This window comes from Cavia porcellus, unplaced genomic scaffold, assembly GCF_034190915.1.
Source record: "Cavia porcellus strain 051 isolate PalLab524CR breed Dunkin Hartley unplaced genomic scaffold, mCavPor4.1 scaffold_8, whole genome shotgun sequence".
NCBI lineage: Eukaryota > Metazoa > Chordata > Mammalia > Rodentia > Caviidae > Cavia > Cavia porcellus.
In genome coordinates this window covers 37004007-37076095 of record NW_026947491.1, presented here as the reverse complement: position 1 = coordinate 37076095, position 72089 = coordinate 37004007, and the positions used below count along the sequence as shown (strand labels likewise).

General features: G+C 38.2%; 1 long non-coding RNA gene and 1 other non-coding gene across 2 annotated transcripts; one reads left to right on the top strand and one right to left on the bottom strand.

Annotated features, from left to right (window-relative positions):
• Positions 1-32591: 32591 nt before the first annotated feature.
• LOC111753326 (small nucleolar RNA SNORA2/SNORA34 family) lies at positions 32592-32727 on the bottom strand. The gene has a single exon (XR_002788144.1). It is a non-coding gene; the product is annotated as a small nucleolar RNA SNORA2/SNORA34 family (small nucleolar RNA).
• Positions 32728-36379: 3652 nt separating this feature from the next.
• Positions 36380-45771, top strand: LOC106028931 (uncharacterized). Its single transcript, XR_001202579.2, has 7 exons — positions 36380-36823; positions 37392-37423; positions 38708-38803; positions 40407-40550; positions 42417-42539; positions 42784-43312; positions 45646-45771. It is a non-coding gene; the product is annotated as an uncharacterized LOC106028931 (long non-coding RNA).
• The last annotated feature ends 26318 nt before the right edge of the window (positions 45772-72089 follow it).

Here is a 72089-nt window from a genome sequence, read left to right as displayed (position 1 = left end):
GAACATCCTTGTCTTGTTCCTGATTTTAGAGGAAAAACTTTCAGTTCTCTCCTATTTGGTATGCTGTTGGCCATTGGTTTGTCATAAATAGTTTTTATCAGATTGAGATAAGATCATTCTGTAACAATTTTCAGATTTTTTATTTTTCGTAAATGGATGTTGGATTTTGTCACTTTTTCTGCACCTGTTGAGATGATCATGTTGTTTTTGTTTTTGCTTCTGTTTATGTACTATATTATATTTATTGATGTGATAGGTTGAACCATCCTTGCATCCTTGGGATTATGTTTTTGCTTATGTTTGTCAGTATTTTTTTTTAGGATTTTTGCATCAATGTTCATTAAGGAGAAGTGATTTGAGAAGTGATTATAGAAGAACTCCTTCCCTTTCAGTTTCAGTAAAGAGTTTGCAGAGTTTTGGTATTAAATCTTCTCTGAAATTCTTGTAGAAGTCAGTGGTGAACCCATTGGGTCCTGAGCTTTACATAGTTGGTAGTTTCTTTTATGTTCGCTTTTTTTAAGACAGGATCTCATGATGTTGTTCAGGTTGGCCTACACTCACTATGGAGCCCGGGCTGGCTCTATTTCATTTCTTGTTATTGGATTCTTCAGGGTTTTTGTATCTTCTTGATTCAGTGAGATTAATTGATAGGTATCCAGGAATCTATGCATTTTTTCTGAATTCAATTCTCCAGTTTATTGAAGTACAGGTTCTCAAAGTTGTTACTAATAATTTTTGGGTTTTGGCTGAGTCTTGCAATCTTGCCTTTTTCATTTCTAATTTTCTTTTTCTTTTTTTTTTTTTTTTTTGTCTTTTTCCTTTTTATCGGTACCGGAGATCGAACTCACGACTGCCTGCTTGCAAGGCAGGCGCTTATGCCGCTGAGCTAAACCCCCAGCCCCTTTATTTTTAATTTTTATTTGGGTCTTTCCAGTTTTGTTTGTTTGTTTTGTTTTTTATAATATTGGCTAAGGGTTTGTCTATTTTGATTATTTTTTCAAAAAAACTAACTCTTTGGTTGATTGATGCTTTGTACTGATTTTTAGTCTCAATTGCATTAATCTCTGTTTTGATCTTTATAATTTTCTTTCTTTTATTAGGTTTGGATTTGGGATTTTTCTTGTTTTTCTATAACTATGAGGTGCATCTTTAGGTTACTTATATGGGCTTGCTCTGCCTTTTCCCCCCAACATTCACATCTATAAACTTCCCACTTAGGACTACTTTCCTTGTGTTCCATAAATTCTGTTATATTGTATTGGCATTATTGTTTGACTCTAGAAACTAATATTTTCCTTGATTTCTTCTGTGATCCCTTGATTATTCAAAAGCGTATTATTTAATTTTCACACATTTGCACAATTTCTGTGGTTTCTTTTTACCACTGATTTCTAGTTTCATCGTGCTCTAATTTGATAATATGCATGGAATAATTTTGATTCTTTTGCACTTACTTAAGCATGCTCTGTGGGCTAATATATGATCTGTTTTGGAGAATGTCTCATGTGTTGCTGAGCAGAATGTGTACTCTAAGAGATATCAATAAGTCCATTTATTCAAAGGTGATATTTGGTGTTTTGTCTAGTTATTCCATTTGTGACAGTGGAGTATTGAGGTACCTCATTATAATTGTATTGATGTTTATCTGATCTTATATATCCAATAGTGTTGTTTTAAGAAGTTGGGTGCACTAATGTTCAGTGCATACCTTTATAATTGTTATATCTTCCTCCTGACCTGTTCCCTTAACCATTATATAGTAACCTTCTTTGCTTCTTTTGATTAATTTTGGCTTGCAGTCTACTTTGTCTGAAAACAGGATAGCTATTCTCACTTGTTTCTGGTTTCATTTGCAAGGAATATTGATTTCTATCCTTTGTTTTTTAGTCTATGAATTTATTTTTGGATTAAATATGTTTGTTGCATATGTCCTACCATTGGGTTTTGTTTCTTGATGTATTCTGCTAATCTGCATCTTTTTATTGGGAATTGAGACCATTCACATTAAGAATTCTCACTGAAAGGCATTGACTTATTCCTGTCATTGCATTATTTCCCTCTTACTGATTTGTGTTAACCCCCTTCTGTTAAACTGCCCCTCAGCCTGATATATTTATTCATTGTATTAGACTTTTTGACATTTGTTAGCATCATTGTCTCTTTCTAGGATACCCTTGAGAATTTTTTGGAGTGCTGCTTTAGTGGTCCTGAATTTCTGAAGGTTCTGTCTTAGGAAGATCTTATTTTTCCTTCAGTTTTGAACAATAGTTTTGCCAGATATATCAAACAAGATTGGAAGCTGTTTCATTTACGACTTGAAACAATTTTCTCTAAGTTCTTCTGGTCTTTAGATTTGTGATGTGAATCTGCTGTAATCGCATGGGTTTATCTATGTGGAGGATTTGTGGATTTTCTCTAAAAGCTTTTAAGAGTCTGTCTTTGTATTTAATTTCTGGGAATTTGACTATGTGTACCATGGAGCTCTTTTGTGACTGTGGCTCTTTAGGGTTCTATATGTGTCATTTATCTGTATGTTAAATTCTTTCCCCATATTTGGAACATTTTCTATTATTTATGTAAACAGATTTTTTTAAAATGCCATTTGTCCTATGTTCTGCTTTTTTCTAATTCCAGTTAATCTTAGTCTTCTTTGTGTCATCTAGAAGGTGTTGGATCTGTTTTTCATGTTCTCTTGTTTTAAATATATCTCTGAGTAACTGGGCACTGATATCAACTTTCCTTTTAATATTCTGTCTTCATATTTGGTCACTTCTACTGCCAACACTTTCAAAAGAACTTTTAATCTCTTGGGTTTCTGTTTGGTAACTTTTCATGGACTCTAATTCTTTGCTAAAATGATCATTCGTATTTTGTGTTATTTTGTTTAGTTCAGCTAGTCTATTAGTGTCTTTTGTAAGTTTGTTGATCATTTATTAGGTCCATTATTGATTAGTTATATCCTATTCAGTAAATTAATCACTACATTGGTTTGTTTTTTACCTTCTCTTTTATCATTTTGAATAATTCAGTTTCACAGCTTTTGATTTCCTTCCCTTTGATGAGTTTTTGGAAGGATTTTGTTGCCCCCCCCATATTTCTATTTGTGTACATGTGTGCGTGTTTGTGTGCATGTGTGCAGAAGTTTGTGAGTTGGTTATAGTGAAAGGACTTTGTTGCTAGCATGGAAACCTTAGTGCCTGCCTTTCAGTGCTACACTCTGGGTGTGACTAACCACAGGTCTTTGCTTCTGTTCCAAGATCTAAACACCTCTGTTGATTTTGGAGAGTAGGACATAGTGTAATTGGCCTAGCACCCAGTTCTCCGGGAATGAGCTGCAGTATTATTAATGAACAAAAGTAATCCACATATTGGCACACAGAAAACACCAATTAATAGGTACCGTGATAACAACAACAAAATGAACAATATATTTTTTAAACAATAGAACACTAAATTGACATTGGCAAATCAAAAGAAGCAATAATATACTACCCCAATCACAGAAAAAGGATCTATAATTATAGTACAAACACAGACAAACTAAAATTTTTTAGACAAAGCAAATATTAATATATAGTAAAATCTACTAAATGTAACAACTATACCTCCATTAATAATAGAAATGAATTCAACAACAATAATAGCATAGACTTGATTATCTAAAGATTAATAAAGTTTAATATTTATATCTGTAAAAATATAGGAGGTGGGTAGTGGGAGAAATTTGAAAAATTAAGTTGTGGAAGATAAGGAGGAGGAGAGAAAAGTGAGATAAAGGATCCTATTAAGGAATAAAAGAAAGTAAATTAGATGAACAGAAAAGAACAAGGGAAACAAAAAAATAATGAAAAAGAAAGAAAAAGAAAAAAAACCTCAAACTCTATTTTAAAACAAATCCCAGGGGCTGGGGGTTTAGCTCAGCGGCTTAAGCAGCACCTGCCTTAAAAGCAGGCAGTCGTGAGTTCGATCCCCGGTACCGATAAAAAGGAAAAAGACCAAAAAATACATAAATAAATAAATAAAACAAATCCCAATAAGTAAAAAGAGAGAATGAAAGATTAGTTTAGAAATTCCTCCCTGCCTTCCACTTGGCGTGGTTAATCAGTGGTGTCTGCCTAACACTGTGGTCATTTCAGCAACTGTCATTTTCGTTTTCCTCCCTGTGGACCCCAAGGGATAGTTACTTCTGCCTAGGCTATAGCCTGAGGGTTTTTGAGGTGGCCCCCTCCTGCCCTTTTAGTGGCCCCTTTGTCTGTACACCCCAGCCTGGGGCAACTGTCCACACTGAAGTGTACCCTTGTTCACACTAGTAGATGGGAAAAGCAATCAGACCACACTGATCTCGGTGCCGGATGTAGGAAGCAGAGGAGGTGCTGAGGCCAGACCTAATGCCAGAACCTTCAGACTCAGACTTCTCTGAAAGCCATACATGCTGGGACTAGCTTCTTACCACTCAAGGCAGAACACCCACATTCTTCCCAGCCTGAGCTTAAACTTCTCAGGAGGTCTATTTCTACCCCATGCTCTCTCTAGGACTCTTGTCTCCCACTGAGGTAGGGGAACACTGGGAGCCCTGAAGTGAAGTTGTTCTGTAATTGTTCCATGGCTCAGTTTTTAACAATTAACTCCTTCTCCAAATCACTACTGATTAACCCTTCTCAAATATGATGGGGACCGCACTTGGTTTGTTCTTAGTTTTTGCATGCTATGTAAAAGGCGTCACTGTGAGGTAAAATCCCATGCTACTTTTGCAGTTTACAAAAGCTATGGGCTTCTCTGGAGACTCGTCCCGCCGGGTCTGTTGTTTTTCCCTGGAGCCACCAACCCTCAGGGCTTACCTGTGTCTGTGAACAGAGGTCTCCCTAGGGCGGGGTGGGATTCCAGACTGCTTCATGTTATCCTCTGTGTTGTACTTTGTTTCTCCAACTTCTCTGCAGTTTCTAGCTTTTCTGGCAGCTCCTTCTCAATTCCTGGATATTTACTTCTTTTTTCTCTTCCCCAAGTTGTTATTTTCCAGGTGTCTTGATTCTGGGTCAAAAGAGGCTGTATTTGGCTGCTGATCTCTATCTACTCTGCTATTTTTCCCCTTTTCTGGCTTTGTGTATATGTTTTAAAAATCATATTAAGGATGTATTTTCATATTTCTGAGATATGTTTAATTATAGGATCAGTTGAAAACACATAAATAGGTATAACTGGTTTTATTTAACCCTGTTTGATTTTTATCTGTTTCACGCATAAAATTACGTTAATGACAGAGCTGAACGTTTTCTTTTATCTCATCTTGCTTTCTCTGAGTCTACTTATGAATGTTCTATCTTTTTCCCTATCTTGATAAAGCTAAGGTTGCAGAGATAAGAAAATGGACACGTTAGATGACTTAGACAACTATTGCACACTATGGCTGGAGAATGATGGTTTAATATGTGTTATATATTATGTATTGCTACTTTTACTATTCTTTCCTAATGTAAACTATGTGCTTAATGTATATTTTAGGATACACTATATGTAGCTACTACTTAATGAGCACTTGTTATATGCTGGCCCTATGTTAGTTACTTAATATTGTTGATCTCGTTTAATTCTAATTCATATGAGATAGGTGCTGTTATTTTTCCCATTTTACGGATGCCAAAACTGAGTCTTAAATGTGCTTATTTGTCTCAAATAACACAGCAGGGCTTTGGACCTTGGTAGTTGACTGTATGTCCTATGCTATTACTATAGCCTATGCTACCAATAAAGTACATTTGCTTCTGAAATATACTGGAAAATAATTACCACAGTTGCAAGAAGAAATTGGTACATTGAAACCAATTTTAAAGTGAAATGAAAGTAAATTACATAACTTTATATTATAAAATATTGGTCTTCTAAAGCACTTTATGAAGTGAATGACACATTCAAATGAGAGGCTTTCAGGATAATTTATCCTTTACCTTAACATTTACAGTAGATGCTTGCCCTAAAAATCCCTGTTTTTTTTTTTTTTTTTTTTGTGGTACCGGGGATCGAACTCATGACCTCGCAGGCACTTATGCTGCTGAGCTAAATCCCCAGGCCCTCCTGTGTTGTTAAGAAGCTATTTATTGTCAGAGCTTCCTTAGTGATGAGTTTGTGTAATGTTTCAAGTCTTCACCTGACCTCCAGCTCCGAAAAGATTATCTAGAACTTCTAACACAATAGTATTTTCCTGAATTATGATACTAAATCCACATTTCTTTGTTATCAATTACACTTGCTACTGGCATATTATCAAAATACGGTCAGGTATTTACATTTTTAATAGAATGCTAAGATTTTTTTTTTTTTTACACTTAGAAAATGACAACTTACAAACAACTGGAAAATGTTGCATTGTCTTTATCCAGATTTAAATTCCTAAAGGGCAAAATGATCCCATAAAGAGAGCTACTTGAAAACAATGATAAAATTTCCAAAACACATTTCAGTCAACATAGTGAATGATGAAATCTGCTGAAATGCAATTAAGTTATAAAACAAAATATTTCACCCTCCAGAATTAAAAACTCATGTTGGAATTAATATCTGAAACATTGATTGGAAGGTTCTTTTCCCCCTGGTACTTAGTAAGCCTCATGGTCTCATCTGAAACTCTCGTGGTGAACATGCCAAGTTGAACTTAGATTGTCTAGGCCAGCCAAGGTCGAGGCATGGCGGTTGTAGACACATGGAACAATATTGCTGTTTATAGTCACAACAGTGTCAGGAGCTCTGTGAGGCTTCCAAGGTCATCCAAATAGAGGAAGCAGTTGTGTCCTTATTGCAAGGATGACTCACTCTGGTCAAATTAATTTTACAGAAATTAATCAATATGGTCACAAGAGAATAAAAAGATTTAGTACTCCATAGAAGAACTGTTTTTCACACACCAACAATGAATTTCTTTTTTAAAACCTAGCTCCCTTGGTGAATTTAAAGCATAATTTGAAATTTTAAAGAAACAAATCTATTGCATAAAATACTGTCTCTAAAATTGAAATCATTCAGTGAGTAGTGATTAAGTTTCTCTTATATGTGATTGTGACTTCAATGCTTTAGCATACGTTCCCTTAGTTAATCTTTACAAATATATGTGAGGTAGACATCAGAATTCCTAACTTACACACAAACATGCCGAGGACCACTAAAACTGTGTAGAAGGCAGAACTGCCACCCACTGGAGTGCTCAGAAAGGGGTTTGGTGTATGATGTGCGAAGCATAGAACACACGCAGGAAACATGGTGGAAATGGATTAAAATGTTTTCTACTCTGATTCCACTGCTCTTTCCATGCCACCCTCCTGCTTTTTATAGTACTTCCTCATGGTGCTAGTAAATGCGGAGGCTTTAGTAAGTAAAAAATAAGGGAAATGAAAGCTACAGATGACTATCTGAAGTAAGGTGGCCTGCAGCTGTTATGCTGAAATGGCACAACTTCCTAAAGCTTCATAATGTTGGGGGAGCATCAGCAAAGAGAAGGCCATAATTCAAAGATGAGCCTAATTATTGACTTTTGTGTACAGAAGTGGCCACAGAGACCCATAAATGAACCAAGTCCTAGAGACTACTGTCTGGTAATAGCAGGCCAGATAGGGGTTTTTTTGTTTTTGTTTTTTGTAATTTTTATTTTAAAGAGACTAAAGCCAAGAAAAGCAAAACAGAATAAAGGCAATCAAAACAAAATAGTGCAAGTGACACAGGACTTCAAAACAAGATAATATGGAATTAACAATGGTTACCACCTTCAGAAACAGATCCCCCATAGATGCCACACTGTGTACCGTTATCCTCTGAATAGATAATCAGACTACCTGCTTTAGACCTACAAAGTTAGTGAAACACCAAACACTACAAGCATTAAGTTGTGTTTTACCTCAATAGCTATCGTCACAGCCTGTGTTTCTCCAGATCAACTGATAGCTTATGAGGGTAAGGGGCTCTTTTTGTCTCCCAGCCCATGTGCTAGAAGGCTGGCATCTACTTCTTCCCGCAGTGGCCCGTGCATGGCACCAACTTGCAGGAAGTGATTGGCTTCTTGTTCTCCTCCCCCACAGTCCACAAATGGTGCCAACATACAGGAAAGGGCTGGCATCTAGTTCTCCCCCAGTGACCTGCACATGGCCAGGTCAGGTAATTTGAATCAACTTTCTGCTAAGGACAATTAAAAATTCTGAACAAACTTTTATTTATTTACATATTTATTGGTGTTTTTATTTTTAATTTCTACTAGTGGATAATTAAAAATTTTGAACATGTCACATAGCTAACAAGATAGTAAATACTTGTTTTCTAGGATATGGACAAAATGCAAGCATGCAGGTATGCAAGTTTATACCCAAAATATGAGGGTAGACTCAAAGTAGACTATTCAGTTTTGTTTTAAAATATCCCAGTCCTTTAAATTGCATTGAGATTGTCTCAAGTTGCTAGTGCCCCTAGCCATCTGGTGAAACTTCTTTGGTGAAAGAAATTTAATATCATCCTTGACCACAAATCACTTCTGTGAATAACTCGGGAAATCTGGTATTCAGCCAAGAATAAAAAATAACTAGGTACACAAAGTGATAAAATGGTATGAACAAAACCCTCAAAAAGACCCACGGGGCTCCAGATAGTGTAGTTATTAGTCATGGACTTTAAAATACGTATGTTTACTATGTTTAAGCATATAGGATAAGATCACAAATTTAAATGTAAAATTGAAAATGGTATGATGTACTATTACAAGAAATTAAAACATACTACAATAAACATGTAGCCTGTTAGACATGGGTAAAGAGATAATTACAAAATTGGAAGCTAAATCAGAAAAAAATGTCCAAAATGGCTATTAAGAAAAATACACACAGTTAAGGACACAGCAGATGCAGGGAAAGAGCTAATATGCATTTTATGAGATTTTTCAGAAGATTAAGAAGAACAGAAGGAGAATAAGCCAGAGACATTTGAAAAGAAAATGGCTGAAAACTTTTTAGACTATTGAAATAAATCAAGCAACAGATTCGAGAAGATCTGGGAACCACAGAAAATATAAATACAAAGTAACTCTAGTCTTTGCATAACAAAGACTTACCAAAGAAAATCAAATATATTTTGAAAAGCATAAATGCTTTCCACACAATTTTGTTAGATTTGTCAGTTGTTGCCAGTACCTATGAAGCTCTTTTGTAATTTTGTATTTGGTCTGTCTTGTCTTTGGGTAGTCTTTGGATTTTGTAGATAAAATTTACTTTTATTAATGGAAATGGTAATTTTTGTCTCCTAATGGGAATTGGCAGCAATAGATTCCAAATGTGCTATTTTAGGATTAAGGTAGTGATCTCACCATACCTAAGTATGTAGGGAATAGAATTTCTCTTAGGTGCTAGGAACCAAGATCCTGGCATAAGCAGTATCATTTCATTTTTTTTTTTGTAGTATAAAAAATACAATCTAAATGAAGTGTTTGAGATTTACTTACAGACTATTTCCAAAACACAAGAACAAAACATATGTGAAGAGGTCATTTAATAGTAAACATGTAACAAGAGAAAAGTAACTAACAGATTTCCGGACCAGAGCTGAAGCAACAAATACTAAATTTGGATCCAAGTATTCTGTCATTAAAAACAAAAAGGGATAAACATAAGGTTACCTCCCCTTAGTTTTTGAAATATGAACCATAGAGATTCACTTACAAAGGGAGCTTTTTTCTGAAATGGATGAAAAGGAGACATCAAAAGTAAATTAGGAGGCACTGGATTTGGAGGTTAAAACTGAGTTCAGCACTAACTTTATCAGTCACCTAGTGCTCAATTAATCTCTTTGCCTTTCAGTGACTTCTTAGGGAGGAAGATAAAACACCATAATTGACCCATCTACCTGTGGCTGTTGTGAAGATACATCCACATTGAGAATAAGAGACAATATTAAAGATTTGAGCTCCTACAGATGAGGGCATGGGAAAAGTGCCCTCCAAATGACAATTGGATTTTGCTCCAGCACACTGATTGCAGATAAGAATTCAACCCTAGCATCAGTGGTCCTGATGAGTGAGAAGAATTAGAATGAAAATAAACAAATACTGCCGCAATATTTATGAAGTATGTATGGCTGGGGACAGGGAAGAGCGTGAATTCTAGGAGCGACAGCCTAAATTATATTTATCTTTTGCAAGAATCTGTAGTGAAATTAGAAATAGATTATTTATTAGGTTAAGAAAAAATGTTGAAAATACCAGCAGTCAATATGGATTCACCAAGATTTTACAAGAGCTATTCTGGTTATATGCATCATGATTCTAGCAAAGGATCTGAAGAAATTTCTGATGCTCATTTAGGATAAGATTTTTTTAAAAAAGAAAAAGGACTAGAAGATAAAATAATTAGGTAGATTCATAATTGAGGGAGAGCTTGTATCTAAGGGCTTCCCAACAAAGAACTGGGTGGGAGAGATTTAACTGACATGTTGTATTGCTCTAGTCAGCTTCCAAAATTATCACTTTAGATTATGACTTGGGAAATCTGCTCTCTTCATTTTCTCATCCTAGGAAAGAAGTTAATGTGCTGAAGTGATAAGATTCCTTGCACAGTCCTGACACAAAAGTAGATACAAGGATAAGTGGAACAGAAGAATAGAGGATGAAGGTACAACCCCAGACTATTCAGCTATCAGATCTTTGATAAGCTATATGCTGGAGGAGATAGCCCTTTAACACATGATGCTGGGGAAACTATCCACATACAGAAGATTGAATCTAGAACCAATCTCCATGTACTAAATTAAAATAAAAATGGCTCAATGATCTGAATATTAAAAGAGAAACACCTAATACACTGGAAGATAAAATACATAAAATCTTTGTATAGGCACAGCAAAGACTTTCTGAATAGGACTCCAATTATAAGAAATAACATCAAGAATCACCAAGTGGGATTATATCAAATTAAACATTTCTGCACAGCAAAGGAAACCAGCAACAGAGTGAAAAAGACAAACTATAGAATTTGGAAAAAAATTTAACAGCTATTCTTTGAACAGAGGACTAATATCTAGAATTTTATGAAGAACTCAAAAAGACTAGAAGCCACAAAATTAAAACCCAATAAAAATGAGTAACTGAAATAAAGGAAAACATCTCAGCAGAAGTACAAAGGGCCAATAAACACCTGAAAAAAAATGTGCGACCTCTCAAGCCATTAGAGAAATGCAAATTAAAATGACATGGAGAATCTATCTCATTCAGAAAGAATGGCTGTCTCCAAGAAATCTTATAATAACAAACGCTGGAGAAACTGTGGAGCAAAGATGGTGAACCTTTTAGAGCTTTCAATGATATCAAACAGCTGGCTGCAGCACATGTAGGGGAAAAGGAAACCTCCTACATTGTTGGTGGGAGTGTAAACTAGTACAACCATTATGGAAATCAGTATGCAGATTCCGCCCAAAACTAAAACTAGAAATTCCATTCAACTCAATTATTCCTTTTCCAGTAATCCTCCCAAAAAAAGACATTGCATTACAGAAATACATTCATACTCACATTTATAGCAGTACAATTCATAATAGCTAAATCTTGAAGGACCCTATAAAACACCATCAAGAGAAGAACGGATAAATAAAATGTGGTGCTTATAAATGACAGAGTACAGAATACTACACTGCCACAATGAAGAATAAAGCTGAATCATTGTAGGAAAAAGGATGCACTTTGAGATCATAATGTTAAATGAGGGAAATCAGACACATGTGCCTAAATGCTACCTGGTTTCTCATATAGAGAAGCCCAAAATATACATAAAGAGCAAAATAAAGATGGATAATAGGAAATAGAGGGAGAGAGGTCATTTTTAAAAGGGAAAGGGACCAAGAGATGGTGGGAGTGGGAGTAAGAAGAGAAAGGGACCAAGAACGAATGAAGGTATGTTATATACATGTAACATCCCCATCAACGCAATCATTATGTACTGCAAGTGTGTACTAATATAAAAATAAGACAGAACACTCCTAGGAGGACTTTTCTTTAAATATCTTGATAGCGTGAAAGGAATGGTGGTTTGAAAACAAATTTAACATGGATGAAAAAATGCAAAGTGAGCATTACCCTTCCACTAAAGATCAGCTTCATAGTATGGTAGAGATTTGACGTAAATGTGATTTACATGAAGAATGATTCCTTGTTTTAGTCAACAGCAATGGAAATATGAACATGTGATTTGTCTCCACCCTGCCACCCCATCCCCCGAGAAACAGACCCAGAAGTCTCTGACTTCTTAAGCCAGACTAAGAGAGCTAGCTCGTCCAGACCAGGAGGATGGTGTTTGCACTTTACTTGGAACTGGTTGACTCACATCTGGAAGACAGTGACTACACAGTGGTGACACATTCTCACCACTAACAAAGTGGGGCTGACCTGAGGAGGTCGCCAGAATGTCCAGGGGCTTGGAGACAGTCATAGGAGACACAGCTGTAAGGCTCTAGTGCCTTTGTCTGGAAAGGGAGATGATGTGGGTGTGTTTATACAGGAAGATAACATAATGTCTGTAAAGAATTTAGCTTGGGGCACTAACACAGTAAACACCCAATAAATGCCAACTGTAATTTTGATTTTGCTGGTAGAAACCTTGAACACTTTATGTATGCTCAAAGGGAAATACTTTCAACAAAGTGTGAAAATTATGGGAAACATTTATTTCTATACAGAGAAGGAAGAATATTCTCTTAGAACTATACAAAGATATAATAGACTGTTTCATGGCTTAGACATCACTCAAGATACTGTAAAACCCCTGTGTTTTTATAATAGCCACAATAATTTAAAGAGGTGCAACAAATTGGTATTATCAGTCATCTTGTGGTTTAGAAACAGACCATATTGTACTGAGTGACCATTTCCAAATGACAAGCTTAGAAACTGAAATAAGACACTTCATTATGGTCATACTGATAAGTTCTTTGAGTGGGATACATGTTTGCTGACGATATGACATTTTTTTAAAGGAAGAAAAGGAAGAAAGGTTTCTCAAGAGAATGTTAGCCTCATTAACACACAATAACACTCAATACATACTTATTTAATAAATTATCAAGATAGAAAATGATTTTAGTTGTCACCACCTCGTAATTACTTGAAGCTCCCAGAGGAAAGTTAGCAAGAAAAGAGAAGTGCTGTGTGTGGGAGTGTGTGTATGTGATGTGAGTGAGTGTGTATATGAACCGCCTCATACTCTGAAACTGCCCCTGCCCAGAGGTGAGGAATCCTTGGCTTTGCTATGAAATGAGACCTGCCTGGGCAAACAGTGGACTCCTTTGCTATCCTTTATTCCCTCACAGATGACAATATTTTCAGAAGTAAAAGGAGAGTGAAAATCTCTTTTTCTGTCTTCCTTTCTTCTTTGATAATGCATTTTAAGAGGCAGTCGGCAGGCATACCTACTGTTCCGGTCGGTCTTTGACAGATCTGGGAGTGAGTCTACTGCTGGTGGTCTAGGCCCAGCCGACAGCTTGCTTTTCTCAGAGAGCACTGTAGTGATCTCCATCAGGAACTGAGCCAATACCATTCTGCTGAGTGTTACGCTTAGCTGCATGGCCCACACCTAATGAACTACCTTGCTTTCTAGAAACAAGACTAGTAAGGGTGGACAGCATTTAAGGTGAGACGTCAAGTAATTTTTGTGGCGAGGAAACACACATATCCCAGCTCTACTCGAACCTATTCTTGCTTAGTGATATCACAGACACATTCTGTTTCTCAGCTTAAAAGAACTTTACAGATGATGTAGCTTTATATCAATCCATTACAAGGATGTTGAAGAAATGGCTTAATATTCAACTGAAAGAATTTACCAGCAGCCCTCGCATATACGGTTTTGAAAGTTTTATAAGAAATAGAACGTGGAAATAATACCTATCTGTAAACTCATACGGCCATTTGGCAAGATATGGTTTGAGGTCTGCTCCTGAGTTTCAGGGGGAAGTCTGTGTTAGAGGAAACAGATGGAGCTTGATGAGATATCAGGTACTAGTGAGATATATTTTTACTACTCATGGGTGAAGTAACGATGGAGGTATTAAAAATACAGTCAGATTCTTTTTAAGTAAGTCGTTATGAGTAGCATCGAGGCCCAGACTTTGGAAGTTATGTACAGCTTAGAAATTATGATAATGTATGAAGTTGTTCATATTGTCTATGCTGGTGATAGTGACAATATTCTTCTTTTCCTCTTGAATGCATTTTTAAAGCTGTTGAATGTTTATCCAAGGAGGCAATAACTAAACAGGCTGAGAAAGAATCAAGTTACATGAACATAGAAAAACCTAATATATATTTTGTGCTTGGAACTCATATTGGATGTAAACACATATTCTAATATGCCTTTGAATGTAATTATCTGACACATGTATGTGTTTTAGGATTTCCTTTCCTTATTTATATGACTTTACCTTTCATAGTGCCATTTATCTTGTCTTTTAATTTGGGGGTTTTTGGGGTACTTACTTCCTTACATGATTATAGAAGTTTGGTTATTTTTAAAGTGACTTATGTGACCTTAACACTAAATTTTTATTATTCTTTAAAGTGACTTTTTAGGATATTAAGGAACTGTTATAGTGGCTTTTTTTTTTTTTTTTTTGTCTTTTTCCTTTTCATCGGTACCAGGGATTGAACTCACGACTGCCTGCTTGCAAGGCAGGCGCTTATGCCCCTGAGTTAAATCCCCAGCCCCATATAATGGCTTTTATGTATGCACGTATATACGTATGTATGTATTCAGCTCTTGAGACAAGGTCTCACTCTGTAACTCAGGCTGGTCTTAAACTCACTTCATAGTCCAGGCTAACCTCGAATTCATAACAATCCTCCTTCCTCAGCCTCCCTAGTGCTGGATTATAGGTGTGAGCTCCACATCGAGCAAAACTGGTTATATTTAGAATAAAGACTGTGTCAATATTATTTTTTTATAGTCTCTCTAGCAAGCACAGTGACTTTATTATGATTTGTATTAAATGTGGACCAGGAGCTTCTGATTTGATGTCAACAATTAATGTGAAAGCGTGGAAACCAGTTTAAAGACTTCCTTTTTGAGATTAAATTTTCTTAAATGCCAAAATAAGTTATGATCTCATTTCTTTGCACCTACTTTCAATTCTTAAACTTAACAAATTAATGATCAAGACAAATAATTTGAAAATAAAAACAGTTGCAGGGCAGCACAGCTGTGACACAGGAAGGTTTTTTGGCAGCATGAGGTCAGGGTATGGGCGTCTGGATACCTGATGTTTCTTGACCCTTATCTGGACTAATTGCTTGTGCACTGTAACTTAGAATATTTTCTTATGAAAAGACTATGTCCTATCCTGCACATATAAAAGTAACCACTCTCTGAGGAGTGAGAAATTCAGTGTCACATTTTACAATGTTAGTAATAAGAGCCTGGTGAAACCTGGCATTCCAGTTCAACGTGGGCTGTATATGTAATATACTGATACAAAGGCCAAACAGCCCTAATCTGAAATCCAAAATGCTCTGGAACTTGAAACTTTTGATCACTGGCATAATGCCACAAGTAGGAAATTCCACCCTTCATGTGATGGGTCACAATCAATACATGTATACTAAAAATACTGTATAAAATTACCTCCAGGCTATGTGTCTATGGTGCATGCAAAATATAAATGAACTTTGTGGTTAGACTTGGGTTCCATCAACAAGATATCTCATTTTGCATTTGCTAGTATTCCAGAGAATTGTGACCTCATACATTTTGCATGACGGATCCCCAACCAGCACAATCTACCTGTCTGTACCATTAAATACCAGCTTCTATTTATGTCCCTCCCAATGTTTTTATTGTCTTTCACTTCCCCCGGGCAGCTGGCTAGGGACTGCTGCAGGGCAACTAGGAGCAGGAGGGGCCAGAATGATAACATGGAAACTGCTGGAACCTACGTGACTTCTGTATTTTGTAAAAGTCTAAGGTTATTTAAGAAATTGTTCTGGCTGCATCGGATGAGGAGGAGAAAGAAGGGTTGCTTCTGAGGACAAAAAGGGAAGACAAGGAGTATTTATGAAGACAGGAAAGAAAGAACACAGGTCGCCAGGGTGGCTAATAAGGAACAAACACATGGTGGGTTGAACACTTGCTCCCCAGGCCCTACTAAAGCGTCAGCCAGGGAATTAAAATATTTGTAAACCCATAAGGAACAAGAGAACAGAAGAGGAGACTAGCAGATCCAGGGATACCAATACAATTTTAGAGGCTGTAAAAGGAAGTAGAAAAGTTATAACTAATTTAGCACAAGCAGGCAACTGAAACTCCTCTAGTTATTTGAAGAAAGTACGTAGATGCCATGTATCATCGGTTTTAAATATACTCATTCCCTTCAGCCCATACATTCTGAGAATATCGCCTAAGGATACACAAGAAATATTAATAAGTATGCATGATAAAAATATGTTTAACATTCATGTTCAACATTCATTATCTTTAATAATTTTAAACATTGAACAAACTAAATATTCAGCACTAACTTTTGAGCAAATCATTACCTTGTTGCAATGAAATATTATGCAATCATTAAATTTGTTTATCAAGATTTCATAAAATTGAAGTATTGATATAATCATGTTAAATTGCATAGACATTTGTGTATATAATATACTTTCAATTATGTAAAGAAAATTGCAAAAAACATTTGAAGGAAATGTGCTAAAATATAATAGTTGCTACATGTCTTTGGATTATACTATTTTTCTTCTTTTTAAAAAGTATCTTTATTGACTTTTTAAGTTTTCTAAATAGATTTTTGAGTTTCTTTGGAGAAGACTTGAAAAAAACGGTTATGATGTTCTTTTGTTTATTAACTTCAAACTCATCAGGGAAGACAGATATAATGAATTTTGTTGAAGCTCAGCATTTCAAATCTGCATGTGTGCTGAGAAATGCATGAAGGGAATTTGGTAAATACATGACGTCCGTCAAATACACGTTGATGTTCTATCCCCAGAACCCGTGGCTACGCTAGGTCTCAAAGCAAAGGGAAAGTAAGGCTGGATTAGAAGAACTAAGTCTTCTAATCCACTGATTTTGGGACAGGGAGATTATGAATTTTTCTGCTAGCCCCAGTGCAAGCACAAGTGTCCTTTGAAGCAGAAGATAATCAAAGGGAGACCAAGAGACGGCATTGTGAGACGACTTGGTCTGACACTTAACTTGGAGTATGGAGAAAGGGGCCATAGGCCAAACGATGTGAGCAACCTTTAGCAGCTGAAAAAAAAAAAAAAAACACCCAAAGAAATAGGCTCTGCCCTGGAGCCTCCGAAGGAAACCGTCTGTTGACACCATTGATAACCATTCTGGACTTTTGACTCTTAGAAATAAAAAAAAAATAAAATAAAATAAAAAAAAACAATAATAAACCTGTGTTGTCTTAAGCCACTAAATTTGCAGTAATTTGTTGCAGCAACAATAGGAAACTCAAGCGCAAACCATGATGTGACACCATGAGAGAAGGCAGGGTCGCTCCTAAAATGACAGCAAGTCAGTCTTGACATGATGAATTAAAGTGTACAAAATATTTTAACTATGCCTTACTATGCTGGCTAGCATAGGGTCTTAGTTGGAAATCAAATGTGGGCCAGTTTCAGAGTTGGAAGAAAGGTTTATTACAGCTTAAGAAACACAGCCGGCTGCTCTACAGACAGAGCAACCTAGTTAGGGACAGCAAACATGGCTACTCCACAGATCGAGTGACCCTGAACAAAGGACACTTTAAGTGCGGAGGGTCTCTGGGCAGGTCTGGTCTAGTTACTTGTATTGTTCTCAGTCAGTTTGCAGGTAGAATACCCATTTTGCTTTCAGGGCATTTGCACTGAGCTATAGCCCTGGCCCTTTTTCTATTCTTTGTTGTGAGACAGGGTCTTATGCTCAAGATAGACTCAGACCTTCCTGCCTCAGCTTCCCAGAGTGCTGGGATTACAAGTATGCACCATCACACCCCACCTATATCCTGCTTCCTTATCTCAGGGAGTGCACTGCCTTACCATTTTGATGAACCAATTGTTTTCCTTTTACCTCTTATCAACCAGAAGTGCAGTCACCTACTGGTTAGCTATCAGGCAGCTACTTCAATGTCCTGTTAGCTCTGCAGCTTGGTTATGTACCTGGACCCCGGAGGCAGACTGCAGGGTTCAAATCTGTCTCTGTAGCTTGTTTGTTGCTTGGCTTTCAGCAAGTGACTTAACCTAGTTTAAGTCCTCTTAGCTTCCTGTTTCACTAGCTTGTTTGATCCTCACAGCAATCTGTGAGAAATGCTTTCTCCCCATGTCCTAAATTTTACAAATAGGAAAATCAAGACTTAGAGCAGTAAAACCACTTGTCACCATTTACACAGGAGTGGAGTTGTGATTCAGGGCTGGGCCTCGGACTCCAGTTCCTACACTGTGGTCTGCTCTCACCACACACCCCAAGCAAGAGTAAGCAAAATGCAGAACACTTGGTAAAATGTGGGTGTCTGCCTTGGCCAAGTACAGTGGAGAAAAAGGATGAATAGTCCATGCGAAGAGCCAGTGTGTTAAAATTATGAGATTTACTTAACATAACACTTTTGAATAGAAAAAAAAAAGCCCCCTAAAGTGATAGGTTTCAATAATTTCAAAACAGTTCTCCAATTATTTTCCTTTTCTTTTCCAAAGAAGTGGATGTAGATTCTTTTAAGGACCAGTGGGGAAATTCTCCAATTCTTGAGGCGAATGACTAATCTTCTGGTTGGCTTGCCTATGCCTCTTAATGACATCACTTTGCCTTTCTATTCTGGTCACCTAATCAAATGATGACAAAAGAAATTTTTAAAAGGTGAAATTCAAGCCCAGTATGAATAACTTTATGTATCAACTTGACTGGGCCAGAGACTTGGTCAAGTATCATTCTGTCTGTGTCTGTGAGGGTGTCTAAGGGCGAAGTTAACTTCTGAAATGACAGGCTGACTAAAGCAGATTGCCTTCCCTAAAATGAGCAGACATCATCCAATAAATTGAAGGCCTGACTAGAAATAAAAAGGCTGAGCAAGAGAGAACCTTTCTGACTAATTAGGACACTGGTTTTTTCCCTCCCTTTGGATTGGGGATATAACATTGGCTTTCCAGTTTACTCACTGCAGATCATGGAACTTCTTGGCCTCTATAACTTCATGAGCCAGTTTCTTTTTTTTTTTTTTTTTTTTTTTTGTCTTTTTCGTTTTTACCGGTACCAGGGATCGAACTCACGACTGCCTGCTTGCAAGGCAGGCGCTTATGCCGCTGAGCTAAATCCCCAGCCCCGAGCCAGTTTCTTTTAATAAATCTCCTTATATCCTCCCCTAATTTCTAGAATATATCCTATTGGTTCAGTGTTTTTGGAGGACCCTGACTCATGTACTTTGGTGATAATTAAACATCAGTAAAAAGCCTTGGTGATAGGAGCCCCAAAATGGTGAAGCAGTGAGTGCTAGCAACTCAGCTTCTGCAGAACAAAGCACTTAGAGTCTGGAGAACAACAGCTCCGAGACGCACTGAAGTGAGTGAAGGTTACTCAGGAACCATAGTGGAACTGACAGAGGGGAAGCAAAGAAGATTAAGTCATGCAGAACTAGATCGTACCACAGAGGAAAGACCACATAACACCACGGAGAGCAGCTGGCCAGCCACCAGCTGAGCAGCAAAGTGAAACTGAGGTTTTGCTCACAGGGAACTGGAGAACTGCACCGGCACTAAGGAGTCAGCTGCAGTTGGGACTGGCAAGAAAATGTGAGAGCCTACTTCCAGGGTGGCCTGCTGCAATCAACAGCTGGTAAGCAACCTCGGTGTAAGGACGCACAGCGCAGGGACACCCTGTGGGGAAGGGTGAGTGTGTACACCTGGGTTCCTGCTTCACACTGCCGAGTTCCTGGAGTGGATGAGGGAGGGCCAGGCACGGAGACCGCCCCCAGCTGTGGAGCAGACCAGGAGGAGTCCTGCTGAGGGGCAGGGGCCGGTGCACACTGGCCAGGCTCCCGCGGTCAGAGCCGGGCTCAGCCTGCGTGCACAGGACCTGCAGCTCCACCAGCGCCCGGTTCCCACCGTGAGCGGATCTCCTCCCACTGCACCGCCTGCGGACTGCACCTTACACTTCCTGCGTGAACAGAGAGCGTCCCGGCTCGGTCTGCTCCTAACCCTGGGCTGAGGAAAGGAGCCACTGGTCCAAAACAGTACAAAACTTTATTATTCTTTGATTGTATTGTTTTTTCTTTTAACTTAAAGTTTTTAAAATTTGAAATATAAAAAATTCTTTTTTTCCTCCTTCTGTGCCTTTACTCACAAACTTTTATTCCATTGTTTTCCTTTTTTTTTTTTTGTTTCTTTTATGAGTGTCTGTACACGCGCGCGTGTGCGCTTCTCTTATTCAAACCTGGTTTCTCCCAGTGTGGTTTACAGAGCATGAGACAATTCTCTCCCGGTCCCCCTAGCCTACTATTATCTGCATCTTTCTCCTATGTCTGATTCATTCTCATTTTTTCTTTCTCTCCTCTCCCTCTTTCATTTGTCTCCTTTTTTGTCTAATATTTATATCATAGAGGTACTGAATATTTATGTCATCTTCCCCATCACCATTTCCCACTACTAATTTTGTACCTAGTTTTCCTTGCTATCTCCTAAATATATAACATATTTTTTTTTTATTTAAGAGGAAAAAGAGAAAAACACAAAACAAAACAAAGCAGTGTAAGGTTACATATAATACAGAACTACAAAAAAAAGCATAACAGTAAGAAATCACCTGTTAATAGATTACATATTATCATCTTGGAAATAGTTGCTCAAATCACAGTATCAAAGAATACAAAGTAGACATTCAAACAGAGAGACTACAAACAGCTGTGTTCAATGATCCAAAAACATTAATATAGTCAGCTATTCAACATCCCTATACACACTTGCTGTTATATCCGTTAGAGCTCTTTTTTCCCCTTCCTCTCTTTTTACAACAAAATTTACACATTTTAGATTTTATTACTCCTTAGTTCTTATTACTTTTTTTGGGGGGGGAGAATAAAGTCAAATATGGCAGAACAAAGCTGTCAGTGAAAACCAAGGATAGACTTAGCACATGATGTAGAACAGAGTATACGGTTATTAACAATAGTTATCAACGTTGTCTCTTGTTTCCTTAAAAAGATTTGTCTATCTCATTAGATATTATAAAGTTGGACAAAACAGTAGAGAACAAGACCAATAAAACTTAGACATTGTAAACATTACAGGACTTCCAAAGGAGACAATAGTCAAACCAGAATGGGCATCTTAGTGAATCTTACTGCCTTCAAAGTAGTTGCCTATACCCTCGGACCTGATACTATCAGGTCCGAGAATGGAACAGAGTCTAATCAGTCAAAACAAGATCGTGGGAGCATTACAGGACTTCAAAACAAGTTAATAGGAAATCGAAAAGAGTTACTATTATATATCCTAATTTTTTAAATTTTTCCCTTAATTAAAATAAACATAAGAAATAACTAAATAATTTTTTAAAAGAATAATAGTTACCATAGTGTCTGTCTTTTTCCTTGAGATATTTGGATAAAACTTCATATACTATAGCTTCAAATATTTCCATATCAAGAAGCCCGGAATAAAGCCTTTCTAATTAATAAGTGAAAATTTTATAAGGCTTCAAGGCCACATAATGGGGAATCATGATTGCCACATATTTTCATATATTTGAATCATTACTTACATTAGGGAAACTATTCGGTATTCATACATGTGAGATTGATTTATTTCACTTATGAGTATGGTCTCAAGTTGCGCCCATTTATTGATAAATATCTCAATGTGATCCTTCTTTATAGCTGAATAATATTCCATTGTATAGAAATACCACAACTTTTTTATCCATTCCTCAGTTGATGGACACTTGGGTTGTTTCCAAGATCTGGCGATTACAAATTGTGCTGCTATAAACATAGGTGCACATAAATCACTGTGGTATGATGCTTTCAGTTCTTCTGGGAATATGCCTAGAAGTGGAATAGCTGGAATAAATGGGATTTCCAATCCCAACTTTTTGAGAAACCTCCAGACAGACCTCCACAAAGGCTGTACCAGTCTACACTCCCACCAACAGTGCAGGAGAGTTCCTTTTTCCCCACATCCTCTCCAGCATTTGTTGTTGTTGGTTTTCTTGATCCTGGCCATTCTTTCAGGAGTGAGATGGAATCTCAGTGTGGTTTTAATTTGCATTTCTCTGATGACCAATGATGATGAGCATGTTTTCATATATTTATTTGCCATTTGCATTTCTTCATCTGAGAATTGCGTATTCATCTCAGATGCCCATTTTTGGATTGGATCTTTGAATTTTGGAGGTCTGAGTTTTTTTAATTCTTTATATGTTTTAGACAAGAGTCCCTTGTCTGAGAGAGAGTTCACTAAAATCTTTTCCCAGTTTGTGGGTTTTCTTTTCACTATGCTGGAGATTTCTTTTGACATGCAGAAACTTTTTAATAAGATGTGGTCCCAGTTATTGATTCTGGGAAGTGTTTCCCGTGCGGTTTGAGTCCTGTTCATGAATTCTCTACCTACTCCTATGTCTCCAAGGTTTCTACCCACTTTGTCTTCCAATAGATTTAGTGTTTCTGTTTTAATATTCAGATCTTTGACCCATTTAGATTTTAATTTAGTACATGGTGATAGACATGGGTCTAGCTTTAGTTTTCGGCAAATGGAGAGCCAGTTTTTCCAGCACCATTTATTAAAGAGACTATCGTTCTTCCAGTGAACCTGCTTGGCTCCTTTATCAAAGATAAGGTGGTTGAGTGTGTTTGTAGTTGTGGTTGTATCTTCTAATCTATTCCATTGATCTTCGCCTCTATTTTGATTCCAATACCATGTTGATTTTACTACTGTTGCTTTGTAGTATAATTTCAAGTCAGGGATTGTGATGCCTCCTGCTTTGCCTTTGCTGCTTAGAATTGCCTTTGCGATTCTAGGTCTCTTCTGGTTCCAGATGAAATCTAGGAGTGATTTCTCTAGATCTATAAGGTATGTTGATGGTATTTCTATTGGGATTGCATTGAATCTGTATAAGAGTTTTGGGAGAATGGCCATCTTCACAATGTTTGTTCTTCCTATCCATGAGCAAGGGATGTCTTTCCATTTTCTGAGATCATCTTCAATTTCCTTTTTCAGTGTATTATAGTTTTCACTGTATAAGTCTTTCACTTCTTTCGTAAGAGTAATTCCTAAATATTTCATTTTTTTGCTTGCTAATGTGAATAGTCCAGTTTCTCTTATTTCCCTCTCTGTAATTTTGTTGTTCGTGTATAGGAATGCTATTGATTTCTGAGTATTGATTTTGTATCCAGCCACATTACTGAATTTATTTATTGTATCTAAGAGTATTTCAATGGAGTTTAGGGGGTCTTCTATGTAGAGTATCATGTCATCTGCAAACAATGATAACTTAACTTCTTCTTTTCCTATCTTTACCCCTTTTATTTCTCTTTCTTGCCTAATTGCTCTGGCTAGTACTTCCAGTACTATATTAAATAGGAGTGGTGATAAAGGACATCCTTGTCTTGTGCCTGATTTTAAAGTAAAGGCTTTCAATTTTTGGCCATTTAGAATGATGCTGGCTGTTGGTTTGTCATAAATGGCCTTTATTATATTGAGGTAAAGACCATCTATTCCAATTTTCTGTAGAGTTTTTATCATGAATAAATGTTGGACCTTATCGAAGGCTTTTTCTGCATCTGTAGAAATGATCATGTGATTCTTATTTTTGGCTTTATTGATATGGTGGATTACATTTATTGATTTGCGTATGTTGAACCATCCTTGCATTCCTGGGATGAATCCCACTTGGTCATGGTGTATAATCTTCTTGATGATTTGCTGGATCCTATTTGCCAATATTTTATTGAGGATTTTTGCATCTGTGTTCATTAGGGAGATCGGTCTATAGTTCTCTTTTTTAGTTGGGTCTTTCTCAGGTTTTGGTACTAGAGTAATATTTGCTTCCAGGAACGACTTAGGAAGGATTGCTTCCCTTTCAATTTCATTGAACAGTTTGAAGAGTGTCGGCATTAGGTCTTCTTTGTATTTCTTGTAGAATTCTGCAGTGAATCCATCTGGGCCTGGGCTCTTCTTGGTGGGTAAGGACTTAATTACATTTTCAATTTCAGTAACAGAGATTGGGTTATTCAACAGTTTTACATCCTCTTGATCTAGCTTTGGCACTTCATATGCTTCTAAGAATCTGTCTATTTCTTCTGTGTTATCAAACTTTTGAGAGTAGAGGTTTTCGAAGTAGGTGTTGATGATCTTCTGTATTTCTATTGGGTCTGTAGTGATTTCTCCTTTTTCATTTCTTATTGCATGAATTTGAGCTTTTTCTTCCCTTTTTTAAATAAGGTTGGCTAGGGGCTTATCGATTTTATTTATTCTTTCAAAGAACCCACTCTTTGATTTGTTGATTCTTTGGATTGTTTTCTTAGTCTCTATTGCATTGATTTCTGCTCTGATTTTTATAATTTCCTCTCTTCTTTTGGCTTTGGGCTTGACTTGCTCTTCTTTTTCTAGCTGTTTGAGGTGTAGCATCAAGTTATTTATTTGTATTCGTTCTGTTTTCCTGATGTGGGAACTCAGTGCAATAAATTTTCCTCTCAGGACGGCTTTCATTGCATCCCACAGGTTCCGGTAAGTTGTATCTGTATTTTCATTTTCTTTTAGGTATTGTTTGATTTCTTCTTTAATTTCCTCTGTGACCCACTGATTACTCAAGAGTGTGTTATTCAGTTTCCATGTGTTTGTGGGATTTTTGCAGTATCTTTTATCATTAATTTCTAATTTCAGAGCGCTATGATCCGATAACATGCAAGGGATGATTTCAGCTCTTTTGCACTTGTTTAAATATGTTCTGTGAGCTAATATATGGTCTATTTTAGAAAATGATCCATGTACTGCTGAGAAGAATGTGTATTCTGATGTTGTTGGGTGGAACATCCTGTATATGTCTATCAATCCCATTTTTTCACAGGTATGATTCAGTTCTGTTATTTCTTTGCTCATTTTCTGTCTGGTTGATCTGTCCCTTGGTGTCAATGGCGTATTAAGGTCTCCTGTTACAATTGTGTTACTGATAATTTGAGTTTTCATTTCTGTTAATAATTGTTTTATATAACTTGGTGCTCTGGAGTTTGGTGCGTATATATTTAAGATAGTTATCTCTTCCTCTTGGAGTTTTCCCCTTACAAGTATGTAGTGACCTTCTTTGTCCTTTATGGTCATTGTTGGTTTAAAGTTCACGTTGTCTGCAAACAGAATGGCTACTCCTGCCTTTTTCTGGATTCCTGCTGCATGAAGAATTGTTTTCCATCCTTTGACTTTCACTCTGTGAGTATCCTTCTGGGTTAGATGGGTTTCCTGTAAACAGCATATGGTTGGATTTTGTTTCTTGATCCATTCTGCTAGTCTGTTTCTTTTGATTGGTGCATTGAGACCATTTACATTAATGGTTATTACTGTTAAATGCTGGTTAATTGTAGGAATGTTATCTCTCTGCTGTTGCATCTTTATCTTTCTGTTCTGTTTAATTATTTGCTTTGCTTAGTGGTTTTTTCCTTTGTGTATCTAAACTGTCTTTCAATATTTTTTGCAGGGTCGGTTTGGTGTTCATGAAGTTCTTCAGCTGTTCTTTGTCATGGAAGTATCGTATTGCACCATCTATTTTGAATGATAGTTTTGCAGGATATATCAGTCTTGGTTGGAAATCATTTTGCTTTAGGATCTGGAATATTTCACTCTATGCTCTTCTTGACTTTATCGTTTGTGCTGAGAAGTCTGCTGTGATTCTGATAGGTTTTCCTTTATAAGTGATCTGTCTTTTCTCTCTGACAGCTTTTAGTAATCTATTCTTGTGTTGGATTTCTGGGATGGTGATTATTATATGTCTGGGTGTAGTTTTATTTTGGTTATGAGTGTTTGGAGTTCTATATGCTTCACTGATCTTGATGTCAGTTTCTGATCTCATGCTTGGGAAATTTTCAGCTATTACTTCTCTAAATATCCGCTTGACATCCTTTATGTTGTCTCCCTCTCTTTCATTAATCCCTATCATTCTTATGTTATTCTTCTTTGCATCGTCTTGCAGTTGTTGAATTGTTGTTTCCTGATTCCTTGTTATTTTCAAAAGATCTTTCCTTTCCTGTTCACTAGCTGCAATCATGTCTTCAAGGTCTGAAATTCTATCTTCACTTTCATTAAGGCGGTTTTTACAACTTTCAGTGGAGTTTTTTATTTCCTGTATATCTCTGTGCATCTGCATTATGTATTCTGTTTGTTTCTTATATTGCTCGTCTAGGGATTCTATCTTTTTGTTTAGTTCCTCCAAATTTTTATCTGTGTTTTCTTTAGATATATTTAGAATCTCTTTCATTTCTTTTATCATTTCTTCTTTTATCTGGGAGATTATTTCGAGTTTGAATTTCTTTAAAGCTTCCTGGAGTTGTTTGTCAACTTCAGTAGCTATTATGTCCGATATATGAGGTGGATGGGATATATTTTCTTCTATATACATTGCTCCTAGGGTTTCCTGAGATGGGCTGGAGGTTTGAGGTTGTAATTTGGTCTTTCGTTTTGTCATTTTGTATATTTCTGTGTTTCAAGTGTTATTTGAAAGCTTCCTCAGGATCTGTTGAAAATCCCCTTCTATGCTTGGAGCTACTGAGCCTCTGACACCGCACTACCCCAAGCCATTGGGCCTGCAGAACCAGTGTCCCTCCTCTGCCTGCTCAGAACTCCGCAGTTCCAGACAAGCTGGGCCTCAGGGACACTGTGCGCCCACCTGCCCCTTGGAAGATCCACAGCTCTTCAATTGCAGCCGGGTTAGGGTGCTCTCCACAGGCCACAGTGCCTCAGGAGCCTGTGATCCCTCCCTGCTTGCAGAGATATCCACAGTCCTCTAGGCAAAGGAAGGGACTTCTGCAGGCACTCCAGATCCGCCCAGCTCCTCCTCTGCAGGCAGATGGCTAGGCGCGGCTGGGCTCGGGGGTTAGTGTAGGCCCGCCCATCCTTCAGGAGCTCAGCAGACTTCCAAGTGTAGCCGGGGGGGGGGGGGGGGGGTGGGGGGTGGGGGGTGGGGGGGGGGTGGGGAGGCAGCTGTAGTGGCCTCTAACCCACTGTTCCACTTCTCTGCACCCAGAAGCCTGGGGGGTCCGGAACAGTCTGAGATTTGGGCAGACTGTGCTGGGCACTCACCACAGGCTGAGGTGCCTCAGGAAGCTGCGATGCCTCTCTGCTTGCAGAAGTATTCAGTCCTTCAGACAAAGGAACGGGCTTCTGCAGGGACTCCGGATCCGCCCAGCTCCTCCTCTGCAGGAGATGGCTAGGTGCGGCTGGGCTCGGGGGTTAGTGTAGGCCCGCCCATCCGTCAGGAGCTCAGCAGACTTCCAAGTGTAGCCGGGGGGGATGGGGAGGCAGCTGTAGTGGCCTCTAACCCACTGCTCCACTTCACTGCACCCAGAAGCCTGGGGGGTCCGGAACAGTCTGAGATTTGGGCAGACTGTGCTGGGCACTCACCACAGGCTGAGGTGCCTCAGGAAGCTGCGATGCCTCTCTGCTTGCAGAAGTATTCAGTCCTTCAGACAAAGGAACGGGCTTCTGCAGGGACTCCGGATCCGCCCAGCTCCTCCTCTACTTCTTCTGCTTCTTCGCTGATACACTCAGTTGATAAGAATGTTGACAAGACTTCATGGGTCATGGGTTCCAAGAAGCCTGTTCTCTGGCAAGCATATAACATATTTTTGATATCACTGGGATCCTCTGCCCCCTTCCAATTTCTTCCTTCCCATATCATAGAGCAGAGAATTAAAAAAAAAAAAAAAAATCTTTTTCTCTTCTCTTCCACCCTCTTCAACCTCCTCAGCTTTCGGTAACAGTCTATAAAATTCCTACTGAATGCTGCTTTTCACTATTAGAGGAGACACAGCCATTGCATTTAGTGCACATTAATTATGGGTTGAGACTTGGTTTGTTAAGATGCTTACACTATCACTGTGGATTTCTTCCCTGGGCTCAAGGGAAGCTCAATAGAGGGTCTTGCGGCATGTTATTTGTCAACTAGCCCTGATAGATACCACTGACATGGGTTAGGCTGTTACTGCTGTAGATGATTTGATTTCACAGGAATAATCCTGACTTGGTGGACAAGTTTGTGCTAGTGAACCAGCCTGCCAAATCCACTGTCACACCCAGGGAAAGGGACAGCAAGAGTTCCTAACTCAAGAACTCGGATGGATCAGACTCTGCAAAAATCCCTGCACCCTGGCAGGAAGAAGTCCTGAGCCTGAGTTAGCTTCAGTATTGTGGTGGAGAGATCAGAAGAGTTATTTGGTTGCAAGCACTCAAACTCTCTGGCAAAGAAGCTACTTGGGGATCACACATGCAATGTCTCATTGAAATATTTAATGTGTGGTCTCATAGGATATCTTATAGATTTAAACTTCTGTATGATTCTTGTTTTATTTAGTATGTGAGGTTATGTTATGTTCTTTTATGGTTTCCTGTGTTTATTAGGTTGTTACTTCTGTGTATTTGTTCTTTCACTGGCCCTGGTTTAATAGGTCTCCATGTTCTCTCCTCTGTCTCAGCTCCCTATCTACTTTTTCTCCTCAATCCCCCGGGCAATACTGTTAATATATTTCTTTATTCTTTTTCCAAACATGTAAATTCCCTTCCCAAGTTTTTAAATTTTCTGTACTTAGCTCCCTCACAATCACTCCTGTCTTCTCTGCTACCATTCCTTGATCCTCCCCATCCTAAGCCTTCCGCTCTTCTATATTGTACCTAGCTATTGCCCCTCCTGTCAGCAAGTTCTGACAACCACATAGTTTTCCTTAATCATCAAGTAAACCTTCTTTCTCTCATGTCTCACTCTTGCCCCCACACATCCTCTGTAAAACTTTCAGTACTAACTCTTAAACTCAACTAAAAGTACCTCAATAAAATCAGAGTCCCCAGCAGTATTTCTTCTACATCATTTCCTCCTTCAAACCTCCCCCTTCGTCTCTAACATTCCTCCTCCAACCCTCCCAGTCTCCCCATCACACCCCACCTACCTCAATGCAGAGGATAGACCAAAGGGGGAAGAGTCCCTACAAGGACTCTTGTAGAAATGATGTGAGACTGAGTCTGTAGGTGCTGTTATAAATAGAAGTAATTCTTTCAGAAAAACATAGGGACAGACTCAGAACCACTTAAAGTAACAGAAGAAGTAAATACCAGCCCTGGACATGCAAAGCTGAAAATTATTCAAGGGAGGCAACATCTCCTACAAATCTCCATATTAGCCACAAACTCCTCCTCTGTTATCTAGTCCCCAGCCTGCAATAACAGACTCCGCACAAAAAAGGAAGGGAAAAGAGGAAGCCTTGTGTAATTTTTTAAAAAGATAAAATATAGATTTTAAATATATCTATTTTAAAATAAACACAGATACATATAGGAAAATCAAAGAAACAGATCATCAAAACCCCCACCTCCCTGACTCACCAAAGCGGAGCTGGAGAACACAAAAGGAGAAAAAAAAAAGCCTGGTAACTGAACTCTATGAAAAGTTCTTAGGGCGAAGAAAATGAATGAGTTCAAAGAGAAAATGAACTTAAAGTTCACATTGATTTCACCCAATACGCCCATGGTGAATTTTGGGGAAATAGGTACAGAACTGGACAAGTTAACCAAAACAGTTCAAAATCTGAATGTCAGATTCAACCAGGATATAGAATCCTTGAAAATATGTCAGATAGAAATACTTGAAATAAAAAAACTGTAGAATTTATACACTGAAGAAATGAACAATGTGAAGACAGAGTGTCTGATATTGAGGAAAAAATAGTGAATTACAATACAGAGATCAAAGAAGCCAAAAAAGAAGAGGAGGAGGAGGAGGAAGAGGAGGAAGAAGAGGAGGAGGAAGAGGAGGAGGAGGAGGAGGAAGAAGAAGAAGAAGAAGAAGAAGAAGAAGAAGAAGAAGAAGAAGAAAAGGAAGAAGAAAAGAAGAAAAAAAAGATGTAGAAAAGACCATCCAACAGCTACTAGATGACAAGAAGAAGACCAATCTAAGGCCAATCAGAGCTAGACAAAAACTAGCACAGATAGCACAGATGGACTCATTAACATGCTTGCAGAAATCATGGAAGAAAAATTCCCAAATATAAGAAAAGAGTTTAGAATACAATTAAGCCACTTGTAGGCCACCCAACAATTATGGTGAAAGGCAAAGCTCACCAAGATGTATCCAGATTCCTAGATAACCAGTAAAAAACGAAAACAAAAACACTCAGAATTTTAAAGGTAGCCAGAGAAAAACAACAACAAGAATCACATAGAAAGTAAAAAAATTAGAATTACAGCAGAATTCTCAGTGTAAGACCAAGACCTTGGAGTGAATTTCAAGCCCCAAGAGCATATAACTTTCAACCCAGGATAAATCACCCAGCAAAGTTACCCTTCCAAATAGATGGAAAAATAAAGCACTTTCGTGAAAAAGACCAGCTCAGAAGACATATGCATGCCAAACCAGTTCTAGCAGAAATAAAAGTACTCTTGGCAGAAACAATGAAGCAGATACAGCTAAAAACACAGTGGTAACAGTGAGGTCAGTAGATAAACAGCAACAAAAAATGCATCAGGAAAAGAAAAACAAAGGATACATCAACAGATAAAGAAGGCAATGACAGTAAATAAACAACCATTCAGTAATATCTTTCAATGTTAAAAGCCTCAACTCTCCAAATAAAATACACAGATTGGCAGATGGGATTAAAAAAAATTCACAGATCTGTTATATTCAAGAAACTTATCTAATCCAAAAAGATAGTCATCAATTAAAAATTAAAGGATGGATAAGAGTGGCCGGGGGTTTAGTTCAGCAGCATGAGGGCCTCCTTGGCAAATGCGAGGTCGTGAGTTCAATCCCCAGCACCGAAAAAAAAAAAAAAAAAAAAAAAAAACCCAAAACATTTCATGCGCTATGATCCTGAAAACAAGCAGGGCTGGCAATTCTAATATCAGAAATAGTAAACTTCAAGTTCAAGTGGATTAAAAGAGATGAAGAAAACAAAAAGAGAGATGAAGAAAGTCACTGCATACTAAAGGAACAATCCAACACGAAGAGGTAATATTAATACACACATGCACCAAATAGTGGAACATTTGACTTCATAAAACAAAAACTTGTGAAATTAGAAGATCAACTAAACACTAAGACAATCATGAAGAGGTTTTTAGCACTCCACTTTTGTGAAGAGGTAAATCAGCTAAATAAAAAGACAGTAAAGAAATTTCTGAGCTAAACCACACTCTTAAACATATAGACTTCCTCTGCTGTCTGGCAGAGTGCATTCTTTCCAGCAGCACATAGTATGTTTTCCAAAATAAAGCACATAATAATGTACAAGTCTGCTTAAGTATATGCTTATGTTAAGTACATATAAAGAATAGAAATTATTCTAAGCATACTTTCAGATAAATCTGTAATGGAAATAGAAATCAACAACAGAAGAAATTTCACAAAAGACCAAAACTCCTGGAAAACTAACAGTATATTACTGAAGAACCAATAGGTCACAGAAGAAATCACAGAAGAAATTTTAGAATTTCTAGAAATCAATGACAGTGATTATGTAACTCATCAAAATCTCTGGGACACTATGAAAGCAGTTCTACGAGGAAAATTAATTCTCACTTTAGAAACAACAAACGAGACCCAAAACAAAATTAAAGAGGGAAATTATAAAAATGAGAGTGGAAATCAATGACATTGAGTCTAAAAAGACCAATAAATAGAATCAATGAATGAAAAAAGATAGCTTTTTAAAATTTATTTAAATTTTATTTTAAAGGGGGTAAAATTAATCACAACAATACAGACCAAAATAGGACATAAGGAAATAATGTAAGAGATATAAATTTCAAAGCTAGACAACCTGAGATCTTCACCATCTATCATGTTGTATCATTTTCTTCCAAATAGTTGTCCATGTCTTCACATACAGAGAATTCATACAAAACAACGTAGTATAAAACTGATCTGAACAGAATTAGGAAGGTGTTTTAGGTCTTCAAAACCAGACAATAGGGAAGTCACTAATGGCTGTCATAGTCTCTCATTCTCTTCAAAATAGCTGTCCATACTTTCATGTATATTGAAGTTCAACAAAACAAAACAGGCAGAGCGGTAGGGATTCCTTGGTTTCCAGCTTGGTGCAGATCCCAGTAAACACTGTTGGCTCCCTTCCTGGGCCACCGCAGCCTGCCACACTCATAGCCACTCACCGTCAGGGAGGAGTTGCTTGCTTTCCAAGTGCTCCAGGTCCTAGCATGGTGCGGGTCCCAGTAAACACCAGAGGCTCCTGTACTGGGCCATCACAGCCTGCCATGCTCACAGCCGCTCACCAGGGAGGGAAGGGTTGATTGGTTTCCTAGCGCTCCAGGTCCAGCATGGCGTGGGGCCCAGTAAACACTGATGGCTCCCGTCCTGTGCCACCACAGCCTGCCACGTTCACAGCCGCTCACAGAGGGTGGGGTTGCTTTAAGCTGTTTCTTTGTAGTGAATTGATCGTTTCACTGTCAAGTTCTGAATTGGCCAACAGATCATAGAAAGACATCTCTTTAGGTTCCTGTTTAAAACCAACAGTGCCAAGAAGCTGCTGGCCTTGATTCAGGGCCACAAAAGAGATAGTTTTTTAAAGAGTAAATAAAATAGAAAAACCCTGAGGCAGATTTACCAAGAGAAAATGAGAAAAGACACATCAATGCAATTAGAAATGAAAAAGGTGAAATCACAACAGACACTTTGGAAATCCAGGAGATCATAGCTACTTTGAAAAATTATATTCCAAAGATTACCAAAGTTTGAAGAAATGGACAGATTCCTAGACACATACAACTACTAAAAATAACCCAAGAAGACATAAATAGGCTTAACAACCTAATAACAAGCAATTAAACTGATACAATAATAAAGAATCTACCAACTAAAAAAAGCCTAGAACTTGACAGATTCACTGCAGAATTAGAATTCAAAAACTTTAAGGATGTTATATCACTAATATTCCTCAGGCTCTTCAAAGAAATTAAAAGGAATAGAGTGTTCTCAAAGTCATTTATGGAAGCCAGTATCACCCTGATCCCAAAATCAAATACAGACCTGACTAAAAAAAGAAAACTGTAGGCCAATCTTGTAATGAACATAGATGCAAGAGTCATTAACAAGATATTAGCAAATAGAATATAGCATATTATTAAAAGATCATACATCCTGATTGAGTAGGTTTCATTATTACACATGATTCAAGATGCATAAGTCAATAAATGTAATATATCACATAAACAGAAGCAAAGTGAAAAACCATATGATCACATCCATAGATGCAGAAAAGGCTTTTTGACAAAAATCTAACACTCCTTCATGTTAAAAACCCTGAAAAGAACACATACAGAAAGACCATACATGAATATGATAAAAGTTATGTAAGACAAAGCAATGTCCAGCATCGCACTAAATGAGAAAAAAGTAAAATAGTTTCCCCTAAAGTCAGGAACAAGATAAGAATGTCCACTATTACCTCTGTTGTTCAACATAGTACTTGAAACATCAGCCAGAGCAATTAGGCAAGAGAAATAAAAGGTACACATATAGGAAAAGAAGAACTCAAGTTACCATTGTTTGCAGATGATATGATACTCTATATGGAAGACCCAAAGAACTCCAACAGAAAACCCCTGAGAATTAATAACAAATTTCAACAGTGTAGCAGGCTACAAGATCAACACACGAAAATTATTAGCATTTCTATACAGCAACAATGAATGGAATGAGAAGGAAAGTATACATTCACTGTAGCTTCAAGAAAGATGAAATACCTAGGAACTAACTTAACTAAGGAAATGAAGGACCCCTACAAAGAAAACTACAGTACTCTGAAAAAGGAGATTGAGAGGACATTCAAAATGGAAGGATGTCCCCTGGATAGGAAGCATCAATATTGTCAAAATGACTATACTCCCTGGCATGGTTTATGTGGGTGGCCCCAGGCCTTATGAATTTGCATTATGTATTTGTGATTGGTTCATTGTCTGGTGCTTAGATTGGGTGTGTGAGTGCTACACTGGCCTAGGGGTGGAGCCAAGATGTAATGTAATGGCAGGAAGAAGGCATGTCTTGCTCTTTTGCTGTTCTGTCTTGCCATATGCAGCAGCCATGAACTGCGGCCCCACCATGCCAACCTGCCTTGGAGCCAACTGAGTATGGACTGAAACCTCCAAAAACTGTAAGAAATAAACCTTTCAGGCTGGAGGTTTAGCTTAGTGGCATAAGCGCCTGCTTTGGAAGCAGGCAGTCGTGAGTTTGATCCCCGGTACTGATAAAAAGGAAAAAAGACCAAAAAAAAAAAAAAAAAAAAAAAAAGAAATAAACCTTTCCTTTGGGCATCAGGTATTTTGTCTCAGCAAGTAAAAAGTAACTAAGACACTCCCAAAACTTTTAAAGAGATTCAAGTCAGTCCCAATCAAAATACCAACATCTCAACATCTCTGGTCACCAGAGAAATGCAAATTAAAATGATACTAAGATTCCAAAAAGAATGGGAATCATTAAGAAATCAAACAATAACAAAAGCTGGCAAAGCTGTGGTAAAAAAGAAACACTCCTTCACTCTCGGTGGGAATGTCAACTAGTACAACCATAATGGAAATCAGTATGGAAATTTTTCTAAGAAGTGAAATTAGAAATTCTCTACGACCCATCCATCTTCCCTAAAGAGTTTATGACATCATACTATAGTGATACATATATACCAATATTTATAGCAGCACAACTCATAATAGTTAAATCCTGTAAGCAGCCTATATACCCATCAACAGACGATTGGATAAACAAAATGTGTTATCTATATATAATGGAGTACTACTCTGCTATAAAGCATGACAGATTTGAGATATTTTCAGGAAAATGAATGCACTTGGAAGATATAATGTTGAGTGAAATAAACCAGACACATGAGTTTAAATACCATATGGTATCTTCCAATTTAGTGAGGCACAGCACAGGCAGAGAATAGACGGGACAAGACAATGGATCTCTTACAATAGTGGTCCAAGGTAAAAAAGTGTGAGCGATGTGAAGGAGGAGGAAGGGAAACAAGTAGAATAAAGATATACCATATATAGGAACCTAATAACTTCAATTGTTCAATTATATGCCGTAACAGGAACTAAGATGAATAATATCAACAAGAATGAAAAACGAGTTAGGGGAATTCAAGGAGGAGGAAGGGAGTGAAGGAATGAGAGGGAGATTAAAAAGAAACAAGCTAGGGGCCGGGATTTAGCTCAGTGGCGTAAGTGCCTGCCTGGCAAGTACAAGGTTGTGAGTTTGATCTCTAGTACCGCAAAAAAAAAAAAAAAAAAAAAGGAAAGAAAAAGCTGTGATTTGTATATGTAACCACTCCTCAAGATGATTGTAAACTGCATGAACTGCAAATGTGTATTAATTTTTAAAAAGTGATGGTGAGCAAATAGGCTTAATGCATTTATGATGGAGCTATAGTTTATGTGTCTCACTGCCAGGGGCTTGAACCACTGGTGGTACATGCATGGTTGTCCAATCAGGTGACTTTGTATTAATTTTTATTAGTAAAAAGACCAGTAAAAGTGATTAGGCCCACTTATACCATGAGTACAAGGTGCCAGATGAAACAGGCAGGCATGTATCACTGGTCATCCAAGCCCACAGAAAGGTGTTAAACTATGATGTTTTCATTTCCTCTTGTTTATTCTGGAGATGGCTGTCTTCCTGACATTCAGCAATTTGAGCATATACGCCTGGGATAGAACAGCTCATGCTTTTTTGGAAAGCAACAACAGACTCTTAGTACTTAGGATGTTTTTTTTCCTACTAAGCAGCTGAAACCTGGACTGGACATGTAGTCAGATCTAAGGGCAAGCCTGGGCCTGAGGCAGGGTTGGGCAGGGCATCTGGGGAGTGGGCAAATGAGCCCAGAGTATCAGTTGACTTTTCTGAAAAAACACAGTTGTCAACCCCTCCCCATTTTGGGATTTAACTCAAGGCCTTCACATTGAGATATATCTCCAGGTGTTTTTATTTTGCGAGAAGTTCTTGCTAAGTCCCTGGGTCTTGCCTAAGCTCTATTTGAACTTGTGATCCTCCTACTTAAGCCTCCCAGAAGTCTGAGATTAAAGGTTTGTGCCACCACCTGTAATGCCCAGTTTAGAGAGTTTAAAAAAATTTTTTTTGGAGTTTTAATTGCATAGAAAAACTGGAAGAAAGTACAGAGATTTCTCATGTCCCTCTACTCCATGTACATAGCCTCATTTACTGCTGTTATAATTACTAGCTGTGGTAACAACACTAGTTATAGTGTCCACAACTACCATGTCCATGAACTTCCTCTCAATAAAATGGCTTCAGAAGATTGGCTCGGAGAATGTGTGCTCCAGAGAGAAACTGTTCCTCTTCCCTGCATCCTGCCTCCTTGCCCTCTCTTCCTCCTGTCTCTAGTGAGAGCTTCCCCACTCTGCAGGCATATGGTAGCTGGGTGATGTACAGCTTGATCTTTTCTCTCTACTTCCAGAGGACATGTGTATGACCTCCTCTCCCTCTTGTGCAGGACCTGATGTGACTCCGAGTGATGGCCACTGTGCCCTGAGGAACCCACAGGAACAATGTTTGACCTGTATTTTATTCTAAAAATGGTGACCTCTTTACCCTGTTCCATGTTTGGAAATGCAGGCTTCAGTGCACTGGTGAGGACCCACGCCATTCCTGTAGCTATAGTTGGACTCTGTCACCAGATAGGCTTCACAGAGGCTGGGTACCCACACTTTGTACATTGTGCTGCTGTGGAGACCACTTCATAAGGTGCCAATCTTTCATCTAAACTGAAGCCATAAGATCTCACATTAATCCAGTATGGCCAAATCTCTTGCGTAAGTCTGCTTTCCAATACATCTTGCCTTCTGGCATAGTATTTGGGTATGGACTTTATAAAGCCCTTCTCCTCCTGCCTATTTTACTGCAAATGTGGAGATGAGTTTGAAGTTGTGACATATACAAGCAACTGGGGGGGGGGGGAGAATAAAGCATGTTTCAGAGGGGATTTGATCCCATGAAGAGTATCCTTCTGATACTTCACTATTCCTGGAAATGGGGATTTTAAATGCCAGGAGTGAAGAGTGAGGGGGTTAGGAGGTTGAGGGTACATGATCAACATGTGTGGAGCAGCTGCAGTTGCTGGGAGTTTTCTCTCTTTTGATTTTTAAAAATTTCACAGGGGCCACTCAATGCATTGAATATTATTATTTTATTTTACAGATGAAGAAAGTGAAACTCAGAGGCTGAATAAGGTAGGATTTAAATATCATCCCCAAAGCACTATCTATCTTTAGATGCAATTCTCAATTGCATGCTTAAAAAACAAAAAACAAAAGTGAAAAGAAAAAACAGTACAGACCTTTCAGACACTCCGGGTCTAATGGTTGTTGATAGCTTTCCTTTCTCTGCTTTGAAATGTAAGCGCCTGTTCTGGCCATAGGAAGTGATAGATGGAACCCTGTTAGTGGTAAGTGGAAGATAACTGTTTTTACCTGATGCTTTGCACACACTCTGGAGAGGGATATTTCCCGAACACAAGAGGAGGTTTTTAGTAGTAAAAAAATGAATGTGTCAATTTTACACCATGGAGGCATTTTTATCCTAGCATTATTATATCGTATAAGAAATAAAATAAGCGCACTATCTATGTTTTCCTAACTGGGGGGAGGGAAGACTTAGTATGAACTTTATAGACCCTAATCTTGTGAAATGTCCAGCAAAGAATCCTAAATCTGTGGTTCTCCCTGTGCCCCCACTGCCCACTGTCTTGCTCACAGGCTACACAGCTCACCACCAGCTGGTAACAGATGTAACTGGTGCCCAAGGCCTCTCTCCCTGGCCGTATGTCATTGAAGGCTAGCCACCTTCGAACTGATGAGTCCTCAGTAAGGCAGATGTGTGAGCTTTTGCAAGGCCTTTCCCAAAGAGGAAAAACCAAGCCTTCTGTTGATCAAGGTAAAGGTAAAATTTCACCTGAAGATAGAGGTGCTCACCGAGCTTTAGATGAATGGGACCCTATACCCCCAGGGTTCTTAACCTTTCTTAGATTTCATATTCCTTTGAGAAATTATTGAAAGTGGTTGAACTTTTATACTAGAAGCCAATGTACACATCCATACAAACCTTTGTAGTTTCAAGAAGTTCATGAAGCTCCCAGGACTTTAGGACCCAAACTACTCTTATTGCTGTGGTATCCTAATTTTCTTTCTTATATAAGAACATTGTGCTTTTCTGAACTTGTGGAAAAAATTTAGAAAACTAAGTATTTGCATTCATGAAAATGAAATCTATCTGGGACATACCTGATCAGTTTAGGCTTCTACTGCATAAAAACTCACTTGTTAGGAGGAACGACGGCTATCCTCTTCAATAACTGAGGCTTGGTAATTTATGTTCTTCCCACTTGTCTTTTATTATTTTCATTACCAGCTTCTTTCTACTCCTGGTCTAGTGGATAGAGTGAGAGGAGGGGAAGAGGAATATGCATCAGAATCACCTGAAGGGACTTTCCAATTATGTTCTTTCTTCCTCCTAAGGTCTGAGCATACTAGGATCTTCCTGTTGGGACTCAGCTCTCCAGGCTCACCGGCAGTCTTTGACACATACAGGGAATCTGAAGACTTCTCATAAAGGTTAAAAACTCTATTACGGGGGCTGGGGATTTAGCTCTGTGGCATAAGCACCTGCCTTGCAAGCAGGAGGTTGTGAGTTCGATCCTGGTACCGATAAAAAAGAAAAAGACAAAAAAAAAAAAAAAACTCTATTACAATTTGGGCTTTTACATATAAAGGTCTTAAGAGAGGGTAGATAATTCAGAGACATCATGGAATCAAAAAAGGTTAGAGTGGGGTAAAACAAACATTTTTATTGTGACTGGTAACAAGAAACATATTTCCTGTGTTCATTTGGTGCGTGTGTGCACGATGGAAATCAGACAATACAGAGGACTGCGAGCATTCTGATTCTTGTTCTCTGCAAGTACTGCATTAGTTCCAAGCCACTAAATTTATGGTTTATACTCATAATTTGTAAAGTCAGTAATGTGGACTAGTAGTTTTAAATATAGATTTCTGGGATCCTCTTGAGCTATCTCTGGGCTGCCTGTGTGGGGCTAGGGTGAGAAAGGGAAGACTCAGGAAATCAGACACACCTCCCACCACAAGAGCAGCACCATTAAACAGTGGTAACGGCTGGGATTCTGCAAAATACAGACTTAGAGTATTTTCCACTTTTTATATGAGAAGTTTCAATCCAAGATTAGGTGGGTTCAACTCGGGCTCGAGTTAGTGATTGAAGGTGCTGTGACTGTTTTCTGTCCCAGCATTCTTTTGTTTTTAATTTTAATTATTCTGTGTATATTTGCTGAGAGATCAGATAGTTTAAATGTAAAGGAAGGGAAGCAAGAATCCTCCACCTGGTTTGGAGTTTCACAGCCATTTCCATGGCTCTCAAACTATGTTTCTCTGTGTATTCTCAGCTTACCACTTTTAGACAACCCTGTTGACCCCTCGCTATGAAGGGTGGGAACTTAGCTTATCCTCATTCCGCCATCACCCACCTCCTGCTTCCTTCCCTCACTCATGTTTCACAGCTATATTAGTGTTTTTAGCTCTAGAATGGTTACCTATCTTATTTTATAGCTTTTTTTTGTACCAGGATTTGAAGTCAGGACTTTGCACTTGCCAGGCAGGTGCTTGTGTCACTGATCTGTTTCCCTGTCACCTATGTTATTTTAAATCAAAACTGTAGCCTTTGGGCTAGATCAGTGGCATAAGCGCCTGCCTTGCAAGTGTGCAGTCGCGAGTTCAATCCTCAGTAACAAAACAAGCAAACAAAAAAAAACTGTAGCCTTTAAAAAATTACACCCTGATGTTCTTAAAGCTTTTCTTTTCTTTCTTTCTTTCTTTTTTTTTTTTTTTTTTTTTTTTTTTTGGTACCAGGGATTGAACTCACAACTGTGCACTTGTAAGGTAGGCGCTTATGCTACTGAACTAAATCCCTGGTCCCTTACCCTAATGTTCTTATCTTTATTCTATCATTTTTTCTTTTGTACTATTCTACCATCCCTAAAAGTCACCCCAGGACTGAGAAATTGTATTTGACACTGAGATGAATCAGTGTGTTGTAGCTTATTCAAAAAGAGAAATTTTACGTGAAACTGTTATATATAGAAAGGCTAGAAACACAGGTTGACCATCACTCTTACAACATGTACAATTACTGTTTGTATTCCAGGGAGAGAAGCTGAACATTGCACATATCTCTCCTCTCCACTGCTCCTGATTGTATAACATCTGTTCAGCAACAAAAGGTAGACCTCAGACTAGTGCATGCAAGCATGGCATGCCAAATTTCTGCTCACAATAAGAGAACTTTCTGGTAAGGAATCCTTAAAAGCAGGATGGGGTTGCTATTGAAGTAATTGGGTTTTCAGTATGGTAAGTACTCAAGCAAAGGATGGATGGTCACTTGTTCATATTTTTGCAGAACTGCAAATGGCCTTTAACTTATTTTTAACTGTAATTTCAAAATTCTGCGAAATCATTGGTGAATGGATTCCAAGGTGAATGGAGTTTGCTAGGTTTTACATTCTCAGCAGGGGCAATATTGGTTTATAGTGAGGGGATGAATTTTTAAAAACCTTAAATATTACAATTATTTGTGGCCCTTCAAAGGATCATAGTACATAAGTACACACGTAGTATGTCTATGGTGTTAAAAGGTTTTGGTAAGTAGAGATCTGGAAAAAGTGTCTCAAGAGAGAAATACTGAAAAACAGATTAAGAAGCACTGTGCTGGGCTCCTCCACATGTCATTAAGTCCTAGTATTGTTTATAACTCCTCCCTTGGGGAGTCTTCTCTGGCCCTCTTTCCTTTTATCCCAGTGTACAATGAGTAACTGTCACAGTCCTATGGTCCATCCCACCAGTTGTCTTGGGGAAGGCAGTGTGGGAGTGGTGGGTAATAGATATGGAGTGCACCTGTTTGTTGCATGTACAAGCTGCATGACTAAACTAGTCAGGGGTTTTCAGAGAAACAGAATCAATAGGCTATATAGAGACACAGAAAAAAGGGTTTTATTATGGGAATTGGCTCATATAATTATGGAGGCTGAGGAGTCCCAGAATATGCTGCCTGAAAAGAGGTGAACTAGGAGAACTGATAGTGTCATTCATTCTGAGGCCACAGGCCTGACAACTGAGGTAGGCGGCCCTCTGATCTAAGTCCTAAGGACATTGGGCTGTGATATCAGGAAAAAGTAGGTGCTCCAGCTCCAGAAGAGAAAATGAAGAAGAGAACCCTCCCTCTGTCTTTGGGATTTATTAGGATCTCAGTACACTAGATGATGTTCATCTGCATCAGCGAGATCTATCTTCTTTACTTTGTCCACTGACTGAAATGATAATCTCGTCTAGAAATGTCCTCACAAAGAAACCTAGAAACAATGTTTTAGCAGTTATGTGGGCATCATCCTTTAATCCTGTCAACTTGACTCATTTGTTGAATCAATTATTGTAAGTACACTACCCACTTGCTTTATCTATCCATCTTTTAAAAACACACTTCCAAATAAAGACCGCAGAGTCATAATTCTAACATGATAAACTATATACAGCAAAACACACAATAAAGGATAAAGACGTAATATGTACATGTACCAACTCCCCACAGTAAATGTAGTCATTATGTATTGCAAACATACATTAATAAAAAATAAATAATTAAAAAAATTCCTTTTTGAAGAAGAGCAAATCCTCGATTGATGTTTTTCTCCTTGATATCTTATAACTAATATGGAAATTAATATTTAAAAACTGATAAGATTAATATATAATATGTTACATGACAAAGGAATAAGAGAGAAAAGAAACAAAGATGTATTAATGTGTGCATGTGTATATGTATATATATATGTAAAATCATATGACAAAATAGGAACCCATATAGTCATTCATTCTTCTATTACTGGTTATATGGCTATAACTGGTATTTGTAACTACTTTCTTCTGCTATCTGTCTGTCCATTCTGTATTCCTTTTACATTTATCAAGAGCCTTGAGTGGTCATACTTTAAGTGGGGGCGTGACCTAAATTTTCTTGCTGAAAGGTTTGGGTCATTTGTAGTTCTAGCTGGGTAGGGTTGTTGTGTTTTCCATTGACCTTAGTTACAGGGCACAGTAATACTAAGAGATAGTCTAAGAGACCTCATATGTTCCATGTATGTTTCCTGTCCTTTTTTTTCAGAAGTACATGTTTATTCAGTGTGCAAGCACTTAAAATGAAGTTTATAATTTTGTTCATGTCCAAGTCATTCGTGAATAACAAAACCATGTACACTTTGTGCCAACGCTGACAGAATTTCCCTCGGTAACTTAATATTTTTAGTAGTCTTATTCTTTTTTTTTTTTTTTTATCGGTACCAGGGATTGACTTCACGACTGCCTGCTTGCAAGGCAGGCGCTTATGCCGCTGAGCTAAATCCCCAGCCCCAGTAGTCTTATTCTTTACAATAGATAAATAAGTAAAATAAGTCAACATTTAAAGTATTATATGCAGGAAGGTCTGGCTGTCATTATGCTGTTATTCTTGTTCTTTCATCTTCCAATTGCAGTGGCCAACTGAAAACCCGAACAAAGCTTCTGCTGGTCACTGACATCGCAGTGGTCTCCAGGCGGTCAGTCTCACGAAGTCCTGAGGCCTGTCCTCAGGCGCTGGCCAGGAACCTGGCGTCCACACTCTCCACGCCTGCAGGCTGCTCCTCTGGGCAAAGCCTAAGCTCGAGTTGTCAAAGCAGTGAACTGGATAGGATGCCGAAAAAACCACTGAGGCCTAGGCGAGTCCTTTGGCGCGGGATCCTGTACATTGGGTTCCCTGCCCTGAGCAGGGATGTTGGGGCTCTTCTAGGATAGGTTCCAGACACCTGAGCAGGTGAAGTCGGCAAATTCTCCTCGGTTACTTCTCCGTGAGCCTCTCTGTTGAGGATTCCCTGCTTCCAGGCTTTGACCTCATTGGAAAGTTGCTGGTTATTGCTCAGCAACTCGCTGTGCTGCTCAGCCTGGCCACCTCCTCGTGCAGCCCAGGTCCTTGATCTTCAGGACCAGCTCTGCGTTCTGCTAACCCCAGGCTCTGTGATCATCCAGGTATGTCGCAGCTGCTGATGTCCTCTAAGATTTTCTTTAACAGGCGCATGACTTTTTTTTTGATGCTCTGCGGTGGCTCTCGCAGAAGTAATTTCCTTCTCAAATTTCTTGGCGGTTTTCATTTGATGCAGGTCTAATTTTACCAGCTTCGCCTTGAGATCTTCAATGCCTTTTTTATATGCCTTGAGATCTTCAGTGCCTTTTTTATACGACTTGACTTTTAAAGCATCTTTGTCCTGAAGTGCTTCGATCATTCCATTTGATTTTTCAAGGAATTCGATTCATTAATTTTGCCCTAAAGTTCTGCTATGATGATGCAGGACATTTCAAATTCTTCATACATCTTTATAATCTTGTCTTTCAAACACATAGCACTTTCTTTACCTTCTTTAAGCAGAGGAGTTTCACTTATGTTTTCTTATATAAACAGATACGTTTTCTTATATTCACTTTGAAGCAGTAGTCCAATTTATCCTTAATAATCTGGATGAACCACCCAAACCAACACCTTACTTTTCCTCCTTGGCCTGTGACTCAGAGGCATGAGGGTTCCAAAATGGCCAGACAACACCCTTAACTTCCAAGTAAGGGAGATGGTTGTTATGTTTCTTAATGGAAGCATTCTTCTCTCTGGAACCAAGACCTCCAGGCCATCCCTAGAGGTCTTGGCATAAAAGTCTTGGGCACAGGAAACAAAGGCTTTGTTATTGGGGTGCTCCCATTCCCACCCCTTGATTTCTGGACCCATGAATCCTGGCTATGGAAGAAACAACATCATGTATTTGACACAGAACATACATCATCTTCTGGAGAAACAAGCCCCAGCCTTGCGCATCACTGCCCCCTAGTTGGCACTATAAATAAATGAGTCTTCAGGAGCTATTCTGCTATCCTATCAACCAGCTGCTTCAGGATGACTGGGAACATGGTAAGGCCAGGGAAATCCATGAGCATGGACATATCATCACAATTCTTCCACTGTGGAGTGAGTTCCTTGGTCAGAAGCAATGCTCTGTGAAATATGACAGTGGATAAATTTCTCTAAGTCCACAGATGATAGCAGTTTTGGCACAAGGATTGCATTCAGAGAAGGCAAATTCACATCCAGAGTAAATGCCCAGTTTAGGAAGAACAAAAACACTAGCCTTTCTATGACAGAAGTGCTCCAGCATAATCGATGGGCCACCAAATAGCTGCTCATCACTCTGGAGGATGGTTTCATATTGTAAGCTCTGTATTGGTCTCTGATATTGGTTGATTGGGAAATCAACAGTCATAGCCAGGATGACACTGGTGACTTAAGGTCTGTGTCACTGACCTCATACATATCCACCTTCCAAGTCACCATGGGCATTTTATGAGCTCACTGGAGAATGACAGTGGGTTCCTGGGAGAGAGGATAACTGGATCCATAGAACAGATCATAAGTATCTGCTTATTAAAATCCTCTGCTGATGTCACCTGTTGCTGAGCATTTACATGAGACACAATAATTTCACAATTTTTGCCTGTTTATAGAGAACAAAGTGGAACCTTGGTTCATGAATTTAATTCTTTTCACAGTTCTGGTTGTAAACCAAATCGGACAAGACCAAATCAAATTTCCTTGTAAGGTCAACACAGAACCTAACCATTGAATTTGATTCAGTTCTTTTCCAATTTGGTTTTTTAATTATTTCCAATCACAGAAATAATTAAGTTCATGAACCAAGGCACCAGTGATTCACATACCTTCTTACTAGATATCTTTATAATCAGTATGCTAACCAAGTCCCTGACCATACAGCCAAACCATAGACTATAGCCTATGACTCAGCATGTACTTGTATACCCACCCAACCACCTCTCATTTCAACCATTTCACTCCTCAAAGTTCTGCCTACAGGGAGGACTTTTCCCTCACCACTGCCCTTCAGGGATATCCAGAGAGGAATATAGTATCTAGTTGTCCACTTTTGGGTGAACATGCAGAACCATCTGTAGACCTGGCCTGGATCTTTTCTCCCTTTGTCAGCTGGTTACAGAGAACATTTATAAAACCACACATGCAGGCTGGGATTAGGCAGAGTGGCAGGGAGCATTGGGGCCACTTCTAAAATGTACACCTGTAGGGTCTGCTCAGGCCTGATTGTACCTGTACCACTTACGTTGAACAATGGACTGTTACTGTTCACCTATAACTTCACGGCTTGGGGTGCCAGATACCACCTAGTTCACAATACCAAAGATGAATTATAGAATTACAATGGTACCTAGGTTCAGGAACTCTTTTGCTTGTAAACAATTTGGTTTGCAAATAGAAGTGTTTGGCAAAATTTTGTTTTCGTTTGCAGACTCTACAGTGGGTGATGAACATGACTCTGGCCATCTTTCCTGCACAGACATGAACATGGTCACCTTTTCCTGAATTTTCGAGTGAACTAAGTTTATGAATAAAGATACCACTGTGTTTAATCTCACCAAGCCCTGGTTCTCTCTTCTTTACGATAATGATGTTTTCTTTCACCTAGAATTGCTGAAATGTTTAAATCCTTGGTCCCCAAAAGGTAGTTCCAGAACCTTTGGCATAGAAAGCCCCTGGTAGCTTGGTGGAGCAACAGAATTATTGAATTAGAATTATTGAATTAGAAACACCATTTGAAAGTTCCCAGGTGACTTTTAGGTAGGTTAGAGCTTAAAAAGAATTAGACTAAATGAAATTATGCTGGTAAAGAGCTTACCATACTACCTAATATTGAATTTTATTGCTGTTAATCTGTGTTCCACACCATACTCAGTTCCAGATCAGGACTTTGTCCTATTCATCTTCATGTCCCTAGCACTCAAAGAAGTGACTGGTGGGTGGCAGCCACTCTAATTTATATGGTGAGTGAAAATCTGTTAGATGAATACATGAATGAGAAAGAGAGTGGGGAGAGGAGAGGATGCTTTTTTTAATAGCTGAAGATGTTTTTTTCCCATATTGAGTCCTGATATCTGACCCACAGCTACTTTTCCCTTAATCTAAAAGCCTTCCTCACAGAATACCCTCTTCCTCTTTTGCCTTAAGGATGTGCACATTTAATTGAGAAATTTTCTTGAGGATCTTCTTTGTGTGAACCTGCACAGACAGTGAGGCAAACAAAGATGAGTAAGACACGGACCCGTCCTCTGTCAGGCTGTGTGTTTGTGTGCGTATGTTCTGTCACAAATCTTTTGCAATACATCCATTTCAACCTTATCTTGGCTTACAAGATAAGGAGAGAACTGAAACATATGGGACTTGTTGGCACACTGGAGCTGAGTTATAAATACTGTCACTGACACAGGAACCAAAGGATTCAGACAGGGAAAACAAGCTTTAATAAAAGGTCCCAGAATTCAGACACCTTCTCCTCCTCCACACCCATTCTCAATGAGCCAGTCTTCCTCTAGGATAAGCTTCCTTGCAGCAAATAGCCTTCAAGGTCTGGAAAACGCATCTTCACAGTCAAAGTCTTTCTTTATCAGTGTGGAGGACCCAGTATATTTGCTGCTTTTATTTTTGCTCTTTGCAGACAGTTCTTTCTTAGAATAGGTAAGCCATCTGCTGGCAAGCTGTCCCTGGTCCTCTGTGCAAATCCTCACCTCCTTTACTACTCTGCCCACTCCTCCTCAGTCCCTGCTCCGAGTTTTACAGTACTGGAATTCATTCAAGGTGTGTGTGTGTGTGTGTGTGTGTGTGTGTGTGTTTGTGTGTGTGTGTGTGTATGTGTGTATGTGTGTATGCGCGCGCACGCGCATGCGCACAAAAGAGCCTTCTTTTCTTGACTAATCTATTCGAAGTATTTTTTTCTTCCCTGAAGTACATAGTTATGTCAAATTCTTACTGTTTATGAAGTATGCTTAGTTTCCTTTCTGAGTGCATTTTGAGGAGATTTAGGGAGGGACTGGATCAATTCTAGATACCTACATGCTCCTGGTATCCCTAACTGTGGTTAGGGGAGAAGGGGCATAGTTTCTACCTAGCTGCTTGGAGCTGAGCAGGATCGGTGTAGAGGAGACCACAATCAGCTGCCTTCTCTAGAGAGCTAATCTAATGAGCCCTGGATAGAAGTCATGTTGCTGTTTACCAGTCATGAAATCCCTTCACAAGGTCAATCTAGTGGATCCTGGTAAAAAGAGTCTAGCACATTTGTTGTTTCTATTTGCATGATTATTTGGAGTTTGGCAGCCGCTAGGCAAGAATAAACAAATTTTCTAAGATATTAACCACATATAATCAAAGCGTAAGCCCTAGAATGGAAAGGCAGGTTGGGAAAAGAGCCGTGTCCAGACACTGCTGTTAGGCACTGGGGATTCAGGCACCACCTTCCCTCTGAGTTGGCAAAGCTAATTTTGCAGTTCTGTAGCACCTTTCATCTGGAAGCTCAGGGCTTTCCATATATGAGATCAGTTCATGCGAAAAGACAAGGTATTATAAATGTTTGCTTTATTCTTGGTAGTTGAAGACTGAAAGGCGGTATTACTGTCTGGGTGTATAACCTAAGGAAACCCTAAAACCTTCCCTTTCATTCTGGCTCCTGCATGAATGCATGGTGGACCCAGGTGGATTTTGGTATTAGCTCCAGCTTGTGATTGGACTGTATACCTGGATGCCCCATAGGCCCACAACTTCAACAAGTGTCCCCAACATTCCTGTTCCTTGGTCTTGGTTGCTGACATTGGCATGTATCCAGCTGTTCCTGTTGTACTTATCTGAATCTTTAGCATTTAGCACATGGGAGATGCTCACAAAATGCTAAAGAATAAATATGTTATTTTATTCATCACTCCCATAAAGGAGCAAACATGTTCATTAATTTGTTAAACAAATCTTTACTGACCGTTTATGTGCAAGGCGCATGAAACTCTGGGGTGTTGTGATGAACAAAAATTCTTGCCTTTCTGGAATATACATCCTAGTAAAAGGAAGCAGATAATTGGTTTCTATCACTGTAAAAATATACCTGAAACAATCAACTTAAAAGGAGAAAAGGTTTATTTTGACTCATGGTTTTATAGATTTCTGTCCATAGCTAGTTGGTTCTGTGGTAGATTAAGCTAGTCACCCCATGATCAGGAAGGGCAGGAGGGAGGGAGGAGAACAGAAAGGGGAGAGTGACAAGGAGAGGGAGAGGAAGAGGGAAAGAGAGAAGGAGAGAGGGATGAAACAGAGAAAGAGACAGAGAAAGACAGAGATAGAGACAGAGACAAAAAGATGCAGATAGGTACAGACAGACAGAGACAGAGACAGACAGCCACGAGGTCCCAATGTCTGCTTTAAGGGCGTGCCTTCTGTGCATACTTCCCATAAGTCTCTACCATTTAAAAGTTCCACTACCTCCCGGAGTGCCACAGACTAGTGACTAATTTACACCTGGGACACTGGGGAACACATCAAAATCACAGCAATGATAAAGCAAATACGTGAGCAAAATATGCAGTATCTTAGATGACAGTAAGTGCTGTTGGAGCAAAAGTAAAGGGATGGAAAGCGTTGGGGCTGGTGTTCAACTCTGAGTCGAGAATTCAGGGAAGGCGTCATTGGGAAAGCACGTCTGAGAAACTGCTTTGAAGATACCAATACGCAATATGTTTGCCATTGTTAATTTCCTATTATCTTGTTTTGAAATTCGGTATCACTGTTTTGTTTTTTTTTCTCTTTAAAGAAAAAAAAGAGTGGAGGAGATAAGGAAGCCAGGCCACTGTAGGGGCAGATCCTGGAGGAGGAGGATATGCATATCGGGAGTGAAAACAGCCCTGAAGTGGAAGCACACTTAGAATGGTTGAGATTTGGAAGACAGGCCAGGATGGCTGTAGCAGTGTAAGTTGAAAAGAAAGGGGACAACAAAAAAGACACAGAGGTACGTTTAATGTCTGTGGCATTTCCCTGGGGATGGAAAGCCACCTCCATTCAGGGGACGGATGTAGCAATTTGACTTGGATTATGTTTAAAGTAGGACCACCCTGTTGTTTTGACAATAGACAGAGGTGGGGGCAGAGTGGAAAGCAGAGTGACAATCAGGGTGGAAGCAGGAACTTCAGTTGGGGACCTTGGAAGGAATGGTGGTTTCGTGGCCAGTGTGGTAGCAAGTAAGATGGTGAAGAAATGAGGTTCTGGACATGAAGGTATCTACCTTCAAAAGTGGTCCAGAAAATGCTGGCCACTTGAGTGTGGGATGTGTGTGAGAAAAATGAATGGTGGGCGATGCCCGGGCTTTTGATCTATGCATTTAGAAGGACAACTTTATCATCAGTTCAAGTGGGGAAGAGTGAAAAAGAAGGTTTGTGATGCAAGATCAAGAATTCTACTTTGAACAAATAAGCAACTGTCAGCTAGACAGCAAGTGACAAGTGGACCGTTGGGAGTTCAGACGTGGGAACTGTGCTGTAGAATGAAGTCTGATAAGTGTGTCCTATGTTTATAAATCCATGAGAGTGAGCTCCTCCCATGAGTTGTAAGAGACTCTTTAGGCCCAGAGAGCTGAGCACTAGGACCCTTAATGTTCAGTGCTAGACATCAGAGGAGAAATAAGCAAAGGACACTTAGAAGAAATAGCCAGTAGAATAAGAGGTGTGATTAAAAATATGGTATTTAATTTTAAAAAATTATAGTAAAAGATACATTTCCACTAATCCCCCCTCAAAATACTCCTCTTTGAATACACTTATCTCACCATTCTTGAAGATTTCTGAAGCAGTCTTGGAAGTCTTTCACAAGTGTGCTTTCATTCGGTTGTATTGTCATGACTACCCTGATGTCCTAAATGGATTCAAAGTGTTTACCTCAGGGGCTGGGGATTTAGTACAGTGGCTTAAGCGCCTGCCTGGCAAGCACAAGGTCATGAGTTTGATCCCCAGCACCAAAAACAAACAAACAAACAAACAAAAAACAAAATGTTTACTTCTCAGGGCCATTTTTGAGAGGTCACAGGGGGCCAGATCTGGTGAATAGGATTTGTGTGCACACCCTAATGTTTTTTTTTAAGCCTGCCTTTCTGTCGAAGGCCATCAGCAGAAACATTCACCCTAATTTTGGTCATACCTCAAAAACATGACAGGACTTCCAGAATTACTACAGGAGGTAGCAAGGATGATGTGATATATATGTTTAAAGCATATGGGCAGTATTTTAAGGGGAATTAATAGTAATGTGTCTTTTACTATAATCAATTGTTTTAAAATTATAAACATTTACCAGGTGTTTTGGTTACATTCTTATAGGAGAAAACATTATCACTGGAAGCCAAGTGAAGACAGTGTTTCAAGGAGGAGTGGCTCTCAGATAAATTGTTAGGCCACAGAAGATAAGGATATTCTGATACTGTTGGTGGGGCCTAGCAACATGGAAGTCCCATGATAAGAGCATCTTTTGTTCCAGTAGAGTGTGTTCAAGAGGAAATGAAGAAAACGTATGGGAAATAGTTGATACAGATAACTTGTCTCTACCTCTTCATAAGTTCTTGCTATTACTATAGGTCTCCCAAGTCTTGATAAAATACTTATATGATGCTCAGGCCTTTCATTACTTGACTTAAACAAACTCATAGCTTTAGCTCTTAATAATCTCTGTTCTTCACCCTATTCCCAAATCAGATCCATTTCTCCTTGTGCTGAGAGTTCTCAGGTTTTTATATCGTATCTGTTATCTCTTTGGCAAAACATTTCAACTTCACCCTTTTCTTTTCTTTCTTTCGTTTTTTTTTTTTTTTTTTTTTTTTTTTTTTGGTCTTTTTCCTTTTTATCAGTACCGGGGATCAAACTCACAACTGCCTGCTTACAAGGCAGGCGCTTATGCCGCTGAGCTAAACCCCCAGCCCCCAACTGCACCTTTTCAACCCAGTAGCTTCTGGTCATTCTTCAAGATGCAGTTCAGTAAATCGTTCTTGTTTTCTTGGCTGACTGGGCAGGCTCCTTTCTCTTTGTTCTCTGGTAATCTTACTTGAGATTATACTTTAGCACTTTATAATGCCATCATGCTACAACTTGACTGTAACAGTCACTAAAACTTTAAAAGACTGACCTTGAAAGCTAGTGTCATTGAAAGATTGTTATGAACCTTGTGAATAGCACTTTGTCTTCTTTTAAATAGACTGAAATAATTACTACATTTATCCTTTACTTTACAGATAAATAAATGAGTCTTAGAGAAATCAAGAAATTTGATAGTCATCCTAACAAGTAAGTTTGACATTCAAGACTGAAACCTTCTTGATTTCAAAGTCCATGCTTGAAATAACTACACACCATGATAGGTACTGTGCTTAAATCTCCATGGCTTTGCTGTACTGTTTGTCAAAGTGGAAGAATATATGAGATAAGGTCAACACTAGTGTTACCCAACAGGCTTTCTGCAATGAGGAAGACACTACATAAACCATACTGTCCAATGTGGGAGCCAATAGTCACACAATGCCATTGAGGTACTGACACTTAATTTTAGTTGGTTTAAATTTAAACACTAGATATGGCTAGTGGCTACCATAGTAGGCAGTGAAGCTCTAGAAAGCCAAGCAACTCTTGATAACTATGTGAATATACACCATTCTGAGAAAGTCAATGGGGTTTTTTCTTTCCTTATTTTGTCTGTAAGTATACTGATGACTAAAAAACACCATATTTTGATGAATATAAGACGCTATTGATTTTCAGATGTCTTACTATTTTATGTTCTACTAAGAAAAAAAACCACTTTCAGTTATAATGGTAAGATATTGATTGTTCAACACATTCCAATTATGGAGATTTTTTAAAATGTTGGGCAAAATTAATCTTACAGTCAATGAAAGGTGGCATCTTAATTACTTAATTACTTAATTATTTGGTGATTTCTAGGAAATTTCTTGGATTTTTAAGCATCCATTTTATCTGTTAATCTGTAGTATTTAAAATATTATTATAAAAAATAAAATAGTATTATAATTAAGACTGGGCATAGTTTAGTTTAGTTTAATTTTTAAAATTAAATATCTGGCAGAAGGAATTTAAATAACAAAAAATGTTCAAAGGTTGTTCCTCAAATGATCAAGAAGTGGCACATTATATAAAATACCATGAGTAGAGCTTAGTGTGTTGGCACTGACTGTTTTTGTTTCTTTTATTTCTGTACAACACTTTTAAAAAGTGTACTTTTACACCATTTTTTGCTTCTATACATCACACAGCTTGTCTAAGTACATATCTAATATGTGTACTTATGTGGCATATCTAGTATCGAATCAACTAATCTTAGAACTATTCAATTATTATCTTGTGATACCATGGTATCCTCCTCACTTAGATTATTCTGACCTTCATCCTTCAGCTCAAGGCAGTCTGAATGGAATTTTACATTAATCTAACCTTGTTTTCTGACCTTTATCTAGACCCTCTGTAGTTCCACCTTTAATTTTGGAGACATCTGAAACAGCGAGGCACAAATCTGGCTCCATATCCAACTTTGAAGTGTTTAAATTCAAACACATGCCTTTTAATATTTAGAGCATTAAGTCCTAATCCACCCGTAGAATGATTTCACCGTATTACTTAAGATGCAAAGAAAATACCCTACTCTTTACCCAGCTGCAACAAATTAATAAGTAATTTCAATCAAATAAAATTGTTTTGATCCTGAAATTCACTCCACATTCTTTAATGCTTTGGACTTTAAAAAAATAGTTAAAATGTGCATGAGGTTTGAAAAAATAGCTGAGCTCTTGAATTCAGGATAACCTACAACAAGACACATTTTGGTGGCTTTGGGTGGGGGTGGGGGCGCTGGGAATTGAACTCAGGACCTTGTACTTGCCTGGCCTCATTTGGTGGCATTTTTTCTTTCTTTCTTTCTTTTCTTTTTTTTTTTTTTTGTATTTTTACCAGTACCAGGGATCGAACTCACAACCACACGCTTGTAAGGCAGGCGCTTATGCCGCTGAGCTAAATCCCCAGCCCCCATTTGGTGGCATTTTAAAATTAATGGTTAATAAAGTGATTCTTTTATCCAGTAGACAATTACATTTCAAAACAGCACGGTGTTTTGTAATGATTATTTCAATCCTATAACAGGGTACGGTTATAGAAAGGTGCCACAAATCAGGCAAAATTAGAAACACTGTGGACATGAGTCATGGGGCGTTTAAAAACATAATTCTAAGAGAAGAAACAAGACAAAACAAAACAACAACAAAGAGACTTTGGAATCCTTTATTACAAAGGAGAGCCAATTATTCAGTGACTCTTGCAGAAGGAGTGGGTGAAATTGAAACAGAGCCCAGAAATCTGTAATCCCGCCCCCCACATACACCCACGTTATTTAGGAGGAGAGAGAAGAAAAGTAAGTGCAGTTAATAGTATCAGTTGTCATCATTACCTTTCACCTGACTAGGAGTTCTAAAATCCTCAGTGGTGTTGGTCCCTGTAAACCATTTTAGCAATCTAAGGACAGCTTCTTTTACTCCCTTGGTGAGACAGCTGATGCCTGACATATGCTGTTACCCTGTTTTATTCCACAATTACCACAAGTACAGTACACATCACTTTTGGGTACCTTAGAAAGAAAGACAATTTTGAAGCTTTTTTTTTTTTTTTTTTTGCTGGTGCCTTTTGGTTTTCTTTAAGTAAAGCAGTATTGTATTTTACCTTGACTTTTCTTTCTAATGTAGTAAGTGCTAATTACACCCCTTGGGTATAACTTGGCTGCTATGTTAAACACACCTAGAGTTGTTTTCTTATTACCATGAAAAAAATACTTGACATGAAAGACTACCTATGGAGGCACAGAGGGACACTGGAATAAACTCCCTAATTTAGAGGGCTTAGGCAGTTCGAGAGTGCTGAATGATGGGATATGCTCAGAAAGAGAGGTGGCAGAACCTTTATCCTGTGGGTTTGTAAGGGGATGAAATTATTAATATGTAAAGAAAAATAGACCCTTGAAAGTGAGAAGGGGCAGAGCTGTCTTCTCCGTCCACACTTCCCTAGCATTTGCCATCTACATATTCCACTGTGTTAGACATTCACTGTATTACCATTTCTGAAATCTAGTCAGTCAGGTACATGGAAATAAGCTATATCCGCTTTCTGTAACTGACCTAATGTTTAATCTCAGGTGGCTCAGCCCTTTCCTGGAGTGGCCTTTGGAGTGTTGCCATATTGGCTACTGAGGGACACTTGGTTTTCGCATTGTCAGCTGTCCACTCAGGCATTCAGGTCGAAGTCCTTGCTCACAGTGGGTCTCTTCAGGTCACTGCTGCAGCCTCCGACTCCTGTGGGCGCTGTTCTTGGGAACAACCTCCATCTGTCGGGGGTGATCCTGCCTAGAATCCTTGCGTGGACACGTCTTCTCTGTCAAGCTGGCATGGGCTAATTCTGAATCTTCCTGGGAAAAGTGTGCGCAGGGCACAGCTCGCAGTTTCAGAGCTTATCTGGAGCTTACATCTCTGTCCTGCGCCTCATCTCATTTTCTTGTCTCCACAGCTGTGCTAGCAGAGGGAGATAAACGCCTCTGAGCCTTGGCTCAGGATACCGTCTCAGGATCTGACTTCCCCTCCAGGCCTCCTTCCAGGGCTCCTTCCAAGCCCACTTCCCCAGCCTGACTTTGAGAGCACTCTGTGTGCTTCCAAATCTCTGTATTATGGCCTGAGTTTACTTTGGGTTTAGGTTTATACAACTCAAAACACAAAAGCATTTGAAATTCAAAAGCTTTGGCTTTTGGTTGAATCTTCTAGTCCCTGAGGGGATCCAAGTGCTGCTCTCCAAATGTGAGAAAATTAGCAGAAGTGTCCTAGGAAATGAAGTGGGTCAGTGGCAGAGAGAATCACCATAAAAAATCCCACAACATTGTCTCATCACATTTTTCTTTTAAAAATCAAATCCTTTCCTATACTCAGCTGAATTCATTGACAGAAAAAAATCAACACACTGAGAGTCTCTCATGTCTTTGTGGAGAGGAAGCCCTTTTTTTCTGACCCAGTAGCTAAACCACTTGCCTTTCTGCTCCACTCACAGAAGCTTCCTTTTTCTCAGAACATAATCACCCACCCCTTTTGTTCAAATCTTTGCTTACATCATATTCTCAAGTGTAAAGAATTTCCTATGAGGTGGGACCTCATTTCTCCCATCTCCTGTTTCCACTGGAGATTGTTCCAATGCAGTGACATTCCTTGTCCCTTGCCTGGTGCAGAATAAGTGTGTCACCTGGTGGAGGACTTCAGGAACCATATAGGGTCATGGTTCACAAGTAGGTAGAACTATAAGTGCCTTGGAATTATGATGGTTCAATTTATAATTTTTCAACTTTAAGATGGTACAAAAACAATAGGCATATGGTAGACATTGTACTTCCACGTTTGAATGTTGATCTCTGGGGCTAGATGATACAATACTCTCCAAGCTGCTGACCAGTGGCAGCAAGCAAGCAAGCCAGCTCCTACTCAGCCACTTGGTCGTGATTGTAACACTGATACTTTAGTCTACAACGTACTGTGTTGCCAGTGATTTCTGAATATAAATGTTCAATAATAACAGGAAGCATTCAACACTCACCTATCAAAGAGGCTTTTTGCTAGATTACTTTGCCCTACTGTATACTACTATAAATTGTCTGAGATTAAGGTAGGTGATGATATTCTATTGGGTTAGGTGTATTGAACGAATTTTTCACTTATGGTAGTGTCAAATTTTAATAGGTTTAGCAGGTCCTAACCTGATCAGGAGTCAAGGGGCATCTGTACTCTATTAAAGGGCAGGGAGCAATAGCAATTTGATTTCTTCCTTTTTGCTCTGGGTTAGGGCAAGGCTTTATAGTCATCTGTGTTATAGTTTGTAATCCCAGCCTTCTTGCAACATGGGGGTGGAGGTGGAAGTGAGGAATGGAACAAAGAGCTTTAGGAAAGTCCCTCTGATTACGTTACAGCCATGGTCTAATAGCCATTGAAGTGTTTCTACTGGTAGTAAAGCTGATCTTTCAATCTTGACAGATTCTGGAATTTCCTAAATTAGTTTCAAATTTGAGTGGGAAAGAGGGATTTTATTTTTTGTACTCTCTAAAACCGCACTGTTAGGCACTGCTGGCCAAGAAGTGGCACTGTGACAGATCTAGATCTCTTGTAGGTAATGCAGGGAGAGCTTCCAACCTCACTGAGACCTCTGGCCACTTGTAGGCCTACTTGCATGTATGTGATATCTGGTCTGTAAAATGTCAGGTTCTGCACCTGGAATAGCGTTTAGAAGGGTCAGATTAACTAATATTTGAGTTTCAGGTCTGACACATGCTATTTGTGGGTATTTGGAATCTTAATAATCTTACTTGTAGAATGGGGATAATTAATATTACCTCTGTTTGAGAGTTAATTACTAGAATTGAACAAGTTCCTATATATAATAATAAGGCCTCCTAGATTGTCCTTAGCCCCTGAAATTTCAAAACTAAGAAAAAATTAAGGAAAAAGGCACAAAACATAGTTATGGCAAATGAATGCCTTTTGTTCTTTGATTTAGACCTGGTGAGTTTTTCTTTAACAGCAGTGATTCGGTGTATGCATGGATGTCATACTTGCTTCCAGTTCTTTTGGAGCCGTACAGTGATCCAAAGATGTTTCAGAGTACAAGTGGAGAATTTGCATCAGTGGTTATGGTTAGGGTCAAACAGTACTTGAAGAAGATGATGGAGAAGTCATTAAAAGTGCTGCCTAAAGCATATCTGGTTAAATTTACTAAGTATTTGTGAGAGCCTTTACTTTTCTGTATCTGGTAACTCCAAGCAGATATGCAAGACGTAGTGGACAAGTCTCTTTTCTACAGCTACTAAACTGTACACAAAGCAAAGTTAATGACTTTTCCCAATCTCTCAGTAACACTCCAGCTCCTGATACATATGGTACCTTAATATATGCCTCGGGATTATCATATTGTTTTGAAATTATTTTCCATTCAACTCAAACTCTTTCATATTAGCAATTAATGCTTCTTGGTTTGATGCCTGGCAACCATGAAAGAAGATGCTCTGTAAAAATTAGTGAAACGGGTTATTTTATGACCTCAAACTCAATATTTTTAAAAAACAGGCAGTATACTTAAACAATATTTGGCTATGTGCATCTGAGAAATAAATGATTTTGCCCTCTCTTTTACCCTGCTGATTCTGAGAAATAATTTACTACTACAAATGGGTGATTCTAGAGTTTCATTTGAAAACCACATTTATGTAACTTTTCTGGTTCTGCAGGCTCAGGTATTAATAAACAAAAATTTCCTTAAGCTGTGGGTAGACTTGGACTACGGTGAGGCAGAGGATCAGTGAAATGAAGACTGGTAAGCTTTTCCTCTCTCCAGAATGGGCGTCTGAATTAAGGAAGCAAAAAGTTGGAGCCACACTATTTATCTGCCTCACAAACCTGGAAGTTAGGCTTATATGTATCTGACTGCAGATACCTATTATTTGGGGCAGTGTAAGATACTGACTGGAGAATGTATTTGTTCATCTCTTTATTAAAACTAAGTGTTGCTTTTGTATCTGTTGCCAGATAAGTTTGAAATATTTGAGGGCTAGACTTCTGTTTTGTTTATTTTTATGTTTCTATTATCTAACGTGGTGTTTGATATATAGTATACAATCAACAGATGGTTTTGAGGGAAATGAATAAGGACAAATAAATTGAAAATAACTCCTTTCCTTTGCCCACTAACCTGATTTGTGTCTTTGGTACTCAGCTAATTTTTGCAGTTCTGGGGTTGAGTCAGGCTTTTAAGGCTGAACAAATATGGCAAATAAGCCAATGGTGGACAGCAAATGGAATTTTAAAAATGCTCCAAAGTAAGACAGAAACAGAAGAGAAAATACCATGCAGGAAAAGTAGTAAAAAATAGCAATCTGGTTGAGTTGCACCTGAGCAAGGTAATAGCTACACTAAATATAAATAATCTAAACATGCCCCCCCCCCAAAAGGCCAAATAACTAAAGTCACATAGGAAACATGCAGTCTTTTGATGTGCATCTTTGAGTGTTCAGTATGTGCCTGGTGCTTTGAATACAAATATAAGGGAGATGGGGCTCTGACCTCAATGAGCTCATCATAATAAAAAGCATGAAACTGCAGTCATTAGTTAATGGTTATCATAAGCAAATTGTTTTACTCCAAATTCAGGTATCACAATGCTCTTTGGTGCTCTGGGACACTGCTGGGATAGCACATATATTTGTGTAAACTATGACTTAAGAATAAAGTACTGTAACCTTTTTCCATAATGAAACTGTTTCCCAGCGTAAGTGTGGTTTCAGAATCATTACTATTAACAGTTTTACTGTTGCATACTCTTTAGAAAACAAAAGGAACTAGGAAATGTACAGTAGTAGTGTCACCCAGATTTAAAAAAGAATTTAGTTAAGACCAAATGTCAGGTCAGCAGAAACAATTAAGGGTCTTTTAGTCTTTAAAAAAAAAATGCACATCATATGGGGAAAAGTTTATGTTTAGTAATGACTCATTCAAACGAGCAGAATGCTGACTATATTATATTGTAGACTCAACAGTATTCTCTACATAGAAATGCTAATTGCCTTAATAATGGAAGAGAAGGCTGTAACAACCAGAACATTGGTGCCAGAAGTGAGTAGTGATTTTCTTACCATGTTAGCATGTGGCAGTCTGCACAGCAGTGTTACATCTTACACAAGGCAGTACAGAAAGTAAACCTTTTACCAACATCATCCTTAACAATCTCTAGGAAGAAATCTAATGTTGGAGAATCCGGTTTTAATTAAGTTAAAACTGCTTTTCCCAGAATTCCATTCCATATATGGTTCAGGATTAGGGTGGCCACAGGAAAAGTTTTCACCCAATTTGGAAGGCAGCGGGGAGATGGCACCCATTCCGTTTGTAAGTCTAAAGCCCTAGCAGTATGACAGCCTGTGCATGTTGTCACTCATCTACTGTCTCACTTTATTGGCTGAGGGGGCCACAGTGGGCTGTGGCTTCTTCAGCTCCAGCCAGATCTCTCCCATTATTGGACAAGTACAGGTGTGTCCCTGCTGTGAAAGGCACTAACTCTTTCCACAAAGCGTCCACCTCATTGGAGCTGGAGATGGTGAGGGGAGATGTGGGTTCCATTTTGTTTTTTGGGCTGTAGCTTGTTTTTGTGAATTGTGGTTTTTCCTTGCTTCCCTCCTTCTCATAGCGTTTCTTCTCAGGCTCACTGTCAGATACTGACAGGCTCTCTCCCAGCTTCCACAATCACCTAAGGTCTAGACCTGGTAGTCTCTGTGCTGTATCTGAGTGCTTTTTATCTGACTGGGCCTAAACAAATAGGAGACTACCAGGGACCTCCTAATAAATTCACTGATAGCATTTCCTTGTTTCCTGTCTTTACCCCACCCCACCAAACACCTGATGAAGTAAATGGCTTGAGTTTAAGTACCATGTGGTTCAAAAAGTACATCTCTTTAAGCTTTAGATTCATATTCAGTGCAGTGAGATGCCCACACAGTGAGAGACATTTAAGATAAGAGAAAAACAGATGCCTGTTACCCATTTCAATCTCTCTCCAAAGCATGGCTCATTGAGTGGGAAGAGCTCGGAAAATCAACCATACTTATTTGTTTCTTTTTTCTTTGCCTTGCAGATGTGGTTGAATTTCACTAAGTTAAATACAAACTCATAGAAAGTACATTGGCTTTGTCATCATACCCTTCTTTCATTTCATCATTAGTTTTCGTACGGTGATGAGTTCTTGTCCTCATGTTATTTCACCCTGGGTGCCCTCGCACTGTGGGAAACTACATTCCACTTTTTTCCTTTTCTTCCCCTCAATCTCTTCAAGACCCCTTCGGATCTAGTCTTCAGTCCCAAATGTCTACAATTTGAGATTTGCATGATCGCCCCTTCAAAGTTGTAAACTGAGCAAATTACAGCTGTAGATTTTGTTACTGAAGTGAAATGAACAGAATGAGGAGGCCCAAGCTACTCGAAAACGTCCTGGGAAACACTCCCAGTCCTGAAAGGGTTGTACAAGGATCATGACCTGCATTGTTGTTCAGGAAAAAGAGCAGAGCTTCCTGGAAAGCAGATGCTTGGAAGCAGATGCTACTTCAGAACTGTCATTTCAGACTTGTATAAATCTTGTACTTGGCTGTGAGTTTTAATTAATGATCTGCCTACCTTGTGGTTGGATTTCTTGATTTATTGAGGTTTTGTTTTACCTACATTCTATTTAACTAAATCCATAAGCCTCAAACTTGATAAACTACCTCATTTCAATAGAAAACACACTTCTCCAACAATATTTATATCTTTCTTATTAGGATAGTTATTGGAAAACAAACCTTTGCTCACTATGATGTTATTGAAAACTGTAGATATTCAGAATCTTTTTTTTTTTTTGTCTTCTTATTTCTCTATCTAAAAACCCATAGAAGTTTCACATTGCCTGGAAAAAAAAGTTTCAGTCTTTTTTCACTAGACATATAACCCAAGGATTTCTATGTGGCAGAAAACTCCTTGGAGCTTTGCAGTCTCAGGAAGGCATAGCTTAGGGTTATGCTTATAACTTGCATCCCTTTGGCCTTACCCGTGCCCTTGAGATCACAGTATATCCTAGAGTCCCTTGATCAATGGTCTCCACCTGTGTAAGAGCAAGCTCCCCTTCTTGGGTTCCTTCTAGTTTCTTTCAGGAAGTCTGGCTGGTGTTTCATACGCCTCCCAGTCCTCAGCGTGTCCCTGGGCTGTCTTCAGCTCCCACCTGGTGATCTGCCCTGCCCAAGGACCCATGCTTCTTCAGCCATGCTGACTACAAGGTGACTTGCTCCTTTGTTACCAGACTAATAACAGACACAGACATTTCCAAGACTCTTCCTAGCCCCACTGAAAGCAAACTCTGATGTCAACCAAACTTTAATGAAGCCCAGGGAAACAGGAAATTACAGCAAAGAAACTTAAAGCTAGAATCACCCATTGCCTCCCACCATCCTTCTGGAGTATCTTACTTAATGAGCCCCTGGCTGTTATGTTTCCTCCCAAACAGCTGCCATCTGCTGTCCTGCTGAGGAACCCAGCTCTCCTAACCACCACTCAACCAGCTTTGGTATTTTGGTCTCAAACCTAAGAGAGTAAAACCCAAAGGAGGAGTTTCTGCTTCATCTCCTGTTTAAAGTCTGCCTTCCCAGTTCTCACTGCCAGCCCCCAAATCTGCCTTTTCCTAGGACAACAGTGAATGGAAAAGTTCTCTTTCCCTAGGATATACTTTGTTTCCTGTCTACAGGTGAGGCTTTGCCTTCAAAGTAAAGCATGATGGAACTCAGCAGGCCAGCTCCATACAATGGATAAACAAATGTGCTTCCTTACAGTTACCTCTTCCAAATCACAAAAAAGAACAGCTGCTTCTATTTTAATTCTCAAAATCTGCTTTGAGTAATTTCAAATAGCATAAATAAATTCTTACCCAAGTCTGGTCTGGCTTCTCTCTATCCTTTTTTGCAATACAAAGTAAAATTGTGCCTGTATGGCTTCTTGTGGTCTCAGCGCCTAAGGTCCTAATAGCAACTGCTTGAGAAGCCCACATATCCTTATATGACAAGCACTTTCTTTAGATTGCCAGGTATAATTTAGATTCATATCTAAAGGAAGACCATCTGTAGGGGAAATTATTTGCAGAATAAATTTCCTTTAAAATCTTTTACTTTAGATTCACCATTTCCCAAGATTTTCCATGTCATTTGCATGATTAAACACCCCACTGATGTATTAGTTCAGGCTAAGTTCTGCTGTCATAACAAACAACCTTCAAATATTGAGTAGTGTAAAATATCAAAGAGTTATTTGTCACTTATGCTATAGTGCTGTATACTATATGCTATAGGTTGGCCTGGAGGCTGTGCTCATTATAATTACTCAGGAATCCAGCAGGGTGGGATGATTTTCTTCTCAAACATTGCCAACCTTTGTACAATAAGGACAGAGCCATTTACTCATTTAGTTCTTCCACTCAGTTACAAGTCCCTCACTCAATTAAAAGGAAGCTACATAGGAAGTTTAGTGCTATAATGGCACTGCCCTGACCCGTTTTCTGAGATGTGAAATAAAGCATTCACCTGTACGTTATCATGTCACAGTCATGTGAAAAGGGTTGTGCTCTATTAATCCTAACCAGGTCATTGTACTAAAAATAGGCACTCAGGTACAGTATGAAAACAGTCTCATATTTATAAGCAGTTTTAAGCTTAATAAACTCATGAGATAGCTTCTTTATGCTGATCTTATAGAGGAGGAAAGTGCGAATCACTTGCTGTGGTGCACAGCTGTTAAGTGGTAGAGCTGGAGTTTGAATCTCCTCAGTCGGCCCTCATAGGCCGTGCAGTTCACTGCTTCCCTGTGTCCATCCTGTTCAATGTGCCGAAACTCAACTTGCGTCTCCTCACCACCTTTCTAATTTCAGTTTAAATGTCACTTTCTCACAGAGATGTCCACTTTGGGTCAGATACACTTTTTAAAGGTGGTATGCTGTTTTTAATCAGCTGCCCATCATAAGTACTGATGTGTTCAGTATTTGTTTGCATCAGTAGAAAATGAACTTCATGGTGGCAGAAGCGAACTTGTTTTCCTTGTGAGCAGATCTGTGGTCCCTTAGCACAATGCATGGGAGAGGGTACAGGAGTCAGTGCTTATTTGTGGAATGTGTGTGCATCACCAGCAATAAGTGATCTGCACTTTTCACAGGGGAGTACAACTGCTTCCACTGTCAAAGAGCATAATGTAGACGGAGAAGCCTGGGATTTAATCTTCAGCCCAATTTTAGAAGCCAGATTGTCACTGACATGGTGGCTGTGGGCAAGTTATCTAAATGCTCCACTGTTGATCTCATCAGTCCATGGCGGAGATGAGATGCCTCGAAGAAGAAGCTTGACAATTAAGTCACGATAATGTTAGTTTCCTTCCTTAGCCTTTTCCTTGAAGTCTCTCTGTAGCAATTTTACTCGAGATTTTCTGCCATCATCTTTTGCTAAGTCCTCAAGACAGTAGTTCTTACAGTGCCTTTCCTTCCACCTGTTATGCCATTCAGTTTTCCTGCCAGTATATGTCCATTTTTCTGAAAATCCAGTTCAAAACTTACCTTTGAAAAACATTTTCCAGTGTGATTATTTCTTTTCAATCAATATTAAATAAAAAGCCAGTTTTATATTGTTTTGCATTTGATCACACCTGGCTTTGTGGATGCTTTCCAGTTGTTGCCGGGGACAGATGACAATCTGCTGGAGGTGATTCCTTTGTTTTGTCTGCCACAAAGTGCCTTGTGCAAAGTTGGCAAGCAGAATGGCAATCAATTATTGTTGAATTAATTAATTCACTCATCCTGTCTAAGATGTTGAAGCTTTAATCAAGCTCCTTTCCGACAGTTGTGTTTCAGCCAGGAGCTCATGTTGACAGGTTATACTGTAGCTACTTTCAGTCTTTATTTTGTCTAATTTGAAACACAGGCTAACTGTAGGCCAGGGTCTTTATTTTTAGCCTATTTTTCTCACAGAAACTACTTCAGTAAGACACAGTAACTACATTTTCTTCCTTCATCTGTTAAAACTGAACATGCCGAAAAATACTTTAGAAAACACCAGTAAAAAAAAGCCAATAGAAAAGAAACAACTAACAGAAATAGTTTACATCTGTTAAATAAATTGAATCCATAGTTAAAAGCTTTCCCCCGTGCAACAGAATGAGCAAAACAAAAACTTCTGGGTGTGGATGGCTTCACTAGTGAGTTTCGCTACATAAACGAACAAACAGAATTGGTTTATATGTATTATATAAAGATTATATGCACACACACTCACACCCAAATTATATATGAAATTCTTCCAGAGTATTGAATAGTGAAGAGGAGGGAATGCTTCCAGCTCACTGGTGAGACCAGAATTATATTGAGAGCTATATAACATGAAAACAGATAGCAAATTTAAACCAGCAATATGTACAAAGGCTAAAACAACATGACAAGTAAGACTGATCCTAGGAGGACAAGATTAACCCAACATTTGAAAATCAATCTAACTTAAAGTATCTACCAGCACATTACTAGTTCTAATAAATTTAGCAGATTTTCAGGATATAAGAGCAACAAAAATAAAATAAGCAATTGTATTTCTACCTACTGGTAATGGACAATTGGAAACAGAAATCTCTTTAGTATCAGTTAAAATAGCATACAAAACATGCAATATTTTTAAAAATTTTTATTTAAAACAGATGAACAAACAATGAAAACAAGTTTCAAAACGGCAGTAGGACAGTTACAGTACTGGATGCGTTGCATACTACTGGTGTCTTGTAGCAGTCATTCAGAGTACAAGACATGGGCATGACATCTTGTCTAAACAATATTAGCGCAAAATATTCTTTTCAAGGAACAAACAGAAGCTAACTGTATAACTGCCTTAACTATCTTGTACATACATATATTTTTTCCTTTTACCCTTTCTGCCTTTCCCCATCACAGTTTGTTTTTTCTTTTGAACAATTTCTTCCCAATTCACAGTATCTATTGTACATTTTTTTATTTTAAAGAAAAAATAGAAAAATCAAGATGCAAACAAACCTAAAAATGACAACAAAAGCAAAATGACTATAACAACAACAAAAGCCAACAATAGCTATATCGATTTTCAAAACAAGATGATAGGAATTTAACAATGGTTTTTATACTGCATATTGTTTTTTGTTTTTGTTTTTTTTTTTGTCTTTTTCCTTTTTATCGGTACCGGGGATCGAACTCACGACTGCCTGCTTGCAAGGCAGGCGCTTATGCCGCTGAGCTAAATCTCCAGCCCCATATACTGTATATTGTTACCTCAAAATAATTGTTAAGGTTACCAGATACAGGAATAAATCTAAACCATAAAACAGAACAAAATATTCAATTTCAAAAAGAAGACAGAAGGAAATCCCCCACAATTGCCACAATGTACACTGCCATCCTCCAAATAGATGCCCAGACCACCAGCCCTAGGCCTGCAAAGTCAATCAAACAATATAAGCATCAAGATATTCCTTTCACCTTTTGTTGCTATCATGCTATCATCTCACCCTGAATCCTCCAAATCAGTCAGTTGCTTACTATGCTGGGGAAGTTGGTGGGATATGGTGCTCTTCTGGTTTCTTAGCCCATGCACTGGCCGGCTCACAGGAAGGCATGCTTTGTCTTCTTGCTGAGTCTCCTCCTGATCCCATGGCAGAGACTGGCTCATGGGAAGGTATGCTTTGTCTCAAACTTGGAATACTTAAATCTACCAAGCATCTTCAGACAAAAAAAAAAAAAAAAAAATATATATATATATATATATACATATATGTATATAGAGTACATGAAACACTATAAAGCATTCATGCAAGGAATCAAAGATCTAGTTAACAGAGAGCATCCTGTCTTAATGCATCAAAAGTCCCTGATATTAAGATGATATTTTTCCACGATTAATGTATAGATTAAATGTAATAAAAATTCCAAGAGGTTGTTTTTTGGAAATCAACAAACTGATTCTGATAATTATATGTAAATGAAAGAACCTAGACTAGCCAGGCAGTTTTGAAAGAGAAGATTACAATTGGAAGACTAACTCTTGTTGATTTTGAGATTTGCTATAAACACACAGTAATTAAGATAGCATGGTGTTCACAAAATAATAGACATACAGATCAACTGAATAGAGCAAACAGCACAGAAATAGACCATGTAACTATTGATTTTTAGCAAATGAACCAGGCAATACACTACAGAAAAAATTATTATTTGAGCAAATGATGTGGGAATATTTGGACATCCATATATAAAATATGAACCTTTGTACATATGTACATGGATAATCAAAAATTAACTGGAAATTAAGATTTAAGCACTAAAATTATAAAATATTTGAGAAAAACATAAGAAAATGTCTTTATTGCATTGGGGACAGGCAAAGATTCTTTAGGAAAGGTTACAAAATCGTAATTCTTAAAAGAAAGTTAAAGGGCCGGGGATTTAGCTCAGTGGCACAAGCACATGCCTAGCAAGCAATAGATCATGAGTTCAATCCCGGGAACCACAAAAAAAAAAAAAAAAAAAAAAAAAGTTGATGAACTACAAATTCCAAGATTTAAGACTTTCATTTTCCAAATTAAATTAGGCAGGTAAAGAAATGACCAGCCAAATGGAGGGCTAGGGATGTGGCACAGTGAAAGAACTCTTGCCTTGCATACATAAATGCCCTGAATTCTACCTCCAGCACCACAAAACAAAACAAACAAAAGAAATGGTAAGTAGAAATTTTGTGTGAGATACTCATCTGAAAAAGAACTTAAACCAGATTATATACTGTTGTAGTCAGGATTTATAGCAGAATAGATTTAATATAGGACACAAAATTCATAGGATTATTTTATAATATTCACCCAGGAGTCAAATACAGAAGAATGCCAGAAATCTGTCTATACACTACAGACCTAAAGAATCCAGTGGGAGCCCTGGATCCCATGGCAATGTCCTATACAAGTCCAGCTAAAGACCTAGAACCCATAGCAATGACTTCCATGAGTCCAACTGGAGGCCCAGAGCCCATGACAATGTCTCGTGCAAGTCTGCATCAAGGATTTGCTCTGGAAAGACCAGTGATAGAAGCTAGAAAGTCTGCATCAGTGGGATGAAGGAAGGCTGAGGACCACCATGGAGCCAGGAAGTGATGCTTAAAGTAAGGACCAGTGCTTCTCTGAAAAGAACTGTAGTCATCTCCAGTGTCAGGGAGGGCCAAAGCTCCTCTGATAATGAAAACAGCTGAGTTCATATGAGGAAAGGCAATGTGACAAGCTTCTTTAGTAGAATGAATGGTACATCATCTTACCCTCCTTTTATGCTGTTGGCAACAATCCACCCAGAATCATGCTAATTTAGTTCAGCTGGGTATTACAAGTTGACCTGTTAATGCACCACATATACAAAACTCTCAGAAGCATTTTGATGAGATAAACAAGGACATAGGTTCACATACAAACCTATACATGAATGCTTATGGTGACTTTCACCATAATTATCCAAACTAGGAAAAAACCCTGAATGATTAAGTGCACTGTGGCACATCCATATAGTCACAATGGAATAGTGGTTGGCAATAGAAAGGAATAAATTACTAATACACTCACAATATTGTATAACTTAAATCTAGGAAAGGTAGAAATAAAAATCAGATCTATGAGTACCAGGCTGCCAGGAGATAGGGTAGGGGTGGAAGAATGACTACATTGGGGAATGAAGAATGCTTTTAACATATTGAAAATATTCTATAGGTGCTGGTGATGCTGCCCTCCACCCAGGACTGGCAACTGGGAGAAAACCAGCCATACAATAGATGACAATGGTAGGCTGACAATGGTGCCCACAAGGTGTAGGTGATACTAGCAAGATTGAAAAGGTCAAATATGAATGAACAAGAGAAAATGACAAAACAAAAAAGCAAAATACAATCTCAGACCTCTAGCCCTCCCAGACAAGTACAGAAGACATCCAAATAAAAAAAGTCTGAAGATACACACATGAAAGCTCTGAAAAGATAGCAAGTAAAGTAAAGAAAAAACCTATGAGGCTATAAAAGAAATTAGATCAGAAATAATCTTTCAGGTAAAAAAAGAAATGGCATCCATAATGAAAACACTGATCAAAATATCTAGAGAAGACAGACAAAAATATAGAGGACCATGGGAAAATGATGGAAACCTTGAATGAACAATATAAGAAAGGATTAGACTGCATGAAACAGATTCAAACAGATATCCAGGAAATTAAAAATTCCATTGAAAGCTGGAAAAACCACTTGACTGAAGCTGAATAAAGACTTTCAGATCTTAAAGACAAGATTTAGGCTAATGATCACGAAAGAAAAGATCTCTTAAAAATAGCTTAGGACCATGAAATAACAATTCAACAACTCCAAGACAATGTAAAGAAAATAATATAAAACTTATGGTGTGTCAGTGAAGAAGCAAGAGTCAACATGAATGACATTAATAAACTATTTGCAGACATAATAGTAGAAAGTTTCCCAAGCATGGGAACAGAATCTGACATATAGATAAGTGAGGCATATATAACTCCTAACAGTTATAACCAAAATAAATCTACACTCAGACATATAATAATCAAGACCCCATTCATCACAAAAACAGAATATTAAAAGCTGCTAGAGAAAAGAAACAGATCACCTATAAAGGAAAACCCATTAGAACTATGACTGACTTCTCAACACAAACTCTCAAATGAAGAAGAACTTGAAGTGAAATATTTCAAGCCCTGAAAGAAAACAACTTCCAACCTAGATTGATGTACCCTGAAAAACAATCTTTTAAAATTAATGGATACTTCCATTAATTAAAGTAATCAATTAAAGTAATTAATTAAAGTAAATTAATTAAGTAAAGTAATTAATTAAAGTAAAAGGTAATAAGATACTTCCATAACAAAGAACAAGGGAAGAAATTAATGAGCACAAATCCAACCCTACGAAGAGTACTGAAAGATATTCTAGATAGTGACAAAATGCCCACAATTCCAAGAACAACATCAGAAAAAAATTAACAGGTAGAGTAAGCAATTTAACAGAGGAAAAAACAGGGAACCAAAACCAGGAAAATAATATGACAAAGATAAGCCAATACATATCAGTTATAACCATCAACATAAATGGCCTCAATTCACCAATTGAAAGAAACAGACTGGCAGAATGGATCAAGAAAAAGACCCAACAATATGCTCTATACATGAAACACATTTAATTCAAAACAAAATTCATAGATTGAAAGTCAAAGTATGAAAAATAATACTTCATGCAACAGGAACCCCAAAAAAGTAGGAGTAGCTGTCTTATTTGCAGAAACTATGCACTTCAAACCAAGAATGATCAAAAGAGATAAAGAAGGTCACTACATACTTGTTAGAGGAAAAATTCAAGAGGAAGAGATAACAATCATAAACATATATGCATCAAATACAGGATCATCCAACTATATAAGACAAATAATAATAGACATGAAAAGTCAAACAAGTAATGTCACAGTTTTAATGGAGGATCTTAATACACCACTGCCACAAAGAGGTAGAATAACTAGACAACAAGTCAGCAAAAATAATAGAAATGAATTAAATATGTGAACAAATGGACTTACTAGATGTTTACAGATGTTCTACCCAATGATATCAGAATATAGATTCTCAGCTGTACATGAGTTATTCTCTAAAATATATTTTAATACCGCATAGAAAATGCTTTAGTAAGTGCAAAAGAATCAAAATTATTCCGTGCATATTATCTGACCATAGTATGATGAAATTGGAAATTAATGGCAAAAGAAATTGCAAAAAATTCCACAAACACCTGGAAATTAAATAACACCTTTCTGAACAACCAATGGTCACAGATGGAATTACAGAAGAAATTAAACAATATCCATGATCAAATGAAAATGCAAACACAATAAAGTAGTCCTAAGAGGGAAATTTGTAGCAATGAATTCTCACATCAGGAAAACAGAGCAAGCAAAAATAAACCATCTAATGCTACACATAAAGCTTCTGAAGAAAGAAGAGCAAGTCAATCCCAAAGCCCATGGATGGGAGGAAAGGAAATTATAAAGATAGAGCAGAAATGAACTCAATTGAGACTAAGAAAACAATACAATTAATGAATCAAATGAATTAATCAAAAAGTTGATTCTTTGAAAGAATAAACAAAATTGATAAACCCCTAGCTAACCATATCAAGAAAAGGAAACAAAAAACTGAAATTCAGGCCCTGAGGAATGAAAAGGGTGAAACTACTACAGAGTCTGTGGAAATTCAGAAGATCATCAGTACCTACTTTGAAAATCTATTCTCACATAGAGTAGGAAATGCAGGAGAAATAGACAGATTTCTAGAAATGTATGAGCTACCAAAGCTGAATCAAGAAGACACAAAACTTCTGAATAACCCTATAACAGTAAACAAAGTTGAAAACAAATTAAAAACATACCAACAAAGAAAAGCCCAGGTATTGATGGAATCATGGCTGAATTCTACAAGAAATTTAGAGAAGATTTAATACCTATATTCCTCAAGCTCTTTAATGAAATTTAAGAGGAAGCAATTCTTTCTAACTCATTTCTAGTATTACCCTGATAACAAAACCAGAAAAAGATTCAACCAAAAAAGAGAACTACAGGCCAAACCCTCTAATGAAATGATGCAAAAATTCTCTATAAAATAATAGCAAGCAGGATGCAACAAACCATCAAGAAGATTGTACACTATAATCAAATGGGATTCATTCCAGGAATGCAGGGATGGTTCAACATACACAAAACAATGAATGTAATAATCATATTAACAGAAACAAAGACAAAAATCACATGATCATCTCAATATATGCAGAAAAAGCCTTCGATAAAATCCAACACTCATTCATGATAAAAACCCTACAAAAAGTCAGAATAGATGGTATCTACCTCAATCTGATAAAAGCCATCTATGACAAACCAACAGCCAACATCATATTAAATGGACACATTTTGAAAACTTTCAACCTAAAAACAAGACAAAGATGTTCCCTATCCTCACTCCTATTCAATATAGTTCTAGAAACATTAGCCAGAACAATTAGACAAGAAAGAGATACAAAAATAATACAGAAAAGGAAGAAGTTAAACTATCATTATTTGTAGATGACATGTACTCTATAAAGAAGACCACCAAAACTCTACTATATTTAAAAAGCAAACTGAGCAATGTAGCTGGATACCAAGTCAACACTCAAAAATCAATAGCATTCCTGTATAGAAACAACAAAGAGAGTAAAATTAGGGAACTAACACCTTTCACAATAGTGTAAAAACAAAATACTTAGGAATTAAGCTAACAAAGGAAGTAAAAGATCTATATATTGAAAATTACAGTTTTTCTGAAAAAAGAGATTGAAGAGGATCTCAGAAAATGGAAAGATAGGGGGCTGGGGATTTAGCTCAGCGGCATAAGCGCCTGCCTTGCAAGCAGGCAGTCATGAGTTTGATCCCTGGTACCGATAAAAATGAAAAAGAAAAAAAAAAAAGGAAAGATATTCTCTGCTCATGGATAAGAAGAACCAATATTGTAAAAATTTCCATATTCCTAAAACTGTTATCCAGATTTAATACAATTACAATCAAAATACTACTAGCATACCTAACAGATCTAGAGAAATTGGTCCTATAATTCATCTGGAAGCTGAGGAGACCTAGAATAGCAAAGGCAATCCTGGGCAACAAAGGCAAGGCAGGAGGCATTATAGTCCCTGACAAAGCTACTGTAATAAAATCAGCTTGGTATTGGCAAAAAAAAAAAAAAAAAAAAAAAAGAAGAAGAAGAAGAAGAAGAAAAGAAAAACAGACTTGAAGATCAATGGGACAGAATAGATGATGCAGACACAGTACAAACACACTTAGCCATCTTATCTTTGACAAAGGATCCAAATATGTTCACTGGAAGAAAGACAGCCTCTTTAATAAGTGGTGCTGCAAAAACTGGCTTCTACATGCTGAAGACTTAACCTAGACCCATGCCTATCACAGTGTAGTAAACTAAAGTCAAAACGGATCAAAGATCTAAATATTAAAACAGAAACACTGAATCTACTAGAAAACAAAGTAAGTAGAAATCTCAAAGACATAGGGATAGGCAGAGAATTCATGAACAAAAACCAAACCACACAAAATATACTTCAAAGTATCAGCAGCTGGGATCTCATCATATTAAAAAGTTTCTACACATCAAAAGAAATCACCAA